Source organism: Saimiri boliviensis, chromosome 5, assembly GCF_048565385.1.
Source record: "Saimiri boliviensis isolate mSaiBol1 chromosome 5, mSaiBol1.pri, whole genome shotgun sequence".
Lineage (NCBI taxonomy): Eukaryota > Metazoa > Chordata > Mammalia > Primates > Cebidae > Saimiri > Saimiri boliviensis.
Genome location: NC_133453.1, coordinates 109,900,689 through 109,972,777, shown reverse-complemented (window position 1 = coordinate 109,972,777; position 72,089 = coordinate 109,900,689).

Here is a 72,089-nt window from a genome sequence, read left to right as displayed (position 1 = left end):
GGCAGAATGCAATGCCTCGGATGGAGCTAAGAAGATAAAATTTTGAGAGCGGCTGAAATAGAAAAAACAGATTGTTAGGCTAATTTGACACATTTAAATAAAAGCAATGTTTATTTTGATGGCCTCCCAAATTACAGAGCTCCTTAATTCCATGGTTGCTCCTGCCCACAGGCACCTTCCTGAGGGTCTTAATTACTGCTCTCTCAGGTAATCAGAACTTTGGATACCAGGCTGAGAGGACAGCAGTGATAGAGGCCACCGACCTGCCAATTCCTAGTTGTTGTGCAAGACACAAATTCGTTTTATTTGATAATCTCTGGGGGAAGGAGAAAAATACACAGTTCTGCTTTCTGTAAACTTCAGTTACCCTTCCAAACCTGTTTTGTTCAGTCCAAGTGTAATAAAAACTAATTCCCTGCAATCATATTGGCTTCTGTGACAGCCAAGGCTGCTGCCAGGTGACTGTTAGGAATTCAGGGGAATATAACATAATAATTAATAAGGGCACACATCAATGCGTATAGCAACTGCTTTTTGGGGGGAAAAAAGACAAACATTTAGTGTTAAGACCTTTTTAAAACAAGGCTTCATGTGTCAGAGGAACAGAAGATGCTTTTGCCGAGGGCTAACCTTAAAAAGCAAGTCTAAAGGCCCTCAGAACTGCATTTGACATGAACAAAACGAGTCTGTCACTTTCATATTCACTCATTTATATTTAGAAAGCATCATAGGCACATAATATCTACAGGCTGGGCACTGGGGACAATATCGATATTAGGAGGTAGAAATATTAAACTTGAACCTATCCCAGGGCACACAACCTTGGCTGTTTCAATATAAAAACAGGCAGAGGGTGATGACTCAGAGCCAACAACATGCATCTGTGGCAGTCTGAAAGTGCACAGTAAGTTCAAGGATCGGGGGTCTTCCCCTGGTTCTGCCCCTTTTTAGCTGTAGGATGTGAGGCAACATTTGTAACCTCCCTCAGACAGTTTTTTCACTAATGAAACAAAGGCAGAGTTTATGTAGAGTGATCAAAACTTATAAGGACCTCCATATGTTACATGTATAAGCTCTTAGCTAAAATAAACACTATGTATATAGTTCAAGGAAAGACTTAACAAAGATTTCATAAAAAAGTGATGTCTGTGCAGGAAGGCAGGAGCAAGCTGTTGACGTGACATGAAGGGAAGGTAGGGGCATGACATCTGAAGAGAGGTCTGCAAGATTCAATCACCTTCCCAAACCCTTCCTGCTGAGCCTGAGGCAGGCGCCCTCCCTCCCCGCCCCCAATATCGAGCATCTTCCAGGCACCCAGCCTAAATGCAAGACTGAGAAAGACTTCTATATCTCCCAGAAGCCCATAGGTCTTAAGCTCTCAAAACCAAAATTTCTTTTCAAGGGACAGGTCTTTCATTCCACAGTAAGAATAAGAGTAAGTGCACATGAGAGAGGAAACCGGAGGTTTCCTAAAGAGAGTATGCATCCAGCAGGATCATCCACTCAATCATTCAACAAAGAGACTGTAAATACCCACCCCAGGCCAGGGTGGTGCTGGTGCTGGGGTGTAACAGTGGTCAAGGTAGGCACATTTCCATAAGGGACTGTAGAATTAAGCAAACTAACAAGCAAAGAAATGCAGAGTGGCAATGGAGTTATGTGCTAAGAAGAATATTAGATGGTACTACAAGAGAATTAAAAGGAGATTCAGTCAAGAAATATTAGTATTCTCAATTTTATGACACGGATAAAACTGTTTAGAATTTATTGAGTACTTTATATCATATCCAATGTTAAACATTTTATGTTCAATTAATATTTAAATCAGCACTTTGAGGTTCATGTAATCACTAATCACAAGAGTAGATAAAGAAACTGAGTTGGATGTATTAAGCAATTTGTTCCAGGTAAGAAGTGGCAGACACAGAACTAGAGTAGGTCTAATCCAAGCTATATTCCTGTAATAACTGTTTCTTTTTATTTGCCCTCTATTGAAATAACTTAGTTTTACTTATTTTTCCCTTACCCCCTATACTGATGTGTAAAATTATACATTTCATTCTTATTTCCAAAATAGTTTTCTTTCATTTTTAATTGATATTAAGGCATAATATAAGATATAATACATTAAGGAGAGAGTTTGATAAATTTTGACCTATCTGTGTAACCACCATCCTAATCAAGACATTTAAGCATTTGTATTACACTTAAAAACTCTGTACACTTTCTCAGCAAATCCCTTCTCTTCCCAGCTCTGAGCAACCATGGCACCCAGTTCTCTCATTACCCATTACATTTGGCTTTTTTGTATAAATGGAATCATACAGTACAGGCATGTCTCTGAGATATTGTGAGTTCAGTTCCAGGCCACTGCAATAAAGCCAATATCACATAAACAAGTTATACAATTTTTTTCATATCCTGGTGAGTACAGAAGTTATGTTTACACTACGTTGTATGCAGTCTATTAAGTGGGCAATAGTACTATCTAAAAAATGTACATAAAATTTAAAATACATTATTGCTGAAAAAAAGTTCTGAAGATCATCGGAGCCTTCCGCAAGTTGTAATCTTCTGGCTGGTGGAGAGTCTTGTTGACGGCTGCTTAATGATCAGGGTGGTTGTTGCCAAAGGTTGAGTGGCTCTGGCAATTTCTTAAAATAAGACAACAACGAAGTTTACCACATTGATTGACTTGTTGTCATGAAAGATATCTCTGTACTACACAATGCTGATTGACAGTACTTTACACACAGAGCTTTCAAAATTGGAGTCAATCAACTCAAACTCTGCCACTGCTTTAACAAGTTTATGTAAATAAATTCTTTGTTGTCATTTCAACAATGTTCACAGCATCTTAACCAGGAATAGAAACATCTCAAGAAACCAGTTTCTTTGCTCATCCATAAGAAGTAATACCTCATCTGTTCAAGTTTTATCATGAGATTGTAGCAATTAAGTTACACTTTCAGGCTCTACTTCTATTTCTAGTTCTCTTGCTATTTCCACCATATTTACAATAATTTCTCCACTGAAATCTTGAACCTGTCAAAGTTATTCATGAAGGCTGGAGTCAACTTCTTCCAAACACCTGTTAATGTTGACATTTTGGCCTCCTCCCATGAATCCTAAATGTTCCTAATGACATCTAGAAGACTGAATCTTTTACAGAAGGTTTCCAATTTACTTCTCTAAGATCCATCAGAAAAATCATTATGTATGGCAGCTGTAGCCTTATGAAATGAATTTCTTAAATAATAAGACTTGAAAATCAAAATGACTCCTTGATCCACGGGCTGTAGAACAAATGCTGTGTTAGAAGAAAGAAAACAATATTAATCTCCTCGTACACCTCCATCAGAGCTCTTGGGTGACCAGGTGCATTGGCAATAAGCAATTCACAATATATTATTATAATTATAATATTATATATTATACAGAACTTCTTTCAAAATTGGAGTCAATCCATTCAAACCCTGCCACTGCAAAATATTATTTTGAAAGGAATCCTTTTTTTCTGAGCAGTATGTCTCAACACTTGGCTTAAATATTCAATAAAACATTGTGTAAACAGATATGCTATCATCTAAGCTGTATTTTTCTGTTTATAGAACACAAGCAGAGTAGATTTAGTGTAATTATTTAGGGCCCTAGGACTTTCAGGATAGTAAAGGAGCGTTGGTTTCAACTTAAGTCACGAGCTGCATTAGCCCCTAACAAAAGAGGCACCCTGTCCTTTGAAACTTTGAAGCCAGGTACTGCCTTCCCTCTCTAGCTGTGAGAGTCCCAGATGGATCTTCTTCCAATAGAACGTTGTTTCATCTACCTTGAAAAATCTGTTGTTTAATGTAGCCTCCTTCATCAATTATTTTAGCTAGGTCTTTTGAATAATTTGCTACAGCTTTTACACCAGCACTTGAAAATTCATCTTATACTTTTAGGTTATGGAGGTGTCTTTTTTTCCTTAAACTTCATGAACCAGCTTCTGCTACCTTCAAACTTTTCTTCTGCAGATTCCTCACCTCTCTCAGCCTTTATAGCTTTATAAAACTGGAGAGTTAGGGCCTCGATCTAGATTAGGTTTTGGTTTAAAAGCAATGTTGTGATTGGTTTGATCTATTCAGATCTCTAAGTCTTTTTCCATATTAGCAATATGGCAGTTTCACTTTATCATTCATGTGTTTCACTGGAGTAGCACTTTTAATTTTCTTCAAAAACTTTTACTTCACATTTGCAACTTTGGTAACAGTTTGGCATAATAGGCCTAGTTTTTTAACTGTATCAACGTTTGACATTACTTCTTCACTGAGCTTAATCATTTCCATCTTTTGATTCAAAGTAAGAGATACGTATCTTTTTCTTTCATTTGAACACTTAAAGGCCATTGTAGGGTTGTTAATTGTCCTAATTTCAATATTGTGTTTCAGGGCGTAGAGAGGTTTGAGGAGAAGGGAGCAGAAGAGAGACGAGCCAATGAATGGATCAATCGGAACACACACTACTTGATCAATTAAGTTTGCCACCTCAAAGGACTGCAGTTTGTGTTCCAAACTAATTCAATAGTAGCATTAAAGATAACTGATCACAGATCACCATGTCAGATATAAAAATAATAATGATTTTTCAATATTGTGAGAATTATTAATATGTCACACAAAAATATGAAATGATCACATGCTATTGGAAAAAATGTGCCATTAGACTTGCTCAATGCAGAAATACTACAGAGTTTCCATTTGTAAATATCTGTGAAGCACAATAAAGCAAAGTGCTGTGAAACAAAGTATACCTATAGCAATCAATGCCTACATCAAAAAAAAAAAAAAAGACTTCAAAAAAAGATGAATCAAACCTAATGATCCGTCTCAAGGAAATAGCAAAACAAAAACAAACTAAACCCAAAAGTAATAGATAGAAATAGTAGCAAGCATGGCAGAAATAAATGAAATTGAGACTAAAAAATTGCAAAAGATCAATGAAGAGTGAATTTTTGAAAAGATAAATAAAATTGGCAAACCTCTAGCTAGACTAAGAGAAAAAAAGAAGACTCAAATCAAACAACTGATACCACAGAACTACAAAGGATCAAAAGAGAGTACTAGGAACAAGTATATGCCAACAAATTGAATAATGAAGAAATAATAAATCAATTTCTAGACATATACAACCATCCAGTATTGAATAATAAGGAAACTGAACAGACTAATAACCAATGAGGAAATTGAATCAGTAACTTAACATCTCCCACCAAAGAAAGGCACAGGACCTGATGGCTTCACTACTGACTTCTACTAAACATTTAAAGAAAAACAGAAAAATTAATACCAGTTACTTCAATGTATTCAAGAAAATTGAAAAAGATGGAATATTTTCAAACTCTTTCTACAAATCCAGCATTACCTTGATTCCAAAACCACATAAGAACACACCAAAAGAGAAAAAACTACCAATCAATATATCCCTGATGAACATAGATTTTAAAAATCCTCAACCAAGTACTAACAAATAAAACTCAACAGCACATTAAAAAGCTATCCATTATGTTCAAATGGAATTTATTCCAGGAATGAAAGGATGGTTCAACATATGCAAATCAATACATGTGAAACATTCCATAACATAATGAAAGACGAAGTCCATACAATTAATTCAATAGATGCAGAAAAAGCATTTGGCAAAACTCAACATCTCTTTATAATTTAAAAAACTCAAAAAATTATATATAGAATGTATGTAGTGCAATACAATTAAGACCATATATAAAAATTCTAAAGCAAATATCATTCCCAATGGGGACAAGTTGAAAACTTTTCCTCTAAGATCTGAAACAAGACAATATGCCCACTTTCACTGCTTCTTTTAAACATATGACTGGAAGTTCCCGTAAGGAAGAGAAAAAAATAAAAGATATCCAAATTGGAGAGAAAAAGTCAAATTTTTCTGATAACAGACCAAATGATTGTAGATGTATAAAGCCCTAAGAAGTTCACAAAAAAGTTAGTACTAATAAATTAATTTTGTAATGTTGAAAGATATAAAAATCAACATATAAAATCAGTAGTACTTGTATATATGTACAGTGAACTATCTAAAAAATAATTTTTTAAAAATTTTGTTTATAATAGCTACAAAATTATAAAGTACCTAGGAATAATTTTACCATTAAGGTGAAAAGAAACTACACTAAAATACGATAAAACATTGATGAAAGAAATGGAAGAGGATACAAACAAATGAAAATATATCTCATGTATATAGATTTAAAGAATTAATATTGTTGAAATGTCCATATTACCCCAAGTTATCTACAGATGTGATGAAATATCTATCAAAATACCAATGACTTTTTAATCCTAAAATTTGTATGGAATTACAAAAATCCTGAATAAACAAAGCAATCTTGAGCAAAAAGCAAAATAGAGGCATTACACTATGTGACTTCAAAATATACTACAAAGCTCTAATAAATAACACACTATGCTACTGACATGAAAACAGACACATAAACCAATGAAACAAAACAAAGAACCCAGAAATAAATCCACATGCCTACAGTCAACTGATTTTTGACAAAGGTACCAAGAACACACAATGAGGAAAGGACAATCTCTTCAATAAATGGTGGTGGGAAAAGTGGATGTCCACATGCGGAAGAATAAAACCTGACCCTATCTTTTACCATACACAAAATTTAACTGAAGACAGATTAAAGACTTAAATTTAAAACCTGAAACTATTAGAAGAAAACAGGTGAAATGCTTCATAATATTGGAATGGACAAAGATTTTTTTAATAAGACTTTAAAAGCACAGGCAAAAAAATGGGAAGTAGACAATGGGATTACATCAAAACGCAAGTCTTCTGCACTTCAAAGGAAACACTCAACACAGTGAAGAGACCGCCTACAAAATGGGAGAATATATTTGCAAACCATACATCTGACAAGGGGATGATATTCAAAATATATAAGGAACTCAAACAACTCAACAGCAAAAAAAGAAAAAAATGTAACCCAGATAATCCTATTTAAAAACGGACAACAGTCCTTAACAGACATTTCTCAAAAAGGCATGCAAATGGTCAACTAGTATATGAAAATTGCTCAAGATCACTAATCATTTTGTGAATGCATATCAAAATCATAATAACATATCACCTTACTCCAGTTAAAATGACACTAGTAAAAAGACAAAATAGGTGTTGGCAAGGAAGTGGAGAAAAGGAAATCCTTACACAATGTCAGTGGGAATGTAAATTAGTATAGCCACTCTGGAAAGCAGTATAGAGGTTACTCAAAAAACTAAAAATCAAACTACCATATGATCCAGCAATCTTACTACTGGATATATATCCAAAGAAAATGAAATCAGTTTGTCAAAAAGATAGCTGTATTCTCATCTTTATTGCAGACTATTCACAATAGCCAATCTATGGAATCAGCCTACATATCCATTAGTAGATAAATAGATAAAGAAAATGTGGTAATATATACACAATGGGATACCAGTCAGCCATACAAAATAAATAAATAAATAAAATAAAATCCTGTTATTTGCAACATAAATAAATCGGGAAGACATTGTGTTAAGTAAAATAAGACAGACTCAGAAAGGCAAATACCACACAATCTCACTCATATGTGAACTCTAAAAAGTTAACCTCATAAAAGCAGAGAATAGAACAATCTTTAACAGAGACTCGGAAAGGGAAATGAAAAGAAATTGATCAATGGGTATATAGTTACAATTAGCTAGGAGAAATCAGTCCTGGTGTCCTATTGCACAGTAGGGTGACTATGGATAATAATGTATACTGTATATTTTAGAATAACAAAAAGAGAGAATTTCAAACATCCTGACTACAAAGATATAATAGTCTCAGGTGATGAATATTCTAATTATCCTGATTTGTCTATTATATAACATATATATGCATTGAAACATCACAGTGCACCCCACAAATATGTATAATTATCATGCGTAATTAAAACTTTAAAGAAATGATTTTTAAAAGATGCTTTGTAAAATTTTAGTTTTTTTAATGTATTGAGACTTGTTTTGGAGTGTATCATATAGTCTATACTGGACAAACTTCCATGTGCCCTTCAGAGGAATATGTATTCTGCTATTGTGTGGGGCATGTTACAAATACCTGTTAAATATAGTTCATTTTTAGTGATGTTTACTTCCCCTATTTCTCTATTAATCTCCTGTCTAGATGTTCTATCAATCATTGAAAGTGGGATATTGACATCTCCAACTATTATTATAATAAAACCATTTCTTCTTTCAATTCTGTACATATTTGCACATGTATTTTGAAGTTTTCTTGTTTCATTCATATATGTTTAAAATTGCTATAACTTCTTAATAGATTGACCATTTAATCAATACACTACACTCCTATTTGTCTTTTATAACAGCTTTGTATTTAAGATCTATCTTGTCTTATGTTAATATAGTGGCCCATGGTTTCTTTTAGTTAATATTTACATGAAAACTTCTTCATCCTTTTGCTTTTTATCACTTTGTGTCTTTGTATATAAAAAGAGTTTCTCATACATAGCATGTAGTTGGATCATGTGTTTCTATCCATTCTGCCAATCTTTGTCTTTGGATTGGAGATTTTAATCTATTAACATCTAAAGTAATTACTGTTGAGGAAGAATCTACTGCTGTCATTTAGCTGTTTATTTTCTTTATGTCCTATATGTTTTGTCCCTAATTTTCTTAATTACTTCTTTTTCTTGTTTAGTTGATTTTTCACAGTTAATCATTTTGATTCTCTTCTCATTTCCTTTTTGATATACTTTTTAGGGTTTTTGTAGCTATCATAGGATTACATTTAACATTCTAAATTTAAAGCAATCTATTTTGAATTAATTTCCACTTAACTTTAAAAGCATTAAACAAACAAACAAACAAAATCTCTATTCCTAAATAACTCCATTCTTTATGATGGTGTTGTCACAAATTACATCTTAATACATTGTGTGCCTAAAAACTTACATGTATAATTGGTGCATTTAAAAAAGTCCTGTTGGGAACAAAATGCAAAATAAACAAATATTCAATAATACTTGCTTTTGCTTGTGGATTACCTTATTGAAGATTTTTATTTCTTTACAGTTTTCAGTGACTATCTAATTTCCTTCCATTTCAACATGAAGAGTTCCCTCTAGTATTTCTTGAATGGCACTTCTAGTAAACATGCAACTGAATTTCCTCAAATTTTGTTTTTCAAAAAATGACTTAATTTCTCTATCGTTTTAAAGGATATTTTTGCCAGGTATATGAATCTTCTTTAATTGTTGTTGGTTTGTTGAGTTTTTTTTTTTCAGCAATAGAATAAGTTATTCTACTGTCTTCTGACATCCATATATTTTTTAATTGGTTGTAAATCTTATTGAGAATTGCTTATAAATAAGAAGTTCTTTCTCTCTGATTTTCAGATTCTTTGTTTTTTGCTTTTAAGAATTGGATTACAATATGTCTTCATGTGGATATCTCTGAGTATATCATATTTGGAGTTCATTGAGATTCTTGAATGTTTAAATTCCTATTTTTCACCAAATATACAAAAATTTTATCCCTTTTTTTTTTTTGAGTTAGAATCTCACTCTGAGATTCTAACTCAGACTGGAGTGCAGTGCCATGATCTTGGCTCACTGCAACCTCCTCCTCCCAGGTTCAAGTGATTCTCCTGCCTCAGCCTCCTGAGTGGCTGATATTACAGGTGCACACCACCATACTCGACTAATTTTTGTAGTTTTAGTAGGATGGGGTTTCGCCATGTTGGCCAGGCTGGTCTCAAACTCCTGACTTCAGGTAATCTGCCCACCTCAGTCTCCCAAAATGCTGGAATTACAGGTGTGAGCCACCATGCCTGGCCAGTTTTTTCTAATGTTCTTTATGACCCTTCTCTTTCTTATCTTTCTCAGATTCTCATCAGGCACATGTTAGTCCTTTCATGGTGTCCCATAAGACTCTTAGGCTATGTTTTTTTTTTATTATTATTATTCTTTCTTTCTTCTTTTCACTCCCTCCTGCCCAAAAAAATTACTAATTTCAAATGGCCTGTCTTCAAGTTTCCTCATTCTTTCTTCAACCTATTCAAGGCTGTTTTTGAACTCCTCTAGGAAATTTTTCATTTTTGTTATTGTGTTTTTCAGCTCTAAAATTTCTATTTTGTTATTTTTAGAATCTGTATTTCTTTGTTGACATTTTAGTTTTGTTCATGTATTTTATTAGTTTTTTTATGTATGTATTAGTTTTATCATGATTTGGTTTACTGTTCCATGCTCTCTTTTAGCTCATTAATCATTGTTTAAAAATTATTTAAAAGCCTTTGTTAAATTGGTACATCCATTATAGAAAATAGTGTAAAGGATTTTTTAAAAATTATAAATAGAACTACCAGTATGATCTAGCAAAACACTCTGTTGATTGTATAGCCAAAGGAAGTAAAATCAACACCTTGTAGAGATCTGTGCTTTCTAATGTTCATTGCAGCATTATTGACAATAATCAAGATATAAAACCAAACTAAGTGTCTATCAACAGATGAATAAAAAACAAATCATATGATGCATGTGGCATGTATATATATCATACATGAAATATAATTGAAATAGTATTGAGCCTTAAAGAGAAGGAAATACTATAATTTGCAACAACATGGATAAACATGGAGAACATTATGTTAATTGAAATGAGCCATACCCAGAAAGAAAAAAATGTTATGTAATCTCATTTATGCCTAGAATCCAAAAACAAGTTGAATAAATAAAAGTAGAGGGTAGAATAATGATTACTAGGTCAGTTAGAAGAGAAGATATGGGAGAAGATAAAGGGTACAAATTTGAAGTTAGGTAGTAACATGGCATGGATGCTTTGTGCCCTCCAAATCTCATTTTGAAATGTGACCTCCAATTTTAGATGTGGGCTTAGTAGGAGGTGTTTGGGTCAAGGGGGTAGATCACTTATGAATGTCTTGGAGCTGCCCCCTCAGTAATGAGTGGGTTGTTACTCTGAGTCCACATGAAATCCAATTGATTAAAAGAGTCTGGCATCTCCTCTTTTTCTCTCTCTTGCTCTCATTCTTACCGTGAAACACATTGGCTCCCCTTTGCCTTCTGCTATGATTGGAAGCTTCCTGAGGGCTCACCAGAAGAAGCCAGCACTATGCTTCTCATACAGCCTAAAGCTGCATGGGCCAGAATAAACCTCTTTTTTTGTGTATATTACTCAGTCTCAGATATTCCTTTAAAGGGGTGCAAAATAAACTAATGCAGGTAGGATAAATCAATCTAGGAATCTACTGTGCAACAAGGGGACTATGTTTATTAGCATTATATTGCATACTAAAAAATTGCTTAATGAGTATATTTTAGTGCTCTTTTGATTGGGCTATGTTTTCCTGTTTCTTTGTATGCCTGGTGATCTTTTGTTATAAATTGGGCATTTGAAAAAAATAATCCCCTCTCCCATTCTTTGTGAACTGGCTCCGTGCAAGGGAAGATCTTCACTAATGAGTCTAGCATGAAAGCTCAAGGTGTTCTCAAACATTTCTGGCTATGTGCCTTCTCTGGCCCTGTGGATGTGTTTTTATTCTAGTCATACCTTACTCATCACTATTTTTAAATATCTTAATTTCTTTCAAGAGAGTCACACCTGAATCTTCTTGCCCTGTCTGTTCTACTGTACTTCTCTATTCATAATCTCCAGCCCCTAAAAATCCACACTTCTGCAGTTCCCTGCAATTCTGATGTACCACAGTGACCACCACTGTTTTTAACTGAATCCAATCTAATATTCACACTATGTCCCCATTCCCATGCCTTGGTTAGGCATTACCTTGGTTGCTGCAGCCTCTTAACTGACTGCTAAAGTTCTCATAAATCTATTTCCGTGTGTGTGTGTGTTTGGTTATTTGGTATTTCTATGAGAGAAAGAAAGCCTGCAACTTCTAGGTCAGCCATTTTGCTGACATTCCTCCTCTTCCTCCAATCCTCTTATGCTTCTTCTTTGCATATTGTTACAACCATGTACTTTTACTTGTTTTCGTAATCATATTTAAAATGTATATTGCCTTTCTGTGCCTGGTTTATATTATTTAGCATAATCTCCAATTTCATTCCTGTTGTCACAAATGACAAAATTTCTTTCTTTTTTAAGGCTGAGTAGTTTCCATTACATATATATATCATTTTCCTCATTAATTTGCTGATGGACACTTAGATTAATTCCGTAACTGGCTATTGTGAATAATGCTGCAATAAACCTAAAAGTTCACGGATCTCTTCAACATACTGATTTCCAATCTCTAGGGGAGACATCCAGAAATGCGGTTGCTGGTTCATATGGTAATTCTATTTTTAGTTTTCTGAGAAACCTCCATACAGCTTTTCATAATGGCTGCCCAAATTTGCCTTCCTCTCAACAGAGTGCAAGGGTGCCTTTTTTTCCACATTCTTACCAGCAGTTATCGTTTAGATAATAACTATTCTAACAGGTATGAGATGCTGTCTCCTTGTGGTTTTAATTTGTGCTTCCCTAATGATTGGATGATTGGTGATGTTTACTTTTTTATGCATTTGTTGGCCATTTGTATGTTATTCTTTTGAGAAATTTCTATTTGGGTACGCTGCTCATTTTTGATGACATTATTTGTTTTAATTTTAGAGTTGTTTGAGTTCCTTAAACATTTTAGATAGTTTCTTATCAGATACATGGCTTACAAATATTTTCTTTCAAGTTTTAGGTGGTCTTTTTACTGTGTTAACTTTTTACCTTGTGTGCAGAAGCTTTTTGTTTAGATGTAATCCCATTTGGCTATTTTTGCTTTTACTGCCTGTACTTTGGGAGTCAAATCTATACAATAATTGTTCATACCAATTTCAAGTAGTTTTTCTTCACTTTTTAAAGAAGTTTCATGATTTCAGGCCTTAGGTTTAAATATCGAATTTATTTTGAGATGACTTTTGTATATGGTGTGAGATAAGGTCCAATTTTTTTTTTCTTCTGCATATGGATATCTTGCTTTTCTAACATCCTTTAGTGAAGATACTGTCCTTTTTCCATTGTGTATTCTAGGAACCTGTGTCAAAAACCAACTGACCACACATTCATAGGTTTATTTCTAGGCTCTCTATTCCATTCCACCTGCTGACTTGGAATATAAAGCAATCAATTCACAGAAGCAGGGTGTTGAATGGTGGTTACTAGAGGCTGGGTGTCTGGAGGAATTAAGAGATAATGTTCAAAGTATACAAAGTCTGGGAGGGTGCAGGGGCTCATGCCTGTAATCCCAGCACTTTGATGGTCTGAGGCAGGTGGATCACCTGAGGTCATGAGTTTGAGACCAGCCTGGCCAACATAGAGAAACACTGCCTCTATTAAAAATACAAAATTAACTGGGCATAGTGGTGCATGCCTATAATTCCAGTGACTTAGGAGACTGAGGTAGGAATCCCTTGAACTGGGGAGGCAGAGTTTGCAGTAAACCCAGATTTCACCATTGCACTCTAGCCTGGGCGACAGAGTAAGATTTTGTCTAAAAAAAAGAAGTGTACAAAGTCTCAGACCAAAGAAATATGTTTAATTTTTTAAAAAGTATTTATTGTATGGCATGGTAAATATGGTAAATAATAGCATATTCTGCATTTCAAACTGGCTAAAGGAGTAAACTTAAAATGTTATATCTGCAAAAAATGATAATTATTTGAGGTAATAATACATTAATTAGTTTGGTTTACTTATTCTGCATTCTATACATAAATTATAACATCACTTTGTCCTCCACAGATATATACAACTGTAATTTGTCAATTCATAATAAAATAAAATAAAATGTATATTCTGTACACAGCATACAATTGGGCCACTTTTATGCAGTCTGCCAATTTTTTTCTTTTAGCTGAAGTGATTAAATCATTTGCATTTAATATAATTAAATTTTATTAAATTATATATAATTTGCTACATCTAAATATATATATAAATATGCCAAAAAATTATACACACACACACATATATATGTATATACATACCACAAAATTACACATAATAATTTAACTCAGTTTAAATCTTTCAGCTATTTGTTTTCTCTTTGGTCCATATGTTATTTGTATGTTTATTTTCCCCCCTATTGTACCCTCTTTAAATTATTTGAGGCTGGGCCGGGCGCAGTGGCTCAAGCCTGTAATCCCAGCACTTTGGGAGGCCGAGGCGGGTGGATCACGAGGTCAAGAGATCGAGACCATCCCGGTCAACATGGTGAAACCCCGTCTCTACTAAAAATACAAAATATTAGCTGGGCATGGTGGCACATGCCTGTAATCCCAGCTACTCAGGAGGCTGAGGCAGGAGAATTGCCTGAACCCAGGAGGCGGAGGTTGCGGTGAGCCAAGATCGTGCCATTGCACTCCAGCCTGGGTAACAAGAGCGAAACTCCATCTCCAAAAAAAAAAAAAAAAATTATTTGAGGCTGGACACAGTGGCTTAAACCTGTAATTCTAGTGGTTTGAGGGGTTGAGGTGGAAAAATCACTTGATGCCAGATGTTTGAGACCAGCCCAACCAACATAGTGTGACACTGTCTCTATAAAAACTTTAAAAATTAGGCATGCTGGGTGTGGTAGTAGCTACTTGGGAGTCTGAGACAGGAGGATCTCTTGAACCCAAGAATGAGCTGCAGTGAGCTATGATCTGTACTCCAGCCTGGGCACCAGAGCAAAACCCTGTCTCTAAACAAACAAACAGAAGGATAGATAGATAGATAGATAGATAGATAGATAGATAGATAGATAGACATAGATACACAGTTTTTAAAAATCTCTTTAGCTTTCCTACTCACTTATTAACACATTTTATTTTTCTCTTTCTTCCTTCTACCATTTCTTCCTTCTTTTCCTTCTTTTCTTCCTTTCTTTTTTCTCTGTCCTTCTTTTTTTCTTTCTTTTGCTATTCACAGTAGCAAAGCCATGAAATCAACCTAAATTCTCATCAATGGTGAACTGAACAAAGAAAACATGGTCCCTACACACTATGCAAGACTATGTAGCCATAAAAAACAACAAGATTATATTCTTTGCAGCAACATAGATGGAACTGGAGAGCATTATAAGCAAACTAACAGAGAGGCAGAAAACCAAATACCACATATTCTCATTTACAAGTGGAAGCTGAACCATCATAAACTGACACAGGGGCAGAGAACCAAATACCACATATTCTCACTTACAAGTGGAAGCTGAACATCAAGTACTTATGACCACAAAGAAGAAAAACAAACACCAATGCCTACTTGAGAGCAGAGAGCTGGAGGAGGGTGAGGATTAGAAAAAGCTACCTATGGAGTACTGTGCTTATTACCTAGGTGATGAAATAATCTGTACACCAAACCCCTACAACACACAATTTGCTTATATAGCAAACCTGCACATGTAGCCCTAAACCTAAAATAAAAGTTTTTTTTTTTTAATGGAAAATACGGTGTACACACACACACACACACACACACACACACACACACACCATGGAATACTACTCAGCCATAAAAAATGGTGCAATAATGTCTTTTGCAGAAATTTAGATGGAACTACAGGCCATTATTCTAAGCGAAGTGATTAATGAGTCAAAAGTCAAATACCACATATTCTTACTTTCAAGTGGGAGCTAAGCTACAGGCACAAAAAGGCACACAGAGCAGTATAAATAAACATTGGAAACTCTGAAAGGGGGAGTGTGGGAGGGAATTAAGGGATACGCACTACTTATTGGGTATAATGTACAATACTTGAGTGACGAATACACTACAATTTCTGATTTCACCACTGTGCAATCCATCCATGTAACCAAAAACCACATGTACCCATAAAACTGTAAAAATTTTAAATTTAAAAAATATTAAAAAGGTCTTCAGAATTGAAGATTTTTCTTCATATGAAAAATATATTTTATTTGCCTTTATTTTTGGACAATATATTTACTAAATTGAGAATATTAAATGATATTTAAAATTTTTCAGTACTTCAAGGGCATGTTTCCATCGTCTTCTAGATTGCATAATTTCTGAGAAATTTACAATTGTGTTTATTTTTATTCCCTTCTAATTATATATCTTCTTTCTTTGGATATGTAAGATTTTCTCTTTATAATGGATTTTCAGTAAGTTAATTATTGTGTGCCTCGGTGTGGATTACTTTGCATTTATGTCAGTTGTTTGTTAAGCTTTTCTGTAGGCTTCTAGTTTTCATCAAGTTTGAACAAATTTTTCGTTGTTATGTCTTTAAATACTTACTCTCACTCCCACATGCTCTTCTTCTCAGCCCTCAATTACACAGATTCTAGATTCCTTAATATTATTCCATAAGTTACAAAGGTTTTTTAAATTATTTTTATTATTTCTGCACTCTGCTTCATTTTACAGTAAAGTACATTGCTTTCAGAGGCATTTTCACTTGTAACATTGAATATACTGTTTATCTCTCAGTTGTACTGTAGATTTCAGAAAAAAATATTTTATTTTGTATTTCTGGTTGTCTCTTTTCTTATTATGTTCATGTCTGCTTTAAGATCCATAGCACATTAATATTTATAAGAGCTCTTTTAACCCAGTTATGCTGGAAGTTGCAATTTTTGGAATTGAAAAATTAGACCTTGGCAATGACCTTGAGCAGTAAAATATAAATAATTCTCACATGCTTGGCATTCCAATAATGGAACACTAGGCATAAATGAGTTAAGCTCTTCAACTGCTATTTCTAGGTCTTTTTCTAGTAACTAAGTTTTCACCAAGTTATCCAAAATTTGCTACATCTGTGCCTATTTAATAAATATTTATTTATTTATTTATTTATTTATTTATTTATTTATTTGAGACAGAGTCTCGTTCTGTCGCCAGACTGGAGTGCAGTGGCTCGATCTTGGCTCACTGCAACCTTCACCTCCTGGGTTCAAGTGATTCTCCTGCCTCAGTCTCTCAAGTAGCCAGGACTACAGGCAACTGCCACCGCACCCAGCTAACTTTTGTATTCCTAGTAGGGATGGGATTTCACCGTGTTGACCAGGTGGTCTCAATCTCTTGACCCATGATCCACACACCTCAGCCTCCCAGAGTGCTGGCATTACAGGTGTGAGCCACCGTGCCCAGCCTAAATTTGTATTTATTACTACAAATGCTGAACATTGTGAGTGCTATGTTGTTGAGAGTTCAGAATTAGCTGCATGACTTTAAAGGGTGATTATGTTTGTTTTACCAGGAAATAAAGTGATCTTTTGACCATGTCAATCTATTCTGTACCTGTTTATAGGTTTTGTAAAGGCAAGTCAAGAATAGCCTTTACTCTAAGATTAATTAAGCCTTATTATTAAGTGATAATTTGGGAATCTGTCTTTATTGCTCAGTGTCTTCAAAGTGGTTTATCTCGTCTAGTCATATAGAATTAAAACATCCCCCAAGACTACATTAATTCTAGGAATTGTTCTTTTGTGTTGTTTGTTTTGGCTGATCTCATGGAATTTCTATATTTGCTTGTGAAGATTAGCATCTAGCCAAATATAAAAGAATACCACCCACAAGAATGTCTGAAACTTTTTCTGTATATATTTCTTTTCTTTGGTAATGTGTCCCACAAATGTCATCCACCTCAGCCTCTCTGAACTTTGTTCTCTGTCCACCCAACTCAGCAAGACTCTTTTACTCTGTGTAGGTTGCACCTCCCTTGGTGGGGGTCCAGAAAAAGCCTTCAAGTATAAAGCTAGGGTATTCTTAGAGCTGACCCATTGGTTTTTCTCCCTTCTGGGGCAATTATGTACCATTTCACAACTTTCCAGCTTTTTCATGGCAAAGAATAAATCTGATCCTGATTCCTGCTTCAGGGGCCAAAGCAGAAAACTATGCTGAGGATTCTAGAATTAATTAATGTGTAAACAAAGTAATGCCAGTGGTTAGTATATTGAATGTGAAGTGTTTGAGATATCCACTTGAAAATAATCACAAGTAATTGGATATTTAACAATTCATGAGAGTGATTTGGGCAGGATATATATTTGGAGAATCACTTTCATGGACCTGAAAATTTATGGCAGAGGAGTAGAAATGAGACGATTATAGTCAAGTGATGGGTGCATTATATAAATTGCTGGTGTTAATGAGTATTGAAAAGTGAAGGAATAGTGGCTACATTTTGTGAATTAAATTTTGCAAGAAGAATATGCATTAGATGATGTAGGTGATAGCAGTTTGGAGGAAAGCATACCCTTCCCAGTTATAAATCATTCAAATTAGTAATTACCTATTTTCCTTGCTTCAGATTACAGAATCCTTAAATTAAGTAGCTCATTCTTGGTTTTTATGACTATGTTGCTTTAGATTAGCCAGGCTGGGAAAAAATCAGATGAATAAATTGAGAAAAACTAAAACCACATTCAAACTAAACAGAACTCCAATGATATAGATGTGCACAATCCATTTATAGGAATTTGAAATACTTTGGGAAAGGATAAATTATCACTGAGAATCAACTTTAAGATACAGGAAAAATATAATAACCATCAACAGCCAAAAATCAGTGGGCTATAAACATATACCTGCCTTTCTTTCTTTCACTATTAACATACATGTATTGCTTACTAGCCCTAGAGTTTTCTTTGGGGCCCAGACTCTATGATTAGTATGAAAATCAAGGCTACATTATAACAGGTTAATCAAATGAAGACAACTATGTATTAAGTTAGTGTCAGAGCCTGAATTACACGGAACACATCCTTCTGACGTCTAGTCCAGGACTCTTTTCCTTGGGTAGAAATGCGCCCACAACTGGCTTCCTGCTCACTGAGCGGTTTCTCATTCTTCCTGAGCACACAATTATGCTAAATTCCTGGCTTTATATGAAGTTAGATGATTTCTTCTGTCCTTCCGGGTCTGCATGTTAAACCCTCCCACAGAGTGCTGTTCTCTGTCTTCCCCTTTTCTACGGGCATCTATGAAACCCCAGAACAGTCCTAGGAGCCGCATGTTACAGTGACAGAGCGTCTGCCAGTCTGTATCCTCTGCAACTGTGAGGTGCTTCCTTTCTTTCCTACCACTGCCGTTTGTACTTTACGCAAATGAAAACTATGGTATTAAGTCACTGAGATTTAGGGATTTATCCTTCACCGTAGCAAGTACTGCCTTAATGAATAAAGATCTATAACATTGTGTAAAATAATCATCCGAGAGCATGTTTTAAAATTAACTTTTAATTGGTATTTTAAGTTCCAGGGTACACGTGTGGGATGTGCAGGTTTGTTACATAGGTAAACAGGTGCCATGGTGGTTTGCTGCACCTATCAACCCATCGCCTAGGTATTAAGCCCACTAATACCTAGGAAGAATGCATTAGCTATTCTTCCTAGAGCTTTCTATTACAAAGACACATGCACACGTATGTTCATTGCAGCACTATGCACAATAGCAAAGACATAGAATCAACCCAAATGTGCATCAATGATAGACTGTATAAAGAAAATGTGGCTCATATATACCATGGAATACTATATAGCCTTAAAAAGAAACAAGATTATGTCCTTTGCAGGGACATGGGTGAATCTGGAAGCCATTATCCTCAGCAAACTAACACAGGAACAGAAAACCAAACACAGCATGTGCTCACTTATGAATGAAAGCATATTTTAATAGGCTACAAGTAGATGCCACTGGACACACATGTAAAGAAGGGCAGACTCACAAGGAACACTCTTCTTCACTTTCCCCTCATGCCTATCTAAATTAAAGAGAGATGAGCTCAGTAAGGGATGGTTTTTCTACAATCTAGGGTAAAATCTGTAATCTTCAGTAAGTGCACAGGGGATGCTAATGTTGGAATAGAAAGCTAAGTCAAAAACTATACAGGAAAGCAGAGGTTTGGACTTGGAAGGAAAGGCCCTACGGGAATCAGACAAGGATAAGCAAAAGTATAAATGTGATAGGAGGGGTGAACTAAATGATTTCCCTTACAAAAGAGAAGTTACCAGGGTCTTAAACTTCTTGTTTATGAGCTACATGAGGCATGGTACACAGGAGGGTTTTGTTTCATTGACCCATTCTAGAGAAAAGATACCTGTAACATAATTTGATGTTATGATAGTGTCATAACACTATCTCCTTTCTTCTGAAAACAACCTTTGCGATCAAGTATCCATCATCTTAACCCATTATAAAATGAGCCATCCATTCTCGTTAGCAACCAGTCCTAGTCACTCAACACCACCCAAGGAAGCCACTTAAGACAAACTACAGAAAAGGATGGTATGGACTGAGCTACCACATTCATTTTTCTTTGTATTGGAATTTGCTCACCTAATTTCATTGTCTCCTCTAACACGGTAATCTATTTGGGTTCAGTGACTGGTCTGGATTTACACAGGTTATTTGAAAGATAAAGGTCAGGTACACAGCAGACTGCTAGAACCACACTGATTAACCACAGTCTCCCCGCACCCCCAGCCCCCACGGCCTCACTGACTTTTAGCATCATCGATGTCATCTGGAGCGTGAGAGCAGTAAATTTAATGTGGCAGAACATGAAACAAGAGCCAAGAATCAAGCCATAGACTAGTGATAGACGATGCCAAGTTCAACCTTATTAGCCTTGGAAAAAACCACACTGCTCTGCCAAAGCCAGTTTCTAAACCTTGTTATATACAGAGCACCTAGACGGTCCAATTGCTGCCGGTTTTAATCAGCGGATGACAAAAAGGCAATTAGATGTGGCTTGGAGATGAAGATGAACTCCTTCCTCCAGGGGATTTGCTGCTGGCTGAGATTCCAGCCTAAGAAGTTTTAAAAATTCTATCTTGACTCTCTGCCTCGAGCCTTGCTAATTTTATACCACCAGACTTCAGACTTTTATTTTATTTTTTTTAAGATTCACATGTATGTATTCATAAGGCAAGGCATCTTCAAGAAAGAAAATGTCAAAAGTAGCTCCGGTGCAAAGAAGGGAGCTGCTTGTTCTTCATTAGCTTCATCAGACTGTAACTTTGACTGCTGCCCTTCGGGGAAAGGATCCTCTTAGGAGGTAAACAATAGATGTTCGGACCTTTCACAGGACGCCGGTTCTGTGCAATATGGACAGTGCTCAGCCATTACCACCATGGTGTCTGAGCTCAATTTGATGATCTTTCTCTGGATTAGTACTGTGAGAAGTGGCAAACTATTTAAGGGGCCAGAGGAAGATGTTGGGAGATCCTGAGGGCTGTCTCAATATTTTAAAGCCCTGAAAGCTGGAGAAACAAGGAGGATTAACCCAATATGCCAAAAGGCAGCATAATTGAGACAGATCATGAAACTAATTCTCTAGAAGATGGGAACATGCCTTGCAGCATGCCTCAGGGGGCAAGATAATATTGTGTCTCAAGTCCATGAGGCGAGGAGGGGCTGGAAATGTAATATTTATACAGAATTCAAAATTAATTGTATCTAACACCTGATTCTATTTTATTTCCTATTCAAAAGATCCTCTTAATATTAGCTTAAAAACTGGAAAAACAAAAAATTTCGTCCTTGTCACATATTGGATGCTGTGGAACACTTAAAGCTAGAAAGATCAAGTCATTAGGTGATAGGAATAGAAGAAACTCAAGGTCAAATCATCCACAGATGTTCAAAATCATACATCAGAACTGCATGTTCTGATGTTAGGGGCAGAACCAGAGAAGAAAGAAGCCTAGAGTGTTCAAAGAACAAGGAGGCCCTGGTGCAGTGTTTGGAGTCAATGAGTTAATGTGGGCTTCCTGGAGCAGCAGCATTTGCATCACCTGAGAGCCTGCTTAAGGTGCAGAAACTTGGGCTCAACCCTGCTTGCTAAGTCAGACTACATTTTAACCTGTTTTAAAGGCCTATGAGGATTTAAGAGTCACAGCTCTCAGGATCTGCATCAGAAAGAGCTCAGCCAGTGTGACCTCATACTAGCCCCCATAAATTCTTGAGCAAGGGAAGAGAGCAGTCTTTGCCTTTAGGCCAAAAATCTATACTTTTAGAAAAGAAAATGGGTGGCCCTGCTGGACAAGGCTTAATGTTTGAGATAGAAGCAGAGTTTGGGTAAAGAGAAACCGAGGCAAACTGTCCTGCTCAGGCGGAATGACATTCAATAGTGCAGGCCTTTCCCACAGAACCTGCCCCATGCTGCCGGCTCCGGCTCGGCACAGCCTGAAGGAAATCCTCCCTGTCCACATGACTCAACCCCTTGTGCAGAACCACAGCCAGCTGTGGGGAAAACAGGCCTACACAGCTCCAAAGATGACCAGAGCCAGCTGTCTTTACCAATTTACAGTGATAAAAAGACAACCAAATATCGTCACGTGTGAGTAAAGCAAACACTGTAAAAAGAATTTATAATGAAGACACTTAACAACTACCGTAGCGTGGATTGTAATAGCTTGAAACTCGTGCTAGCCAGAAACATTCAGAATGGCCACATTGGGGTCAAACAGCTGAGTGTTATTTACAACCTCGGAATTGAACAGCCAAATTCAGTGCTGCTCAACATTCAGCCTGCATCAGAATCACCCAGCGAGATGGTTAGAACACAAATTGCTGCATCCTGTGCCAGAGACCCTAATTCCACAGGTAGGGGAAATTTGCATTTCTCTCAGAGTCCCAGGTAAGGCTGGTGCTGCGGGTCCAAGGAGGTCATATTGAGAAAGAACCACTGGGCAAGGGATAAAGCTGAGAATTGGCCCAGTAGCAAAAATAGAAATCATTCAGGAGATAGATGGACATTTTAAAAAATGGATCAGGGCTAGAGACAAAATCAAGCCTATTTCAACTTTAAAATAAGTAGTAGTTGTAAAAATAAATAGTAAACAACAAATGAATATAAATGTAAAGTATTTTTGCCAAGTAAGTAGTTAAAAAAAAAACCCAAATATCTGAATAATAAATTAGACACAAAGAAGACTAAATTGGTGACCTAAGAGAGAAAACTTAGGCACTTTCTTATAATATGCGACACCAATGCAAAACTATAGAATATGTAAGATAAAAAGCTGAAAGAGGTACAAACCATTCCAGGGGGTCAAAAAGTTACATGACATATAAATAGAGACAGGGGCCAAGTGCAGTGGCTCACACCTGTAATTCTAGTGCTTTGGGAAGCCGAGGCAGGCAGATCACAAGGTCAGGAGTTCGAGACTAGCCTGGTCAACATGATGAAACTCTGTCTACTACAAAACATTGCTGGACGTGGTAGTGGGCACCTGTAATCCCAGCTACTAGGGTGGCTGAGGCAGGAGAATTGGTTGAACCCAGGAGGTGGAGGTTCAGTGAGCCAAGATGGCACCATTGCAGTCCAGCCTGGGAGACAGGGCAAGACTCTGTCTCAAAAAAGGAGAGGAAAAAAAATAATTTTTAAAAGAAAATAAGTTGCCTGTAATATGACAGATCATGAGTTTTGGAGCTAACAATGTCCATTATGCCCTAAGAAGAATGAATTTTTTAAAGAACTGTGTATAAATATATCCTTGTTTTGAATAACTGAAACTTTGTAGCCCTTGACTAACTTTCCCCCACCTCCCACTCCACAATGTGGCTATAGTTAACCAGACTGTCTTGTTTACTTGAAATCTGCTAAGAAGGGAGATCTTAAGTGTTCTTATCAAAAGAAAAGAAGAAAATGGTAAGTATTGGAGGTGATTGAAATGTTGTAGAGTTAGCATGTTTGTGGTATTTCATAATGCATATGTATTTCAAATCATAAAAATACACCTTAAACATATTTAATTTTACTTACCAAATATACTTGTATTTAAAAACTTTAAAATATTTAATTAAAATATTCTTGTTTATTTTTGAATAGAAGGATAGAGTTAACTTTTTAAAAAGTTATCATCAAGAAACAAAATAGCTAATCTGAAAAATAAACAAAATCATATTAGTGTAGGACTTCTCTTTAGCACCTCTTACCACGAGAAGACAGTGGGAATATATTGCCAAAATTTGGAGAGAAAGTCACTTTAACTACAGAATTCTTTACCCAGTCAAATGAGCATACAACTATAAGCACAAAATTAAAATCTTTTCCAGACAGACAGGACCCCAGAAAATTAACCGGCTACACATCCCCACCAAAGGATTATTTAAGAATATGCAAGTAAAACTAACAAAAAACAAAACTGAATCCAATGAAACGAGGGAAGTGTGAAATACAGGAAACTCGCACACAGGCCCCATATGTCCTAAAGTAGGGAATCAGGAATGTGGTGACCTCAAGGGGTGTGGCAGGCTGTAAATAATTAGACATTATCTGGAATCGCAATTGGAGAATTGGAGCCTGAACTGTTTCAACATGGAAGTCAGCAGAGGGCAGTGGCTACATGAGTGGAGAGCGGGTGGAGGGGGATGTCATTGCTCCTTGCCACTCTACCTCTTTGTGCCTGCTTTCTTTCATCCTGCTCACCTTTTCCCTCCATTCTTCTTGTCCCATCTTTATTTTCAAATTGGATGCTTTTGTCTATTACAGTACAGAAAACCCAACTAAACTTAAATAGCAGAGAAAGCCATCATGTCTCAGGGCAAGAGGAAAGGTGGCTACGAGGAAGCATACTCCAGAAGCTCCACACGCTGCTGAGTTCATCAGCCTGCCTGTTTCCAGTCCGCTCCTCCCAGGAAGCCTGTCTTCTGGATAGCACCTGCCAGTCACAGATTGCCACAAATCTAGGCGATGCCCCGAAGAAAAGAAAGTTTCATCACACTTTTCAGCAAGAAACAGATCTCCTCTCATGTCTTATCCGAGAAGAGTTTCACATTGGTATAGCAAAACTAGAGTCCTAACCTCTGCACTATCAGCATTTTGGGGTAGATAATTATGTGTTCTGGGGAACTACTCTGTGAACTGTAGGATGTTTTGCAGCATCCTCGGCCTCTATCCGCTGTATTCCAGGCATGAGAATCAAAAGTCTCCAGATATCTCTAAATGTCCCCAGGGAGTGCAAGTGGCAGAGAGGAGGTACAGAGTCACTGCCCCAGTTGAAAAGAATCAGTGACGTCATTTAATCACTTGTGAGAATAACGGGACATCATCGGTTTAGACTGGCAGCTCCCAATCTTTAACATGTATCAGAATCACCTCGAGGACTCGTTAAAGCGTGGATTGCAGGGCCCTGTTCCAGAGTTTCTGTTTCCCAGGTAATGCTAATGGGACCACAGTTTGAGAAACACTGCGTAGCCCATCCAGGCTGCACCAATCAGTGTTCATTCCCTGGACAAAGACAAGGCTTCCTTTCCTGGAAGGGATTTAAGGTGGAGGATATCATCTGTGTCCCACCGGAAAATAAAAATGGGGAATGCACGCTATTAGGTAAGCATTACACAGGTTCTGCTGCTGTTCACGTTTGTAAACCAGGTGTGGCCAATAGACCGAACTGTCAGTGGTGGACTGCAGCACAAAAAGAAGAAATCAGATGCTGGAGCAATGATTTCTATTGTGGAGGTCATAGCACTGCCAGGGAACTCTACTGCAGAGATTCATGAGGGTGGAAATAGGAAACAGGGTTTGTGACTAACACCTCTCTTTCCCCTTCTGTCTGCCTCTGGCTCTGCACTCCAATCCTGCACATCAATATATGTAAGTCTCTGGTTTTCTCCACCATGTAGCCAGCCATAAGTAAGGAGTTGGAGACAGAGAGACTCTGCTAAGGATGGCTGCAAGTCCATCATTCCACACAACTTGTTGAATGAGGAAGTGAAGCAGAGGAGGGTGAAGAAGGAGACAGTAGAATACCTCTGCCTTCCAAGACACAGTTAGCCTTGCCATGTGGGTGAAATGTTGTCCAACAGAAGCTCTGGAACATTGACCACCCCACCTACACCTCCTTCTGTGTGTTGGGGATGGGAGAAATGAATTACAATGATGGTTAGAAAGGAAGCATGCAGAAGCAATTTAGCACAGAGAGGAGAAAAATCTTCCTGTCCCTTACGGATATGCTTTCTTTCTTGTAATAGAAAGGCCCTGCCTCCAGAATCACTTCTCTGTATCCCAGAGCCGACCGCGCTTTCCTTTATGACCCAATTTAAGTTCTTCCCGCTTTATATTCAGTCCCCCGAACTTCATCTAAATTTTATCTTACTCTCTCCTAACTCCCTAGTCATATGTTTGATTATGTGCTGCCTTTTTTACCGTTTTGTAATTTTTTGAAGGTGGGAAGTCTAATCTCTCCAACAAACCTGTATCGTCTTCCAAAAGTGCCAGGGGGCTATTTTGCTACTGGTTTCCTTCATTTCAGACCAATGTAGTATCTTTGAGTAGCCTCATTCATTTCTGAAGTGCAAGATGGCATCACATAAAACCCATGGAAGTCAGAGACAGAGCTACAGAGCAGCGTTCCCTGAACCCTTACCTTCCCATGCCTTCACCTGTCAGTCCAACGTGGGCTATTCAGTACTCCCTTCTGTTGGAAAGGAGATAATGATTGTTTTTCAGAATTAGACACAATACATATAAAAGGCCTGAAGCTAAATCTTCCAAAGTAGGACTTAATAAATGGTAACATTTCTTATCATCATTAAAAGGTTAACATATAGATGTACCCTTTGGTTAAACACTAAGTCTTCATCAACTCCAACCAACCTACACTTCGCCTCTCATCCTAACTCTCTTCGTCCCTCCAGAGATCCACCTCAAAGCTGATTGTTTCCGTTATAAATTTGCTCTATTCCGTATACAGATCTCTATCTTGTTATTGGCCATTTCTCATCTTGATTTCCTCTTTATTCTGTATTAAGTTCTGGGATACATGTGCAGAACGTGCAGATTTCTTACATAGGTATACACGGGCCCTGGTGGTTTGCTGCACCTAGCAAGCCATCGTCTAGGTTTTGAAAATGAATCTTTGTGCAGACCTTCTGACTTTCTCTGACAGCATGCCTCCCAGTGGGGTTCAGTACACTCCCTTACCACTAGGAGGACCCTCCTACCTCAGTGTCCCCGATACATTCACATTGAAGTCAATCCACACGAAAAATGAGACCTCAAGTCCCTAAGCATCCTAGTTGCTTCTGACATCACAACACAGTTGTTCTTTCAACTCTCAACTTACTCAGAAAAAACTGAGGTACAGCCATATAGGTAGAAATCTGTAAGCTGAGGCACTGGGTTTGTATCTGGAAGGTCAGCTCTCACCCAAACACATGCCTCTGTAACCTCTCCATCTACCATGATTCTCCTATTCTCTACTGAAAACCCCTGCCAGCATGCCTTTGCTCTCAGCAAGTAGGCTCCTATTTTTGTCCACGGCTAATATCTGTCATTATGCTTGGGCTTCTGTTGGTAGGTTCTTAATTTAGGTCTTGCACTGCACCTGGAGGATCATTCCGTGTGGTTTCACAGGAACTGAGAAGTCTTTAGAATAGAATAGAACATGAAGTTGGCAAGCTGTTCTGTGACCAGGAATAAAGAAATCCTGACAAGTTTACTCTGTATAATATTTCTAACTTTTCCACATTTCTCCGTCTTCCAACTTATGCAGGAGATATGTCTCTGTGAAATATTCAGAACAAAGAGACCTACAATTTAGCTCAAGCATAAATCTCTGAAGATCAAATAGGATCCCGGAGCTTCCATATACTTTAGCTAATGGATTTTCTGTATAGGAGAGTTATTTGTTTATAGTAAAACTTTCACTCAAAAATTCCATTCACTCTTTCTTAGATACTTTTTTTGTAAACTTGAGTACCTGACATACCAACCCATACACAACTAGAAAAAGAAAGTTAGAAGAGATAGTAATCTTTTCAGAAGTTTGTCTTCTAATACAAAGGAAAGAGAGCTGACAGGAAAGTAAGAAGACAGATTAACTATGAAAATAAGATATAAGAATACCAAATTCAAAGCAATGACAGTAATTATATTCAGAAGCTTTTCCAGCCTCGCCGATGTTCCCTTCAACCCTCATTATGTCCTTGTTGACAGTTACAACTACCTTCTCCTGGTTATCCTGCCCGAGTCTTCCTTCACTCCAGTTGATTCTCTCGGTGTTATTCGAGTTATCTACTTGCAAAAGAACTGATAAGCTACACTTATTTTCATGCCTCGATTGTACTACTTTTGCTGTCAGGACACTGTTTTAAAATATAACCTTGGATTTTGTTTTTATTCAAATATGACTTTGGAAAGCTAACAGATATCAAAGAAATGACTTTCATTGAAAAGATAGTTTGTTACCCACACATCCCAAGAGGAGGGAGCACGCCACGCGAGGCTGTGCCTGACCACACAGAAAAGCCCCAGGGCAGGCCAAGAGGCAGAAGGAACATGGAAAAACATGGGCAGGAGCCTTTATTGTGGTTTTCACAGGAAGAAATGGGTAAGGCAGGGTCAACAGGTTTAGGATTAAATAATTTGAATGATTTGGGCAGGCTCTGGCCTATAGGGGCAGTTTTGGGTTGTCCAGTGCTTGGCTCTGGGGTGATTTGAGACATTGATGTAGTGTCCTAAACAATAGAATCCTGATAAAAGGAAGGAGGTGTGGGTGTAGAGTAAAAGGCATGCTGACAGACAAGTAGCTTACTGTCTCCAGCAATTCGCTAGTCCTGGAAGGGATAGTCTCTCATGGGTCAGCCTCAAAGTGTTAAAGCATCCTAAACACAAAAGCAAAAACCTAGCTAACACAGACAGAATTCAGACTTCTTCGCTGGGATCTGAGGCCATTCACACGTGGCTTTGCCCTTCTCTCCCAGCCTCATCGGGACACCCAGGTTCCCGCAACAGCCTCCTCCCCCACCTTCCACAGGCCACCCATGCCCTTTCCGCTCCTGTCCCTTTTTTCATAGTGTTCCATGTGTCGGGAATTCTTTTCCTCACGTTCTTCATCTAGCAAACTCCTCTGGAGCCTTCAGAAACCTTCTTAAATTCCCCGAGTCTCCGTGGCACGTATACATCCTTCGTCCTGTCATCTCTCATTCGACTTGGTTTATAGCTCAGTTAGAGTCATTGCTTAATAAGTCCTTTGTCACTTATCTGTTAACATGTGTCTCCACCATCAATACAGGAGCACTATAGAGACTATCTTACGTGTCCTTGACTTCCCGGTGACCAGCACCATGTATTACACATCATAAGCTCATGCCTAGCAGTGGTTGAATGCACGGCAGACTTGAGTTCTTTTGTGTGGAAGCCAGAAGCCATACAGACTTAAATAGCTTCAAGGAAAATTAGGTTATGGTAAAGCTGCTTGGCTTCAGAGTAGGATTTTAGAAATTCAGATAAACTCTGATAATAATAGGATTTATTAGTAAAGCCAGAAATCATCCTTACTCTTGAAAGTCTGATTGGATTTGACTTTGTAAAGCTGATTTTTTGGAATGAAGCCCTAATTCATCTTCTTCTCGTAATTCAACTAAAATGTTCATCGTGCTTGGCTAAAAGTGAAGAAGAGGAGAAGGTTACTTTAAGTATACGTTGAATCTATTGGAACGAATGCTCTGCTTTATTGAAATTGTGAAGTGAGAGAAATTCACCTTGTTGGTAGATGAAGAAGTCTAGGGATCCCTGTGCAGAGGAGAGAGACAGATTAGGGAGGGCAAGAGGTCTTTTCCGAGACTACTGAAATCATACTATGTAGAGAAAGTCTACTTTTGTCTTGAATTATTAAACATAAAGCAACCAAACGTTAATTTAATCCTTCTTAGCTCCTCCCAAGATCTGTTAATAGAGCATGGTGATGCTCTATTGCCAGGATGACATTATAGAATTTCTGTGTTTTCTTAAATGAGGGAATTTGCACCCTTATTTATATGAGATTCTCTCCTCAGGCAGTTTGCAAGCAGTCCCCTCTTCACCTAGAGCAGATGCTGACCCTCTAAGACCAGAGTGTTCGCTTCTGTAAAAGCATCAGAGAACTTCACACACACACACACACACACACACACACACACACACACACACACACACGTATGCATGTATGTATTATATGTTTTATGTAGTTATGTGTGTGGAGAGAGAGAGAAGGAGAGATTGACAGAGAGGCAGAGTGAGGGTGTAAGTACGCCTCTAAATCTATTTCCAAATCTATTCAAAATAATTTCAAAATTTTAAGCAAATCTACTCTCTGTAATAGCCTGAAAATTAATGTGATTTGAGATGTTTGAAATAAGGCATAATAGAAATTTTTAAACATACAGTGATTTTATCTATATAGAGTTTGCCTTTCTTAAGATTCTCATAAGTCAAAGTGAGATTCGCCTCGTGGGCATGGAAAACAGACTATCAATAAGGAGTCTGCTGAAAAAGGAAGACCCAGCTTGACCTCATGAAGTGCACTCTGGGAAGTGTGGCATTTGACACCTCACCTCCAGCTTCCTTCAATGCCACACTATCCCCAAATGGTGAGAGTCCAACATAGCATGACACCATGCTGAAGTCAGGAGCAAATGGCCAATTGTTTTCATAATTGCTTTCCCCCTGAAGTATCTCTAAACACAAGTGATTTGTGAGAGCAAAAGGAGATAATTAAATGTTGGAATATATTTGATTTATTGAGCATGGGATTATTTCTGACATTTATTGGTGACTCAAAGAGAGTCCAGAGCTAGAAAATCTGTGCTCACTGCTTTGTATGATGTTTATGGAAGACAGGAGGACATGGCCCAAGGCAAAGGTGACACACTGGAAGTTTTTCTTCAGCTCCCTTTCTCTGGGGGTCTTGTCAGCTCTGCCCACTTCATCATGAGCTCTTCATATGAGCCAGGACCTCGCCTGCTTTCTCCTCACAGACGTCTCTCAACCCAATCAGGACACGATGTTTTTACTTTCATCTAAAAAGAATTTTAAATTTACAGGAAAAAAAAATAAAAACAGTATAAAGAATACCTATATATAGTTTACTCAGATTCACATATTGTAAGCCTTTTACTGCATTTATCACTGGCTCTATCATCTTTTTAATTTGAGGGTATGGCACACAGATCAGCCCTTTTCCTCTACATACGTCAGTGTGCATTTCCTGATAACAGAGATGTGCTCTTAAACAACGCAGTAAAATTATCAACTTCAGTAAATTCAGCATTGATGCAGTTCTTTTATCCAGCCTACTGTTTTGATCTAATTTTGTCCGTTGACCCAGTAATGTCCTGTATCGCATCGTTCGCCTCTGACACGATATCTGGTCTTGGGTCAAGTGCAGCATTAGCTGTCACATCTCTTTGCCCTCCTTTAATCTGTAACATTTCTGTAACTTTTCTTTGATTTTTATGACATTGTCATTTTTAAAGAGTATTATCTCCCTCTTGGTTTAAATATACTGTTTCCCATTTTGTCTTTGTCTAATGTTTCTTCACGATTGCAGGCATACCTGGGAAATATTGTGAGCTTGGTTCCAGATCACTGCAATAAAGCAAATATTGAAATGAAGCAAGCCACATAATTTTTGTGGTTTCCTCATGCACATAAAAGCTGTTTACACTATACAGTAGTCTACTAAGTGTGCAATCTAGACATTATGTCTAAAAAACAATGTATGTGACTTGCTTTAAAAAAAAAGAACTTTATTGCTAAAAAATGTTAACGATCCTCTGAGCCTTCAGTGAGCCATAATCTTTTTGTAGATGGAGGGTCTTGCCTTAATGTTAGTGGCTGCTGACTGATCAGGGTGGTGGCTGCTGAAGGTTGGGGTGGCTGTGGCCATTTTAAAATATAAGAAAATGAAGTTTGGTGCATCCCTTTCACAGAAGATTCCTCTGTAGCACGTGGGTAAAATGTGATAGCATTTTATTCACAGTAGAACTTCTTTCAAAGTTGAAGTCAATTTTCTTAAGCCCTGCCGCCACTTTATCAACTAAGTTTATGTAATATTCTAAATCTTTTGTTGCCATTTCAACAATGTTCATGGCATCTTCGCCAGGGGTAGATTCCATCTCAAGAAACCACTTTCTTTGCTCATCAATAAGAAGCAGCTCCTCATCCATTCAAGTTTTATCATGAGAGTGCAGCAATTGTTACACCTTTAGTCTCCACCTGTAATTCTAGTTGTCTTGTTGTTTCCACTGCATTTCCAGTTACAATAGTAACAGCAGAAATCAGTGATCACAGATCACCATAAAAGGTATAATAATAATGAAAAAGTGTGAAATACTGCAAGAATTTCCAAAGTAAGACAGAGACACAAAGCGAGCACATACTGTTCAAAGAATTACACCAATAGACTTGCTCAACACAGAATTTCCACAAACCTTCAATTTGTAAAATATGCAATATCTGCAGGGTACAATAAAGTGAAGCACATAAAATGAGATATGCCTGCATATTAAGGTTTTGCATCCTTGAAACACTGCATAGTTGATGTCATGTTCCTCTTATGGTATCACATCTATGTGTCCAACTGTTCTCATAGGTAATGTTAATTTTGATCACCCAAAGAATGTCCAATTTTCCATTGCATATTTTTTCCTTGCAACATCTAATAAGTTCTTTATGTGAAGACATCTTATGATAATGGTAATATCCTGCCCATCATCACAGCTTCCCTACCTTTGGCACCCATCCATGATTCTTGCCTGATGCACTGTTTACCATGCTGATTGTAAAATGATTTTTTTCAACTCTATTACTACCTCCACATGTAACAGACTATCTTCTGTTGTCTATAATAATTCCTCCCTACAATTTTTTTTTCTTGAGACAGAGTCTCGCTCTGTTGCCCAGGCTGGAGTGCAGTTGTACAATCTCAGCTCACAGTATCCTCCACCTCCCAAGTTCAAGCAATTGTCCTGCCTTAGCCTCTTGAGTAGCTGGGACTACAGGCATGCATCACCACACCCGACTAATTTTTGTATTTTTAATAGAGATGGGATTTCCCTATGTTGGCCAGGCTGGTCTTGAACTTCTGGCCTCAGGTAATCCTCCCATTTTGGCCTCCCAAAGTGCTGTGATTATAGGTATGAGCCACTGCACCTGGCATATCCTTTCCACAATTTATTATCTATCTAACTACTATCTATTATTTATCTATCTATATTAATTAATAAATTCCTATTTAAAATGTTTTGTAATTCATTATGGCACTCAATTATTTGATATTATAATTCTCCCATATTTAGCCTGTGAAACCCCTCTTCAAATTGTCTCCCCTTTCCCTGTTACATGCCTCCTTCATCTTTTTTTTAACACTTCTTACTCTCTGGCATACAAATATTCCAAGTTCATTTTGTACCTACCCTACCAAGTCATTTTTCTGCTAGGCCCTGTTTCATTTTAAAGGGAATGGGATTCGAGACCAAGATCTGATAATTAGATGTGCTCATTGTTCCTGGGATGGCTTTGTTTTTGGCTCTTTGAGCAGACAGAAGGAGGAAATGGCTGCATGTTTTTATACGTATGTGTGCATACACGTACAAATATGCATTCATGCACGTGTACACATGTGTATTTATATGTGCACCTAGACATGAACATTGTAGAAATCCTGAGTGCACACCAATGCCTTCCATTTTGATCCACATTCTTATGTACCTTCTAGATGGAAAACACTGACTCCCAGCAGCCTCGCTGTGTCTCACTTGTTCAATCATATATTACATCTAAACTAGCTGTAGAATTATTTATTCCATAAAACCAAAATCAACAAACCTACTCAAGAACACAGAATCTGTGTGTGCTGCCCCGCTGCAAACCCACAGCCAGCCCACCTGCTCCAGATTCATGACATACAGTCACATACTGTGACCCTGTTGTTTGGGTTAGTCCTTTTCTTGCTTGTTTTCCTTAGGGTAGTCATGAACTATAATTAAGTTCACTTGTTTCCATTTTCTTTCTGTTTCATATTCAGTCTTTTTTCCATTCTTATTGATTTGATTTTAATTGTTGAATATGTAGCCAATTGTTAGGCTTTAAAAAGTAAAAACATTATAAAAGTTACACTCAGAAAAGTGTCATTCTTTCCTGCAGCCTTCCCGCCCATGCCCCTCCCTACTGTATTCTTGCAGGTAACAAACTTGATTATAAAAAATGTATTCTCTTTCTGTTTCTTTTAGATAGAGCTTTTTCTCTAAGCCCTTCTTTGTCCTGAGATGTAGAATGAGAGAAGAGTCCCAACATTCTTCAGGGTACCAGGCATCTCTCAACCTTCACAGCATCCCTAGGAAGGAAGGCACTGTCTTAGACCAAGACAGTGACATCTTCACCTGAGCAAGAAGGAACGGATTTGGCACGCCTTCAACATTTGGGACTCGGAGGTCTGGAGATTGTAATGAATCAGGGCCTGAGTGTCTGGGACTGGAAACTCCGTTGGTCCAGCCACTCTGACACCATGGCCACGCCTCAGGAAAATAGTTTTAGAGGAAGTAAAAAGAAATAGAAGAGCTGAGTCACAAAAGAGCTGTATCTTCAGGAGCCAAGATCTATGGTGGCATGCCAACAGCTGAATAACCTAACCACATAGCAAAGGGTTTCCTCCTTCAAAACCAACTCCCAGCTCCAACTGCAGCCTTAGGCTCCCCAGCCCTATCTGTAGGGGAGAAAGATGGTATCTAGTTCCCTGGCCACCAGGGTTCCATGGTCATCCAGCAGGGACAAACAAGATGGCATGAATGACCAGACCTCCTGGGTTGTAACAGGGACACCATGTGGTCATCACAACAGGCAAGAGAACCATGGATGGCCTGCCGACAACATTCCCTCCCTTGGAGGTGATAAGAACCAGAGGTGACTTCTTGAAATAAGTAATTCATGTGGATGCCTTGAAGTTACACAGTGGGAGGATCATAAGGACAGAAAATGATATTCCCATAATAGAATGGGTGGGGGCGATTATGAATCATTTGAGTATTGTGAAGAATGTGATCTCATTTTGTACCCAAGCCAGGGAGTATCATGCCAATTTTCTATATGAGAAAACAGGCTGTGCCAGGCACAGTGGCTCACACCTGTAATCCCAACACTTTGGAAGGCTGAGCCGGGTGAATCACCTAAGGTCAGGAGTTTGAGATTAGCCTGGCCAACATGGGGAAAAACCATCTCTACTAAAAATACAAAAACTAGCCAGGCATGGTGGCGGGCACCTGTAATCCCAGCTACTTGGGAGGCTGAGACAGGAGAATCACTTGAACCTGGCATGATGATAAGCAGAATTAAAGAGTGATGAAGAGGAGCTAGGAGCACAGTGAGGGAGCCGTGGGGTCAGAAGTGGTCCCTGGGTCCAAGAAAGCTTACAGGAAGGGAGCAGGAGGTGGTTGTTTAACACCACTGGGATCCCCTGCTGGCCAGGAGCTTTAATGCTTCTCACTGAATTATTACAGGAAACGTTTGAGGTAGGTAGTACCCATGTACCTGCCTCATGGGCAGCAGATGAAACCTCAGAGAGGTGAGCACCTTGCCTTGGCTAGCTAAAGAGCGGGCAGGATGCCACACCAGCTATCCTGCTGGCTGCAGGTAATCTCCCCTTTCCAGCCTGGGGGAGAGGGCAGTGAGGAGTGGCAGTTGTAAAGCTGCCACACAGTGTCCTCCTTCTCTCTGGACTTTGAGACATTACCATTTAGAAGGGCCTCTGGCTAATCCATTAAGGTTTGCCTTTTTTTTCTCCACCCAGTTTTGTGGGAAGTAAAATATGACATTTGGTTAATTAATTTTTTAGATCTACAAGGCCGGTGTAGGAAAGGCTGTGAATTAAACAATCCTCATTTCCATAACATTGTGGTCCAAACGGTATCACGTTATGATGCATCCCTGAAGCAACGGTGCGTAGCTTCCATTAAACAAAGGCCTGCATGCAAAAGCCCCTTGCCCTGCCTTGTGATGAAGTTAGGCGTGCGAAACAGAAAAATAATTGGACGTGTTTGTCTCCCGATATTTTCGTCTGAATATACTCAACAGGGCTGTCAGGGACTGTTCCTCAAGACAGGTGTACTGTACAAAAAAAGAGATAAAATTTAAAAGACCATTTACTATATAATCTCCTCCTCATTCCGAGATGGAAAGTAGCTCAGCACACTACATGCAGTCGGACAGGGTGGAAACGGAGGAGGAGAAAAGAGCAGGGGGCAGGAAAATATGGCTGGGGTCGGGGGGCGCGGTGTACAAAGGAAGGCGAAAGAGGACCCAGCGTTCAAGCGGAAGAAGGTTTGGAGGTGGCTGGATGGCAGTTCAAAGGGCATGAGGACAAGGTGAGAGTCACAGGTAGAGGGAAAGAACTGAGTGAGAACTGCAGAACTGAGCAGGGGCTTCGTTTCTGGGCTGTTTTATTGTCTGGCCAATGTGTCGTCACAGCAGGCTTCGGGTTTGGGTGATGGGAGGAGGAAACAGTCAGAGAGCCATGTGCACCCTGAGAGCAGAGGGCAAAGTCTAGTCACAGGTCAGGGGGTCTGGCCAGGGGGCTTCAGGGTCAGGCAGGTTGCAAAGGTGAATGCAAGTCACGGAGTGGAAGATGGCCTCAGCCATTCCTCGTTAGGGTCAGCACCGCAAGCAGTGGCCAGGGCTGAAAAAGCCAGAGCAGCCCAGGAGCCTGCACAGAACTGTAAGACTGAGAGTCAAGCTAGGACATAGAGGCAGAGGAGCAGGCCAGGCCAGAAGAATGCGTATGGAACCCAAGCCGCAGAAACACGGTGGGCCACACTGCCTGATGTGTCCTGCCAGGGCCTGCGGTGATGCAGGGCTGGAACAGGGGATGGGAACGCAAGGAGCGGGACATTTTCCCATGCGGAAAACCAGCTGAGTGCCCCTCATTAACGGGGTATATACGGTGAGTGGAGGCAAAAAAAAAATAGTAAGTTTAGGCCCATACTAATATGTGCCGGGCGATATACCAGCTTTTGGAAATATAAAACATAGGTAAGATCGGGCCCCTCCCCTGCATTAGGAAATTAAACATGACCTCAGCTAATTGCAGCAATTGTTCTGAGCACACGGACAAGGGAGACATTACTTCCACCTGGAGGAATCACGGAAGGCTTCTGAGGACATGATTCTTGTACCACACCTGGCAAAATAACATGTACCACATCTGGCATTTTCCTAAGAGAGAGAGGAAAGAGAAGAATGACATTTTAGAGAGAGGAAAGCGTGTGTTGTAGGTTTACCGTCCTGGAAGGATTAACGTATGTTCACTAGATTCGCCCATGATGGGAAAGCCAAACCAGACGTTTTATGGAAAAAACATTCACCAGAGTACCAGAGTGGAGACAGAACTCTCACTTATCCAAATCATTCTATTATCTGAAGTTTATATTCTGTAAACAGGCTGTTCCGAAGTATTTCTCATTATTATTTTTAAGTAATAAAGCATATGTGGAGAGTGTTTATTGTCAATATCTTTGAGGAAATTACAGGTTAAGTGCACTAAAGATCATGTCTTTTCTCCAGGGTTTCTCAGAAATATCAATATATTAATATGCATTTTGAATTTCAAAAAGAGAGCATAGCATTAAGCATTTCTCATTCCAAAAAATGGAATCATGTTTTTTTTTCAGCTCAAGTATAAATGGGATGTCTAGAAAATTGTGGCTTAAACGTTTTAATTAATCTAAGCCTTAAAACATGGGTAGGAAATATCTCTGAAGGCCTGTGTCTCCCTTTATTGTAACTTGTGGAAGCTTCGTCAGCAGTTTTCATATTACATGGTGATGCTTCACATCTTGTTTCTTGAAAGACCTGCACTGTTCAGTATGGTGGCCACTAGTCACACAAGGCTATTGGGCACTTGAAATGTGGCTGTACCATTGTGATGTGCAGTGAATTACTAGAAAGTTCCGAGGAGCGCATATGTGCCCCGTTCTCTATTTCCATCACTCAGCGCTGTCACAAGCCGTGAGCTACTTGAGCGTGGAGATATTAGCATCTGTGTATTCCTTATGCTTAACAAATGTCCTTTCACATCATAGGCGTTCAATAAACATTTGCTGAATGAATGAAATTAGAAGGTAGATAAGTGAAATTCTGTACCTAAACTGTTTGTCACACGTTAAGTCTGATGCAAGGTGCCTGCTCTCATTTTCTGACTTTCATTTTGCAAACCCTGTTTCTATTTATCTACAAAAGGCCTCTTTACTGAAGTGAATGTGTTGTTTGCATGTATGCAATTAATCCACTAAATTGGTTTAACATATCCAGAAAGCTAGCTTTCCAAGCTGTGACATTCCCTTTTAAAGTAATGCGGAATTCTGGGTTCTGACACGATTTACTACCTCTGGGAAGCCTGCACAATAGCATCTGACAGCTAATGTGGCTACCTGACCTCCTTCATCTCCTGGGTTTTCACTTCTGGCCTCATCTCCCTTGTTCCTCTTAACCCCAAGAAAACAATCAATAACTCCCTGATCTCCAAAGCCTTTTCTTGTACTCACAGCTCTAGGCTTTCTGAAGAATTAACTTCTTTCAAGCAACTTCTGAATTTTGTGATGCCCCACCTTTTCAGTAATGCTCTTGTTTCATTCTGCTCTCCCTCCTCCGTCTGCCCTCCCAAGACTTTCTTCTCTCTGTTGCCTCATCGCCTGACAGTGATTTTCTTGGTAGCTGGGCAAGCCTGGCAATCTTTAAAATAGAGATAACAGACTGTGCCAGATGACCTCCGGGCACTGTGAAAGTTAAGTAAGATAATGAAAGTAAAGAGCTGTGTAAACTGCCACGTGCGAATAGGTATGAAGGGCAATTCTTACCAAATTAGAATGGAATGAAGCAAGACACTTCACTCCGTTTTTTCCTGAATTTTCTGAGTCTTCCTACTCCTTTAAAGAATATTGAAATCCGTCTCAATGAGACGGTCGAGACTGCTTAGTGTTTTTACTCATCAAATGTATACTTTCATCTTTTCTACTTTCCTTCTTTTCTGCTTGACATCTGATTTAAAGAAGAGTGTGGAAAAGTAGGCTTACAGTAATGAGCACATCTTCTTTACTCTTCAAAATATTCCTCGACCCTTATTATTAAGCAACTATAAAGAACAAACACAGAGAAGCATATTTTGCTTTTAATTGATTATAATTATTACCTAGTACTTGAAATTTTTAAAAGTATTTTCTTTCTTTTCTTTTGCTTTCTCTCTCTCTTTCTTAATTATACTTTAAGATCTGGGGTACATGTGCAGAACACGCAGGTTTGTTACATAGGTATACACATGCCTTGGTGGTTTGCTGCATCCACACCCCCGTCATCTACATTAGCTATTTCTCTTAATGTTATTCTTCCCCAATCTCTCACCCTCTGCTAACCCTCCCCTAGCTCCCCATCCCCCAACAGGCCCTGGTGTGTAATGTTCCCCTCCCTGTGTCCACGTGTTCTTATTGTTCAACACCCAGTTATGAGTGAGAACATGCAGTATTTGGTTTTCTGTTCTTGTGTTAGTTTGCTGAGAATGATGGTTTCCAGCTTCATCCACATCCCTGCAAAGGACATGAACGCATCCTTTTTATGGCTGCATAGTATTCCATGGCATATGTGTGCTATTCTTTCCATCCCTTTTTTTCATTGGTTATGTGGATTTTAGTACAATGTTTAACTTGAGGCAACACAGAAGTTATTAAATGCTGGAATGTTGACCTGGATAAGCCAAGATTTTATTGTAGATTAAAAAACTGTTCACAACTGACCATATTTTGTCCTATCCCATCAAGAGGTGGATTCCGCTTCTCCATCCCTTGAACTGGGGTTGGCCTGGCCACATGCTTGCCTTAGCCAAGGGAGCATCTGTCACCCTGATAAAAGCACAGGCTTGAAAAATAATGGCTCAGTGGCATTTGTCCTCTTATTATTTCAGAGATGCTTTGCCTTCCACCAAGTAAAGAAGCTTGAAGAAGCACATGATAAATATAGTGCCTAGCACCCTTATCATTTCAGCCAACTGCCTGACCCATGAGGACACCCTAGACATTCCACTCCCTGACCCACTCACCAGCTGACCACAGACACATGAGAGAACCAGAAAACCTGCCCAGGTAACCAACAGAATATGTAAGCTAAACAGATGGCTTTGTGTTACACTAATGAGTTGTGGAGTGGTTTGTAAAGCAGCAAAAGGGAACCGACACAGAAGCAACTCCCTAGACATGGAGTGCTACTGTTAAAACAAACCCTCAACCACTCGGCACTAACATGTAACTGGGCAATGTATAAAGGCTGAAAACACAGGGGAGAAACTGGTAGAGAGAACTGCACATTCTCAGTGGGGGCTGGTAACTGATAAGGGAACTGCTATGGCAGCTAGAAAAATAGCAACAAATTTTGTGTCATAAAGCAGTTTGTAAAGCTGTTACCTGGAGTAAACTGAAGAATACCACACATACCTTAAAGCTTTCTGATCTGGCTGGACAGCTCTATAGACAGAATGTTGTAGTGTCAGCTGGTTCCAGCTATTTATGATAAAGTATTGCAAGAAAGATGAGCTAGGGAAAGACCTGTTTCATCTGCACACAAAGTTACTGCATATATTAAGCAACATGCACTTGTTTAAGACTTCTGGATTTAATATGGTGTCTACCAAGGTATGGTTTTCACCAGATAGCTTACAATAAGAAAATTCAGAAAATTTTTAAGGTAATTCTAATAGGAAAGGGGCCACTGGATTGGACAAAATGGAACTGAAATTGCTCAAAATGCCAAAAGACTCCCTCACTTTTTTTTAACCTAAGAAGTCTTTTTATTTTTATTTATTGCCATGAGCAGTGTTCAAGAGTTTCCTTTTCTCTGGACCCTCTCCAACATTTGCTATCTTTTATCATTTTGAGAGTAGCCATTCTAACAGGTGTGAGGTGATATCTCACTGTGGTTTTGAGTCATATTTTCCTAGTAATTAAGGATGTTGAAGCATTTTTGCTTTCATACACCTGTTGGCAATTTGTATGTCTTCTTTTGAAAAATTTCTGCTCAATCACTTGCCTATTTTTAATAGAGTTATTTGTTGGGGGGGTGGTTATGCTATTAAGTTGAAATTCTTAAATATATTGAATATTAACTTATCAATGTATGGTTTGCAAGTACTTTCTCCCATTTTTAGGCTGTCTCTTGACTTTGCTATTGTTTCCTTTGCTGTATAAAAGCTCTTTAGTTTGATTCAATGCCATTTGTCTATTTTTGCTTTTGTTACCTGTGTTTTTAGGATCATATTCAAAAAAGTTATTACCCAGACCAATGTCAAGAAGATTTTCCCTTATGTTTTCTTCTATTCATTTTATAGATTCAGGTCTTACGTTTAAGCATTTAATTCATCTTAAGAAGATTTGTGTATATTCTTCTCCATGTGGATATCCAATTTTACCTACACTATTTATTGAAGAGACTATCCCTTCCCCATTGCATTCTTGGCACCCTTGCCAAAGATCAGTGAACCATACATGTGTGGATTTATATTAAATATCTGGGCTGTCTTTTCTGTTTTATTGACCATTGTCATTCTGTTAGGAATTCTATATCTCTGTAATTTATTCTGAAATCAGGAATTGTGATGCCTCCAGATTTGTTCTTGCTCAAGGGTGTTTTGGCTATTCAAAGTCTTTTGTGGTTCCACATAAATTTTAGGATTGTTTTCCTATTTTTGCAGAAAATGCCATTGAAATTTTGAATGGTAATTGCATTGATCACTTCAACTAGTATATTTTGACAATATTAATTTCTTTTTGTTCATAAACACAGGATATCTTTTCATTTATTTGTGCCCTCTTCAATTTCTTTTATTAATGTTTTATAGGTTTCAGTTTACAAATCTTTTACTACCTTGGTTAAACATATTTTTCAGTATTTATTCTTTTTTGATGCTATTGTAAATGGGATTTTGAAAATTTTTTGATAGTTTGTTGTTAGTGTATAGAAACATAAATGATTTTTGTATGCTGATTTGTATCCCATGACTTCACTGCATTTGTTTTGTTTATTAGTCCTAACAGGTTTTTTTGGTGGAAACTTTAGACTTTTCTATATATAAGATAATGTCCTCTTTAAACAAGACACATGTAGGTTGAAAGCAAAAGAATATGAAAAGATATTCCATGGAAATGATAAACAAAAAAGAACAAGAGTGGGTACACTTACATCAGACAAAATGCACTTTAAGTCAAAAACTATCACAAGAGACAAAGAGGTCATGTGTAATAATAAAGGGGTCAATTCATCAAGAGGATATAGGAACTGCAAATGTGTATGGACCCAACACTGGGGCACCTAAATATGTAAAGCAATTATACAATAATAGCTGAGGGACTTCAGTACCCCACTTACAACAACAGGTTGCTCATCTGGACAGAAAATTAATAAGGAAATGGTGGACTTGAATAAAACTATAGACCAAATGAACCTAACAGACATCCAAAATGTTATATCCAACAGCAGCAGAATACACATTCTTCTCAAGCACATACAGAACATTCTCTGGGACACTAGGATATTTCAAATATGCAAATAAATGAATGCAATGCACCATATTAAGAGAATGAAAAACAAAATCATGTAATTAAAAATGTCATCTGAGTATCTCAATAGATACAGAAAAGGCTAACATCATACTTAATCATGAAAAACTGAAAGTTTTTTCTCTAAGATCAGGAACTAGACAAGGATGCCCACTTGCATCACTTCTTTAAATACCAGAGCAATTAAACAAGCATAAGAAATTAGATAGAAAGAAGTAAAACTGTCCCTAATTTTCTATTGGCAGGAAAGAAGCTGAGAAAGTTGGTGAGTTCTGACACGGGCTCCTCCAACAGCCTGCCCTCCCCTGGAATTATCTCAATTTCTCTTTATCGCTAGTCTATGACAGTTTCCCACAACTCTCCCTCCAGACCAACACCCTTCCTTCCCCATCGGCCATCATCCCCATCATCATCACCTTCACCAACAGCCTCATCAAGAAGCAGCTTTCAAGAGCATGGGTTTTCCAAACCAAGAGAAGTCACAGAAAGTATACAAATACCTTCACGGGTAGACGACAATAAGCAAACCATCATCTAGGAAAGAGATAAGAAGGTGTAGGAAAAAAGAGCTTCTCAGTATATCCCAGAAAAACAGACAGAGTGAATATTCAGCAATGCTAATAAAACAATGTAGTAGCTACAGATTCCACATGGGAAGCCCTGGAAGGAGTCAACACCTGCGGAGCACAGCGATCTTCGAGAGAAGAAATTAGTCGTGCCTTTAAGAAAGATATTTTTGAAAGAAAACATCCACAGACATTCAATAATTATTTAATGAGTTTCTGCAGTGAGCCACGTACCGTGCTACACAATAAGGAAACAATAATGATAAATAATAATGCTGCCTGTGTTTGCGTTGCACTTTGCAATTCATCATCCAGTCAACAATGACAATCTGAACAACAGGACAGAGAAGAAAAAGGACAAACAGGAACTAGAATTGCTGAAAAACCATGATGTCCCTAGCACCATACCGGTATTGTGCAGTGGCTATTCAAATGCCATTTGAATTTAAGGTTGAGGTTTGATTTAAGGTTAAATCAAAAGGGAAAACAGGTGACCAACCAAGTCGCTCATAGAGTTTGTGCTGGTAGAGTTGGGAACTGAATAAGTTTCTTCAAAGCCAAAGCTCTGTTGAGGAATCTGGAAGTAGTCAGGGTCTGGTTTGAACAGAGCCCTGGGAAGGGTTGGGGGTGGGTAAGGAGGAAAGGAAGAGAAGGGGAGAGGGAGAGAGAGATCAGTGAGGAAGGAATCAGGGCCATTTTCTACAGCAGTATACTCACTCCTCCAAAGAGCATCTTCCTCCCAGGGGAGCACTGTTGCCATGACTAGTTAGCACCTGGAGCATTTTTTCTGTCCAAAGGTATTCTTTCCTATAATCACCAATTAGCACCTGTCACAGTCGTTTTCCTGGGCAGTTGATGAGGATTGAGATTCTGGCAGGCTGGAGATTTCACTGAAGCCCTCCGGTTAATAACGGTGATATTCAGAGCAGAACTAATAGCTCACGCTTGGAATGGATTTCCTCTTTTATGTGACCAGATTCTCCCAGGACCTGTACAGCTTGATTTTCTGTGCCCAAGAACTTTAACAAGCTATTGTTAGCCAGTAATAACTTTTGGAGCCCCCCTGGCCAGAGAGCAGAGCAGTTCATCACTGAACAATACAGCTGATTCATTTTATTATTAAGGGAGTTTGTAAAAGGTTGATTCATTTTTTCTCTGCTCTTAGGTGATTCTCAGAGTCTGCCGTCCTTCTTAGTACTGCCACATTGACTCCCATTGCTGCAGAGTTTATGCTGTATAAAGTCCCATCCAGGTCCCAAACCGCAGAGACGGTAGCCAAAATGTGGGCTATGCAGGGAACTCAGTGTCCTTGGCTTTTTACCCAGAAATGAGAACCTCATCATTATAGAGGAATGTCCACACCCAGGTCATATTAGCGCCTCTTTCTGCACATGTATCACAGCACCTGCAAGACTAGATCACACTGATCTGTTTCACTGTGAGCCTCCTCTATGCAACTGTGCATCATTCATGCCGAAGGCTCTGTGTGACTGAACTTTTGGACCAAACCCAAACCCGGATCCCAACCCTCAGTAACAATGACTAGGGTTGTTAGCTCAGCTAATTTGCTTACCCAACATCTGTTGTCTGGTTTTCTGACAATCGCACCTCAATTTTCCTGGGGTAAATGAGCCTTTCCAGTTATTTGGTGGAGTTAACTTTCTCCCAGGCAGCAGGGTAGAAACAGGACACTGATGGGGTCTCTCCTGTCCACAGTGATTGATCAGGCCTGGGCACACCATCTAATTCATGCCAAGGAGAGAAAGGACCAATTTTTCTGCAATTATTGGGAAATAAAGCTCTTTCTACAGAGATTTCTAATTTGGTAAGATATAAGGCTGAGTTACTGGTAAACATTTTTATTATAGCGTACAGAAAATCTGACTAATGATTAAGAAAGATGGAGGAAAAAACTCTCAGAGACAGAAGCAGAACTAGAAGGACATTGTTTGAGCCTCTAGTGTCACCTCTTCCTGAAGCCACTGCCCTTTGACTCTAAGGTGCCCTCATCAACCCTTCCTTTGCGGTAGCCTTCCATTCTGAAAATAAGTCCGTGAGCAAGGCAGTCTCCAGGTAAGGAAAAATAGACTCAAATGTTTAGCACTTTCCCGAAAACAGTAGCGCAGTATAATGGTCAATTAGTGTCTGTTAAATTGTTAAGTTACTAATTTACTTAGCTGAAAAACAACAGCTCTTACCTAATTCACTTTGCAATCAGTCATATGAGAAAAAAGGGCCCTGTGTTCTCTTGCCTGTGGTTTCTTTTCTGGTTCCTCCCTGACTGACCCTCTCATGGACCCACAATGTTCAGTGGCTTTATTATTCATCCACTGCACATTGAATCTCTTCTCTGGAAAGTGTCTAAATTCTACAAACCACCAGTCTTGAGCAGCACCACACTTTGCTAAAATGCACATTCATTCCCTACCCTGCTGCTCCCTAACTTATATACGGGCACCATGAGGTCAGCACCTCATAAGAGGAAGCCGGTTTCCCTCTCTCTGGCCTGGCCTTTTCCCAGTCCCAACACTGGGTCTGTTCATGGCCCACTCCTTTTCTCCCATCCTGTGGGTCAGGGAGGGACCAGCTGAGCGGAGAAGTCAGGAACAGGGACCAACTGAGTGGAGAGGTCAGAAGCAGCTTCCATGGGGCTGGAGCTGGAGTGTGGTTCCTTCCATCCATAAAAGCATGGTGTCCAAAGAGCTCAAGAACATAGAAAGTCAGATGACAGGGGAGAGCCGAGCTTCAGGAACCAGTGCAGAGGAGCAGAGGCCAGTGTCATGGTTTGGTTAGGGGAGACTGAGGCCAGAGTGGAAACACCCCAGATACATCTGAGGGTAGGAACGGGGAACAAACAGTTTTGGGCAACTCCTAAAAGCAGCCTGAGGCTGGCAAGATGCATGATGATGAGCAGACACCGGTTGCAGTCCATTATCTGCTGTGTAGCCTTGAGCTCATCAATCACTCTCTGTACCTTACTCCCCTGGTCTATGAAACATGGCTAATGATGATGCCGATGGGTTGTCCCGTCTGAGGTTGTTGGGAGACTTAAAGAGAGCCAGAACATGGGAAGCGCTGGGACGTGGAGGTGCTCAGTGGGAGGCACAGCCATCAGCACTGTGGTGATTATGTCCCACAGCTCTATGCCTTGTCCCTGGATGAGCCCAAGTGACATCAGTAGGATCCAGCAAGCCAGATGTCTCCCCAGATGAACGTAATCTCTCTCTCTCTCTCTCTCTCTCTCTCTCTCTCTCTCTCTCTCTCTTTCTCTCTCTATTGAAACTCACTCCTCTGTCATAAGCCACGTATTGCTCCTGCAAGAGCAACCTAGGCTTTTCCCAACACGCATGACAAATCACTTCTAGGATCCAGCTCAGCCAATGAGACCCCACCCAGCATGGCCCACCAGGATGGCTCTTCTACAGAATCTAGGTCCATTTGGAAGCCGAAGGAGACCCACCAACCACTGCAGGCCCACCCATGTGGTGCTTTCCTGGAGGAACTTGCACCTTAACAGCATAAGAGACCTGACTTGACATAAAGGCTATTTTCACTGTTGTTTCTCAGGACCAGGGAAGCATTTTGGTTTCAGCTTCCAGATATTTCCCACCTTCAGGTTTTTCTCCTATGCACACCAGCACTTTATTCTCCTGGGTATAGAGGCAATTTTACGCTCTAAAGGACCTGTCTAGAGCTGGATGAAGAGGGAGCTCCTGAGTCGGGATTAGATCATGCTCCTCTGTGGTTGTGAGTGTGTTCAGTTGAGGTCCCTTTCTTGTAGAGATTATGTATTCTGCATATTGTCTGTGTGATATAATATGTGCGGACTGCCAAACAGGAGCATGCCTGCACTAGCACAGCTGGATTTAGCACAATGCTGTTAAAATGGAATTGGCCACATATCCATGGATGCATCAGGTCATGCTGGAACCAGAGGCTTACTAATTAGTTATCAAAAAAATACAAAAGGAAGGAAGGAAGGAAGGAAGGAATGAAGGAAGGAAGGAAGGAGGGAGGGAAGGAAGGAAGGGAGGGAGAGAGGGAGGGAGGGAGAAAGGAAGAAAGGAAGGAAGGAAGGAAGTCGCAGGTTGTCACCTGTACTTCTGGACAATTCATTATAAATTGGAGATTCCCACAACCCCCTCCTCAGGTTCTATTGTCTGCCAAACTGCTCACAGAAGTCAGGGAAGTACTTTCTTAGATTTACTAGTTCATTTTAAAGGACATTACAAATAATACAGATGAACAGCCAGATGAAGAGGTACACAGGGCAAGGTGTGGATGTGTCCTAAGCACAACAGCTTCTGTGCCCTGGAAGTTTGGGGTGTACCATCCTCCATGTACAAGGGATGTGTTCTTATTCGCCAACCTGGAAGCCCACTGATCCCCATATTTTAGAGATTTCTACTGAGGCTTCATCAAATCGGCATAATCAATGTTTAACTCCATTTTTAGCTCCCCTCCCCTCCCTACAGAATGGGGGTTGAGATCTAGGACCAAAAGCTCTAAAGTAATCACAATTTGGTCTTCTGGCAACCAACCCCCATCCTAAAGCTATCCAGGAGCCCATGGAGAGTCATCTCATTAGAACTAAGGTCAGGGGTTCGAGACCAGCCTGGCCAACATGGCAAAACCCTGTCTCTATTAAAAATATAAAAATTAGCTAAGGGGGGGCTCCTGTAATTCCAGTTACATGGGAGGCTGAGGCTTGAACCAGGAGGAGATCGTGCCACTGCACTCCAGCCCGGTGATAGAGTGAAACTCTCTCTCAGAAAGAAAAAAAAAAAAAAGATGCCCCTGTCACCTAGCAAATTCCACAGGTTTTAGGAGCTCTGTGCCAAGAGCCAGGGCAGAAACCAAATATATATGTTTTATTATAAATTATATCACACACATACAATCCTTTAATCCTTAGACTTTTTTTCTCTATTTCTTCTTAGGTAATTAACTTCATGAAAAGCTTCACCCAAAATGTTAACTCCCACCACTATAAAACATTGTGTGTTATGCCTTGAAGTCCTCGAAAATATCCATTACTTTATGGAATTCACCACCAAAGCATTCACAGAAAAAGAATTTTGCAGTATAATAAAAAAGGAGAGAAAGGAACCTATATTCATTAAATTACAGGTTATATTTCTTGCTGAGAAACGCATGTTCTTAATATTGAAGAAAATGCTAAAAGCATGGACAAGTGAAGTGACCTTAGAAAAATAAAATGTTTTTATTTAGTGCATTTTGTATTTGTGAAACCAACAACTCATTTTCTCTACAGAATCTTTTTTTAAGAGTAAATGTCTTTGTATTTTTTTTTATTATTTTACAGGAACTAACTCTAATTCTACCTTCTTTCAGATCTTGGTTTATTGTTAAAAATAAATGCCTTTCTTTAAAGTAACCTCCCACCTTTTGTGCTGTGCTTGGAAAAGGAAAGAAGAAAGTTGACTATAAAGAAAACAAAGACTTGGGCTGGCATGAGGTGGAAATGATTTAAAATGCTTCCACCCAATTGAGCAGGAAACCTATGGCCCTTTAAAGCTGAACTCCTGGAACCTGCATTTCACATAATTGGAATCAGTGCGAATATCACATGCAGCAACATGAGAAAATGTCACTAACTCGTTCTTCTTCAGTGAAGAAATGCTTGCCTTTTTTTTTTCTAAGGGCTTGAAAAGGACCTTCTCAGCAGAGAGCATTTTTTTTCTTCATTCTCTTACTCGTGAGTCCGATTTTCCTATATCCCTGAGGAAAAGAAGCCTCAAATCAGAAAAAGGTATTGGGTAGTATTGTCCCTGCACTTTCTTTATAAAAGTCCATTCATAAAATATCAGAGGACACCTTCTGCATTAATGAGAGTACTACCTACCACTGAACCTCAAGGTGGGGGATGAGCACGTGAGGGTGCAGGGTTGCCCTGGGATGAGGCTTGCTTTGGCCAGGACCAAGCACTCTGATAGCTCCCTGAGTGACAGTTAAAACTTTCAAATTCACAAGGTGATTCACGGCTCAGTGAGCATATGAAATAGGTGGCTCAGGTAGCAGACGTCCTGGGTTTAATTTGATTTCACTTCGCGTTTTCCAGGTAAAATACAGAATTCCCAGTTAAATTTGAAGTTCAGATAAATAGCAAATGTGCAGGATACACTTAAATGGTCAGCCCTCAGTATCTGCGAGTTCTGCATATGTGGATTCAACTAACCACGGTTGGAAAATACTCAGGAAAAAATAATGGTACAACAATACAAAATATTACAAATAAATACAGGCTAACAATTATTTACGTAGCATTCACATTGTATTAGGTATTATAAGTAGTGGAGAGACGATCTGAAGTATATGGGAAGTTGTGCATAGGTTATGTGCGAAGACCACACCCTTGCCTATCAAGGCCTTGAGCATCTGTGGATTTCGGTATCAGTGGTGGGTGGTTAGTGGCAGGAGGCAGTCATAGATCCATTCCCCGAGAATAACAAGAAGCAACTGTAGTAGAAAGTCATACACTGTGTAACTTATAAACGTTATATGGCTGGATCTGACAATACTAATTGGCCACTCACTTGCTGTATGACCTTCATGTCTCCATACCTTGATTTCCTCACAAGGATAATATCCTTAAGTAGAGATTACAATCAATAACAATGCCCACATGAGAGGGTTGTTACCAAGATTAACTGAGTTCATATTTGCAAAGTACCAGAATAGTACTTTGGCGTGTCGTAAGCACTACCTAGCTGTTGGTTAAGAAAAATGTAAAATGTATTTGCGGAAAAAATAAAAATAAAAATGTAAAATGTATTTGCAGAAAAAATAAGAATCTAAGGCCAGATCAGACAAGCAAAGACTCGAGCTTTACGGATTAATGCATCTTAGTCTTCGCATCTTCAAGACTGGCAGATGGATCAGCTAAAAGGCATAAGCTGTCGGAGAGCTGAACCTGAAACCAACAAGCACTAGCAGAGGTGAATGACCCAGAGCTGGAGCCGCCAGAGCTGTAAAAATAGTCACTGAGCCATCTAAACCCTCTCACCCAGCCAACTCACCAAAAGTGGTTTGTCCCGGTTGAGAGCAAAGCCCCATCAAAATTGGTTCTTACAAAGGGAAAGAGGGAGAGTTGGCCTAGAAAGATGCTTGAATCTGAGGTTCAATTTTTTTAGGGATGAAAGTGGAAATACAGGAGAAAGAGCAAAGATGTTCTTGGATTAAGATGATGTCAATGGTTCTTTTGTCTGGATCTTTGCAAGAGGTACATAGAGTACCCCGAGTGGCTGCAGAATCCAAAATGGCTGGAGTTCTGAGGGCTATAATGATCAGAGAAGAGGGAGACTTCATCTCTGACCTTTTAATCCCTCCTACTCGCCACTGCTGCAAGGTCAACACATTACTCTTCCCAAACTACACATTCAAGTAAGTAGTGACATGGTCCCATCCCTGGGAATTAACAGAAGTATTGTGGGATCATAACCAAGAAAATACCATGTGTCACGGGTCAGAGGCAGCAACAGGACAGAAATAGGAGGGTGGGCAGCCTCCTTAGTGGCTGGGAGGACTGTGGGTTCACTGAAGTGGAGTGAGCAGCTGGTGGGGACAAGTGAGTGTTTGTCACTGCAGTCCTATATGGTGGCCCCGGAGGGCACTTGGGCTTGGCTTCTGTTCACAGGACAGAGCCAGACACAGCTGATGCAGGAAGCCAGATAGGCAGGACATTGGAATACTTGGTGTTTTCCATTTAGCTTTCAATTGCTTCCCAGGACAGGGATTTTCTTATCTCCCCTGCCCAACTTGCCTTGTTCTTCCTTGTCAATTTCTATCAATTCTGGGAAGGGAAGGGTGTCCTCATCCTTATGCCCACTCTGTGCTAATTCTTACTTTAATTCTCTGGGCTTGCTTTCTGACTGCAGAATGTGTGAAAGAAAATGCATCAAGGATCCAATAGGACTTTTAGCCCTTCCCAGGGTCTCCAGGGTCTTGCCTTCAGGTGGCTTTCTCTGTGCCTGCCTGGGAGACAGGTGAGCCTGGGCCTCACTGGGTCAGATGCTGGTGCTCCTCCTTCATTTCAGATCTGTTCAGTCTTTCTGAGCTCTGCAAACATTTCATGAGCATGTATCACATGTCTGGCCCAATGTCCAATACTGTAGGCTCAGTAATATGTAACCTAATATTTATCGATGGCTTACTAAATGCCATGCCTATAATGTACTTTATCTGTATTGTTCCATTTTTGTTTTACAACAAATTTCTGAGATAGATGCAATTATTGATCCTATTTTACTGACCCTTGCTTTATAGGACCTTATCAGTGAGGAGAAACAGCTAATGACAATACACTGTGAATATTACATTCAAAGGAGTATCTGGGCACACTTAATTGGCAGCCCCTTCTGGGCACCGGGTTGTGCAACACTGGACAAGCCAGGCATGCTATTGACCCCCAGGTACCCCTGGGTCAGCAGGAGCAGATAATCAAGGACAACACAGGCACTGTGGTGACCTTCCCGTGATTTGTGGAAAAACTTCATAGGGCCAGGGTATCTCATCCAAGCTAAGAGTACATTTTCTGAAGAAAACAAGCATTCTGGTTTCTAACGACTAAGTGACAACCCTTCCCAACCTTGAAACAACAATGTCTTCTTATCTCTAGCAGCTCTGAGGGTTCCCTAGGCGTGGTGGGCAGGCCTCATCTTGCTTGGAATCTCTCCAGCAGTCATTGCCCTTGGATGTTGGACACAACTGGAGATACCTAGATCTCGACCAGGCTGAACTCTGCGATGACTCCCTCACTCACAGCTCTGACCCTAGGCTGGCCAAGTATCCTCACCTGCGTGTGACCTCGCCACGTGGTTGGCTGGACTCCTTCTGAGCACAGTGAAGGAAGGTGTACCTCTGCACAGTGCTCAACTGCCATCAGAACCTGCATTCCAGGAGAGTGTTTCAGAAAGCACAAGCATCCATAGCCTAGCTTCAAAGTCACTCAGAGGAGCTCGTGCCACATTCAGTAGGGTGTAAGTGAACCCCAAAACAGCCAAGACTGAAGGGGTGCAGCCTATAAAAGGGATGAACACAAAGAGATTGGTTCATCAGGCACCCTGGGGGACTCACCACCACAGGATGGGGGCAGGGGCTGTGACTCATGCATGAAAAAAGAACCTGAGTTCCAGACCAATGATCCAAAATGCTTTCATTCACCGAAGATCTACACATTAAGCAACAGACACTTCACAGTTATTATTTCTAGTAATAACAGAATAGTTTTAGAAATAGAAAACACTCACATATTATACATAATAAAATACATAATTTCTAATTATGGCCAACTTACGAAGTGGATATCATCACTCTTTTAAAGAGTGGAAACTCTGATTCAGAAAACTGGAGTTCTGGGCTCACATTTCCCTGTGAGTAGCCACAGAGGGATCTGAAACAAGGTGAGTTTGACTCCAGCCACATAGAGGTCACCTCTGTCTCAATGATCAGCACATGATTCATAAAAAGGCGATGCCTTAGCCATGTTTTTAAAAAATGAAAAAGAGTTTTCCAAATGAATAGAAGACAAATAATTACAAATAGCAAAAGTGCATTTGGATGATTCCTGGTTTGCAGACATTGCTCTGCCCATGTTGCTGAGGTAGGAAGTGCAGGTGGAGGGTGCACAGGAAGGCAAGGGAAGATCGTGGAGGACGAGGTGCTCCAGGCCATGTCAGAGTCTCCATCTCGTAGCAGCCAAGAGTCAGAGGATGACTTTGGGTAGGCAGGTGGCATATCCTAGCCCTCTAGGCCTTCCTGGAGCGGTGTGAAGGTCTAAGTTCAGTGGGATCCACACCCTTCTCCTGATAGACAGAGGGACAGCCCTCTGCTGTGGCTGGACAGACTGAGCTCCTGGAAGGTATGCTCAGTCATAGCACTTCCTCGTGTGTTTAGCACCAAACCTGTCACACATTGGGTAACAATGGAATAACGTATGGATGGAGGCTTTAGTTAAATGAAAAGTAACATGATTTGTGGCTTTTAAGAAAGAGACCTGCAGACACAATCCTGCATTGTCCTTTCCTATGAGGCCAACCAAAGCCATCAACTGCCTCTGCTGTGTGATCACATGGCCAAGCTCCATGCCTCTCTTTCTCTCTCTGCTTGCATCAACCCCTCCTAGTTGGCTGCAGCTGTTGCCTGTGCCAGCAGCCTGCCCCGAGGTTCTCTGGGCTTTTCCATCTCCCCTCTCTTCTCAGGATACACAGTCCTCCTGGACAATGGCTCTCACTGCTTTGGTCACCCACGGCTGTGAGGTACAGAAGGACACTTCTCAAGCTGATACCCCCAATCCTGAATTCTCTCCTCGTTCCTTCCTCCTGAGGTCTCAGATGCACTACCCAAATCTGAATTCATCTTCTCCCTCAAACCCCCGCCTTCCTCCCCTCATGGGTTCTTCTTAGCTGAGACTGTGGTACCACCATCTATTAAGTCAGGAATCTGACAGCTAACCTGAGCTCTCCGGTTTGATTTGCCGTCACATGACCTTAGCCATGGAGTCACAGCACTTCTGCCTTCACTTGCCCTCTCCTGGCCAGTGGTCCCCCCACAGCTTCGTACACCCTCCTCACTTTGCAGCAGCCTCTCTGCTGGTGTCTCTGCCTCCAGGTTCGACCCATTGCTTCATCTCCAAACTATATCCTTCCGAAAGGCAGACTGTCTCATATCACCACGAGATTCCGTAGTTTAATATTATCAAGATGCTCAAGCTCTGTAGAATAATTTTTGAGATGCATTTTGCTTTTTGCTCATGACCAACGCCTACCATTCTCCCTGCACACAACAGTTTGCTTGGGCCTCCTACAAATCCTCAGATACCACTCCTCCACCCCCCTCAGCTCCAGCCTGTCTTGCTTTTGAGCCTCTGTACCCTCTGTTCCCTGACTCTTTCTACCGGGAATATCCCTCCCTCTCTCCAATCCTGGGTGAATATCCAACCCTTCAAGAAGCACCTTCAGCCGTGGAAGTCAGTGTTGCCCTCCTCCCTGCCCCCCTCTATGTTGTGATCACAGTCCCTTCAAATCAATCGACAGTGACAAGAGATATCTTTGCCTGTCAGAGCCATCCAGAGAAGTTAAGAAAAACCTATTCAAAAAGAATTACTTTCCAGCCTGTTTCTTAATTCCTAGAACACCTTTCCCATTCACATACCTGTCCTTATAGAGGGAAGTCCATGACTAACACCCATGCCTGTGGATGCAAAATAACCTTGGCTGTAAGCAGCATTGGTGGATGCAGGGAACAGGGACATTGCAGGTATCCAGAGAAGGGTACAGAATGTCAAGTTTGGTCAACTTCAGACCACACACTTTCTGTTCCCAGGGCAGGATGCCCCAGCCACTGGAAGCTTATCTGTAAAGAGGTCCCCTGCTGGCCTGTTACCATTGCCCAGGGTGCCCCATTTCCCACCCATGTGTCCAAGGATTCCCTGTTCAAAATACTCCCGCAAGAGTGAGGGACCCTGGGAAACCGGCATTTGGTAAAAGTAGATTCTATTTCTCCACACTCCTCCAGGCACTATCAACAAGTGCTGCCTCGTCTAAGCCTCTCTCAATTTGAAATATGTTTATCTGCCATTATTCAGGGGACCCCCAAGGTCCACAAAAGCTAAGTGACTCGTTATCATCACATAACTAGGACCTAGCCAGACACCAACCCAGGTCTCTGGGACTCCAGGCACCAAGTTCATTCTACTCCACCACGCACACCACTCTGCCTTGTTACCTGATGCCACAGAATATTCATTCCAGCTCCCTGTGCCCTTTTCTACATTAGCTTTCTTCTTGCTTCAGCAATGATGCTATTACAGGTTTCTGTTATTTGAAGATACTCACTGTGGATGATTTCTCTAGAAAAACACCCTGTCTGTGCTATGATAAGGTATGTGTACCAAAAGCATGCGATTCGCTTTTTCACCTTTCTTTGTCTTTTGACAGTGAATATTTTTCTAAGCCCCACTTTTCTGCTGGTATTAACAGCATCCTATTTTTAGAAAATTACTTCTTAGGGTTCTTCTGATGCACCAGAAGCCGCTCCTCTCAAATGCGATTTCCATTATATCATCCTTTCGATAGATGTGAGAGGGCAGGAGATAAGCAGTAGTTTGAAGTGCCGGAAAGAAGCCTTTAATTGAACAACCAAAGAGAAGGTTTGGATGCACTCCTCAAGCACAGGGTCCAGAAAACAAGAAGCCGGAGCATTTGCAAAGAAAATAAAAACCCAAGTCAGTTCCTCACAGGCAGCCACTGACGTGGAAATCTCTGTTTTGAAGAAGAATGAGGAGTGGAAAGCATCCTAGAAAAATACCTGTAAGAAGGTTCTTGGAACCCAGATTAGCTGGCATTTCTAGTCTTCCCCATGAGTCAATAAAATCCAGAATTCGTGAAAGTGTTTTTATGGGTCGGTGGGGGTGTTAGAAACCTCTGTACATATCCATTTAGCTATTTTTAGATTTTTTCTATTTTTGTATTACATTAATCAAAATTTGAAGATACTTGTGAGACTACACACTATAAAATCATAAAATATAAATTTCAAAAGGACTAAGCATTATGTGTCATACATACATGCTTAATAAATATGAGTTTTAGTGAATGAATGAATGAATGAAGATCAACTGCAAGAAGAGACCAGGTGATGTGGATGGAAACCTAATGAACTGCAGAGAGGCTAGTTGTGAGATCCCACGCACTAACCAATTTTGCTACAAAATGTTTGGAAGGCCAGTGTGGAAAGAAAAGCAGGAATCTGGACCCCAGCCCCAGTTCTGTGGCTGAGCAATTTGGAGTCTGCAGCGGCTCCTCTCTGAGTCTCCATTTCTTCACTCATCACACAGTCCCTTCAAATCAATCGACAGTGACAAGAGATATCTTTGCCTGTCAGAGCCATCCAGAGAAGTTAAGAAAAACCTATTCAAAAAGAATTACTCCTCTGAGCCCCTGGCAGGTGGGACCTGCCCTCCATCCTAATCTTCCCTGTCAGAAGTGGCCCCAAGTCCCTCAGTAAATGTTTGTTGAATGAACACTCTCCATTCCTTTTTTATAGCCAAACCTTCTGCCTGACTCTTCTCCTTCATGACACTGACCACAGAGTAGAGCTTGCCTCTCCTGTGGGTGGAGTGGGACGGACCACTCTACGCCCTTCACCCACCCACCTGGCTCTCCCCAGGCTCTCACTCAGGAGCTCCCGATGGCACATGCCTTATGGCTCTTCTGCAGGAGCTGACATCTCTGAAGAGATGTGGGGAAAGGGCACTGGGACACAGACACTGGAGTCACAAAGTACTTTTCTGGGAAGCTGGGGGGAAAACCTTGGGGAAACGCACCTCTTTAATAGTTCCCTGAGTCCCTGATTCCTTTAGGATTGCTCTCCATGCCCACCCTCCAATAGCTCGCTGGGCACTTTCTGAAATGGAATCACAGGGCCATCTAATGCCCACTAGTGTTAATGCCATCCTTGCGTTGAGAAGACATCCCTCATTTAGCCCTATACTGTGTCTAAGAGAACATCCTAGAGACAAATACCTCAACTTTCAGAATAGATTAATGTGTAGGAAAATAATCTGTATACAACAATCCTTTTGCAACTGCATTCTCTGATTGCAAATTCTGACTACAAACTCGAGATATGTTTTTCTAGGAAAACTTTTGGTCTAGAGACCACATTTATGCATATAAACAACTTTTTGATATACACACTTCTGAAAGGAAAGCATTTCCTAATAAATGATTAACAACACTCAAAGCTAACCATTCAATGAGAATGCAAAAGAGCTAGGCTTCTTTTTCACATCTGCCAGAAGAGCTTAGCTACATAAAAATGAACTAAAAACAAACAAGGTTGTCAATTCAACTAAGCAAAATATTTGAATGGTATATTTCCCTAGGTTTTTCTCAAATTCCCTTTTTAAATCTCTCAAGAAAGAGAAGTGACATTTCCTTTGGTGACAGAATAGCAGTCCATTGAGCCAGGATTGGAATACTCCTGGAAATGGGTGCATACTCACAACTGGGTCTCTCTCTCCCTGGCATATATATATGTGTGTGTGTGTGTGTGTGTGTATATATATACATATATATATACACATATATATATATAAAATATTATATATATAATATTATATTATATATATATAATATTATATTATATTCTCCACTCATGACAGTATGAGGAGAATCTAGGGATCATGTGCATTCAGATATTACAAAAGCCTTTAGGGAATGTAGAGCAAATAGGTTCACTTACAAATTCTTTGAATCTTTTTCTCAGGCATTTTCTGCAGGTAACACTAAATGAGTGAAGAAATATGTATAAATAGGAGCAAAACTATGAAACTGTAGCAGAGCCACAGGACGTGGAGCAGGGAAGAAGGGGAGCTGTGTATTTAAGAAAAAATAGAAAAGGTCTCCCTATCCTGTGAGTCTTCGGCCTGAAACCAGGCAGATGGAGCCCCAACACTGTGGAGAGCTGTGACTTAAAGACTGGAGAGTATGGCATGCAAATAGGTCCAAACTTCGAAGCCTATATTTGACATTCTAGGGACTACATGATTTGAAGTGGTTCGTGGCCACACATGACAAAGTCACATTTATGTACTTACTACTGCACACAAATAATCATACACACACACAAATACATTAATATATGTATGTGGATATGTATGTGTGTATGTATACATAATTTTATAGTTAGGGCATGAAGCTTGTAGAAAGTTTTAAAATACTGAATAGTAAAATAATGAAAAAGGAAAATCTCCTGTCATGATACTATCTCTCAGTAGCATTTCACTATATTTTGAAGTGGCTTCTTTTTCTATGTAGTTAGAAAATAGAAAAGTAGATTTATAAAAATAAAATCTGGCAGGTAGATAATCTAATAGACAGAAATAATTTAAAGAGTGGAAAATATGGATATATTATTACATAAATGCAATTCAAAACCACAATGAGATATTATCTAACACCAGTCAGGATAGCTATGATTAAAAAGTCAAAAAATAACAGATGCTGGCAAGATTGCAGGAAAAAAGGAATGCTTATACAGCGTTGGTGGGAGTACAGTTTTGTTCAGTCATTGTGGAAGAAGGTGTGGCAATTCCTCAAAGACCTAAAGACAGAAATAGCATTTGACACAGCAATCCCATTACTGTGTCTAGTCCCAAACTAATACAAATCATTCTATTATAAAGACAAATGCCTGTGTACATTCATTGAAGCACTATTCATAATACCACAGATATGGAATCAACCTAGTTGTCCATCAGTGATAGACTGGGTAAAGAAAAAGTAGTACATCTACACTGTGGAATACTATGCAACCATACAAAAGAAGGCGATCGTGTTCTTTGCAGGGAAATGGATGAGCTATAGGCCATTATCCTTAGCAAACTAACACAGGAACAGAAGACCAAATACCACAAGCTCTCACTTATAAGTGGGAGCTAAATAATGGGAACGCATGGACACATAGAGGGGAATAACACACCCCGGGGCCTATCAGAGAGTGGAGCATAGGAGGAGGGAGAGGATCAGGAAAAACAATTAACAGGTACTAGGCTTAAGAACTGGGTGATAAAATAATCTCTACAAGAAACCCTCCTGACACAAATTTACCTACGTAGCAAACCTGAACTTGTATCCCTGAACTAAAAAAAAAGTTAAAAAAATACAAATACGTATTACAAATGTAAAGGTGCATATTAACACGTAAGTTAAATATGCTGTATCCATCATTTTATATCCTGCTTTTTCCCATTCTTATACTATGTATTTTTTCTTGCTATTAAACAGTCTTGGAAATAGAATTCTTAAGGGCTGATTTTATTTCTGCATTTGGATATAATTTAATTTATTTAACTACTACCCTATTATGGATCATTTTATATTATAAATATAGTAAATAACATATAATGTAATGTATAAACATATATTATAATAAAAAGCCCTTTATATTATAAACATGTGAGATATATAAATATGTATTTAAATAGATATTTATATTTATATTTAAATACAATATATTTATTTATTTAATATATTTATATATATATATATATATATATATATAAACTTATATCTCACATATTATATAAAACCCTACTTGAATATGTTAGAGAGCCAGAAAGTTAGAGATAATTTTTACAGCCAAGATTTGGAAGAGGGATGTCAAGAAAAGCAAGTTCAATATTTGGTACCACTTCTTCCCTTAAGTGATTGCCAATCTTAAAAATAGCTAAAGTGTAGCTGGGGGCTGAATGGGAGCTTTATCTATGCCATCCATTTGAAGGCACCTGAACTGGAGATCAGAGCCTGCCAAGGACAAGATTGTCAAACAGCTGGATTTGTACTGGGTATTGTAAGAGTTATGCTCTTGAAATAAGACAGAATTAGAAGTAGACCTGAACCCCAGGTTTTAATCATCTTAATCCCTAATTTGATTAAAGCTTTTTACGCCTCGCCAGTAACATGCAAGAGCAAACATAGAACTTCCATGAATAAAGATAACATGATTAACAACTCCGAATTCTCTTTAGACATTTTCAAATACAAGGTCCAGCCTCAAAACAAAAATTATTATGCACATAACAATAGAAGGCTTGACCAAAACAATAAAAACAGTCAACAGACACAAGGACAAGAAATTAAATAGATCAGAAGGCTATAGGAGGAATGGTTGTGAATATTAAAAAACTGACAAAATGCATCCAGCTTCAGATTGAAAGACATAAATATTATGGGCTGAATGTTCAAGACTCTCCAAAATTTACATGTTGAAACTCTAGCCCCCAGGTGATGGTATTAGAAAGTATTAGAAAGTAGGGCCCTTTGAAGGCTGATTAGGTTTAGATGAGGTCATGAGGGTGGGGCCCTCATAATGGAATTAGTGTCCTTATAAAGAAAAAAAAAAAACAGACCCTTTTTCTCTGCTATATGAGAACACAGTGAGAAAAGGTGGCCATCTATAAGCTAGAAGAGAGAGTCACCAAGAATCAAATCTGTGGGCACCTTGACTTTGGGCTTTCCAGCCTCTTCAACTGTGAGAAATAAACATCTGTTGTTTAAGCCACTCAGTCTATGGCATTTTGTTACCTCAACCCAAATTGACCAAAACAATAAAGAAAATTCAGATCTAGGTATATCATAATAAGAATAATGAAAGCCAGACTACAGTGGAATCAAATGAGAATCCAGGACTAACAAACTCACGCAAAACCACACAGCTACATGGAAACTCCAAAACCTGCTCCTGCATGACTACTGAGTAAATAACAAAGTTAAGGCAGAAATAAAGATGTTCTTTGAAACCAATGAGAACAAAGACACAACGTACCGGAATCTCTGAGACACATTTTAATCACTGTGTGAGGGAAATTTATAGCACTAAATGCTCACAAGATAAAGCAGAAAAGATCTAAAATTGACACCCTAAATCACAGTTAAAAGAACTAGAGAATCAAGAGTGAACAAATTCAAAAGCTAGCAGAAGACAAGAAATAACTAAGATCAGAGCAGAACTGAAGGAGAGAGACATATGAAAAGCCCTTCAAAAAATCAGTGAATCCAGGAGGTGTTTTTTGAAAACATCAACAAAATAGATAGACCAGTAGCTAGACTAATAAAGAAGAAAAGAGAAGAATCAAATAGATGCAATAAAAAATAATAAAGGGTTATTACCACTGATCCCACAGACATACAAATTGCCATTTATTTGTGTATTCCCTCTACACAGATAATCTAAAAAATCTAGAGGAAATGGATAAATTCCAGGAAACATACATTCTCCCAATACCAACCCAACAAGAAGTCAAATCCCTAAATAGACCAGCAACAAATTCTGAAATTGAGACAGCAATCCCCTATCAACCAAAAAAAGTCCAGGACCAGACGGATTCACAGCTGAATTCTACCAGAGTTGGAAAGTGGAGTTGGTACCATTTTTTTAAAAAAAAAACTATTACAAACAATTAAAAAAAGAGGTAATTCTCCCTAACTCATTTTATAAGGACAGCATTGTCCTGATACTGAAACTTGATAGAGAAACAACAACAGCAAAATTTCATGCCAATATCACTGAAGAACTTCGAGGCAAAACTCCTCAATGAAATACTGGCAGACAGAATCCAGCAGCACGACAAAAAGCTTATCCACCATGGTCAAGTTGGCTTCATCCCTGGGTTGCAAGGCTGGTTCAACATACACAAATCAATAAACATAATCCATCACATAAACAGAACCAATGACAAAAACCACATTATTATCTCGATAGATGCAGAAAAGGCTTTCGACAAAATTCAACAGCCCTTCATTCTAAAAACTCTCAATAAACAAGGTATTGATGGAAAATATCTCAAAATAATAAGAGCTATTTATGACAAACCCACAGCCAATATCATACTGAATGGGTAAAAATGGAAGCATTCCCTTTGAAAACCAGCACAAGACAAAGATGCCCTCTCTCACCACTCCTATTCCACATAGTATTGGAAGTTCTGGCCAGGGCAATCAGGCAAGAGAAAGAAATAAAGGTATTCAATTAGAAAAAGAAGAAGTCGGCCGGGCGCGGTGGCTCAAGCCTGTAATCCCAGCACTTTGGGAGGCCGAGGCGGGTGGATTACAAGGTCAAGAGATCGAGACCATCCTGGTCAACATGGTGAAACCTCGTCTCTACTAATAATACAAAAAATTAGCTGGGCATGGTGGCGTGTGCCTGTAATCCCAGCTACTCAGGAGGCTGAGGCAGGAGAATTGCCTGAACCCAGGAGGGGAGGCTGCGGTGAGCCGAGATCACGCCATTGTACTCCAGCCTGGGTAACAAGAGTGAAACTCCGTCTCAAAAAAAAAAAAAAAAAAAAAAAAAAAAAAAAAAAAAAAAGAAAAAGAAGAAGTCAAATTGTCTCTGTTTACAGATGACATGATTGTATATTTATAAAACCCCATCATCTCAGCCCAAAATCTCCTTAAGCTGATAAGCAACTTCAGCAATGTCTCAGGATACAAAATCAATGTGCAAATATTACAAGCATTCCTATATATCAATAATGGATAAACACAGAGCCAATTGCTGTAGAGAATTAAATGCCTAGGAATACAACTTACAAGGGATGTGAAGGACCTCTTCAAGGAGAACTACAAACCACTGTTTAGTTGGAAATAAGAGGACACAAACAGATGGAAAAACATTCCATGCTTTTGGATAGGAAGAATCAATATCGTGAAAATGACCATACAGCCCAAAGTAATTTACAGATTCAATGCCATCCCAATCAAGCTACCAATGACCCTCTACACAGAACTGGAAAAAACCACCTTAAACTTCATATGGAACCAAAAGAGAGCCAAGCCTGAATAGCCAAGACAATCCTAAGCAAAAAGAACAAAGCTGGAGGCATCACACTACCTTACTTCAAACTATACTACAAGGCTACAGTAACAAAAACAGCATGGTACTGGTACCAAAACAGATATATTGACCAATGAAACAGAACAGAGACATAGACATAATACCACACATCTACAACTATCTGATCTTTGACAAACCTGACAAAAACAAGCAATGGGCAAAGGATCCCTATTTAATAAATGGTATTGGGAAAACTGGCCAGCCATATGTAGAAAGCTGAAACTGGATCCCTTCCTTACATCTTATACAAAAAATAATTCAAGATGAATTAAAGATTTAAACATAAGCCCTAACACCATAAAAATCCTAGAAGAAAACCTAGGCAATACCATTCAGTACCTATGGATAGGCAAAGACTTCATAAATGAAACACCAAAAGCAATGGCAACAAAAGCCAAAATTGACAGATGGATCTAATTAAACTAAAAAGCTCTGCACAGCAGAAGAAACTATCATTAGAGTGAACAGGCAACCTACAGAATGGGAGAACATTTTTGCAACCTGCCTCAAAAAGGGCTAATATCCAGAATCTACAAGGAACTTACACAAATTTATAAGAAAAAGACAAATAACTTCATCAAAAAGTTGGCAAAGGATATGAACAGACACTTCTGAAAAGAAGACATTTATGCAGCCAACAAACATATGAAAAAAAGCTCATCGTCACTGGTCATTAAAGAAATACAAATCAAAACCACATTAAGATACCATCTCATGCTAGTTAGAATGGCAATCATTAAAAAGTCAGAAAACAACAGATGATGGAGAGGATATGGAAAAATAGAAACACTTTTATACTGCTGATGGGAGTGAAAATTAGTTCAACCATTGTGGAAGACAGTGTGGTGATTCCTCAAGGATCTAGTACTAGAAATATCATTTGACCCAGCAATCCCATTACTGGATATACACCAAAAAGATTAGAAATCATTCTACTATAAAGACACACACACACACACACACACACACACACACACACATATATATATATATATATATATATATATATATATATGTTTATTGCAGCACTATTCGCAATAGCAAAGTCTTGGAACCAAACCAAATGCCCATCAATGATAGACTGGATAAGGAAATTGTGGCACATATACACCATGTAATACTATGCAGCCATAAAGAAGGATGAGTTCAAGTCCTTTTCAGGAACATGGATGAAGCTGGAAACCATCATTCTTGGCAAACTAACACAAGAACAGAAAACTGAACACCACGTGTTCTCACTCATAAGTGGGATTTGAAAGATGAGAACACATGGACACAGGGAGGGGAACATATACACCGGGGCCTGTCAGAGGATGTGGGATTAGGGGAGGGATAGCATTAGGAGAAATACATAATGCAAAACAACCTTGGCACATGTATACCTATGTTACAAACAGGCACGTTCTGTACATGTACCCCAGAACTTAAAGTATAATAAAAATAAACAAACAAAAAGAATAATGGAAGCCAAAGACTATGAGAATAAGACGTATAACCTTCAAAGAGTAAAAATAAAACTGAAAGCTAATTTCTGTATACAAAGTATGGAAGTCAGAAGCCAGTGAACATGGAATTCTATGTTTAAAGTTATGGAATGGGGTAAAGAGAACAGGAATTCTATATCCAACAGGATATGCTTGAGAACAAAGATAAAATGAAGACATTTTTACCAAACATAAAAAAGAGAATTTATCATGAGTAGACATGCGTTAAAGGAAATATTAAAGGAAATACTTTGGGACAAATGAAAATTATGTCTGTTTGAAGCTTAGACATTCAGGAAGCATGAAGAAATAGGAAATAAATAAATCTAAATAAATAATGACAGGATAAAATAATGTTAATGATGAAAAATATAGAGAATATTAAAATACACTAAAAAGTGGCACATAAGGTGAGAGACAGTGAACAAAGTTAAAGTGTTCTGACGCTGTTGCATTATCAAGAAAGCAGTAAAAAGAAAACACCTAATACTTTAATATGTTAAGTGTTCGTGTTGTAATATATATACTTGCCACTTCAAAAGCCAGGCACTGTTATAAGAATTTTCACTGGTAGGTGATATCTGTGGGTTTCAGAGCCTGAGTGACAGGGCAGAGTTCCCGGGCAACAGAAGCAACTGAGGAAGCTTGAGTGTTCAGAACAATGAAGACAACTTTCCTCTCAGTGGCTTATCCTGGTGGTCCCCTACGTTTGCTAACAACAAATCCCAGCAGTGCATCCCAGCCTCTGCCCGATGCAAGCTGCACAGACACAGGAGATTTTCAAAGGGAATTTCAATTCCACAGGTGCACTCAAAAGTAGGAATTATCTAGTATTTGTGGAAAGTCTGAAGTTCGGATAAGTAAAAGCAAACTCAACAAACAAAAGAACTTAATCCATACAAACAAATACGCTCACAACCATAAGAAAAACAGTCATCAGAGAAAATCTACCAGAAATCATAAAGATTTAAATTGTGTTTACTAAACAAAAATATCTAAGAAGAGTAGAATAAACACAGCCGAAAGCAAATAAGAACTGGATGCCTGAGAAATACACCCTGAACATAGTATGAATGATAGAAATAAGAAAAGTATGTAAAAAACTTAATAAAAATGAAAATAAACCACGAGTTTCAAGGTCCATCCAAAAGAAGATTGAAAAGGAACGAATAGAAAGAATTCTTAATGAAAGAAATATTGATAAAGTGCTTCATATCTGAGAGTAAGCAGAAAAACAGAAAATCTTTTCCATGAAAAAAGTCTTGCATTTTCCATGTGAAAGTCTTGGATTAAACATAATAAAAATAATGTTGAAAATGCCACCTACTCTTAAAAAACAAAATGAAAGGAAAGTGCTGGAGTCAAACCCAACAAGGGCACTATGAGAACACTGAAGTTCTGGCTGCCCTCAGCTCATGTGTCCTCTGTAATGTGGATGTTGGGTTTGAAAGGGCACATAAGAAGGTCTTTGAGTAGTGCAAAATGGAACGAGGAGACTGTGATTCTAGCATCAGTACAAGCCCTTCAAATGGCTTTGAATGCAGGGACAGGTGGACTACTGAAATTCCATCTTCTGAAATGAAAAACAAATAAAAAAGAAAATCCATCTCAAAATAGACTGAGGATGGAAAAGAATGTCTCCTCTGAGCTTTCTTAATCATGGGCTTGGAGTGCAATTTTACATTCCTACATGATTGATGTGATGCCACCATAATTGAAGAGAACTTAATATTAAGTAATCCTTGCTTAGTAGTAGTTTGGGGCGACTAGCCAAAGCAACACAATTCTCCCCCGACTGGAAGCCAATCTTCAATTAATTTAAAACAGGCATATGTAATCTGAAATTTGTCTTTGTGTCTCTGTGTGCGTGTGTGTATATGTGTGTTTTGAAGGAAGTCATCATAAATATACATAAGCAGAAACAGCTGATCAAAATTTCACATAATAGAGTTATCAAAACAACATAAAACAAATATCAATAGAATAACTAAAGAAATAAAATAAATACATTTTTTAAATGAGAAAGAAAATGATGTCTAAAATATCAGCCAAATACAACTGCATACATACCAGAATGGCTCAGATGATACAGACCAGGGGTTTCCCAACCCCCAGACCATGGACAAGTACCAGTCAATGGCCTATTAGAAACCAGGCCACAAAGCAAGAGGTGATCAGGGGAAGTGAGCAAAGCTTCATTTGTAGTTACAGCTGCTCCCCATCACTCACATCACTGCCTGAGCTCCACCTCCTGTTAGATCAGCTGTAGTAATAGATTCTCGTAGCGTGAACCCTATTGTGAACTGTGCATGTGAGGGGTCCAGGTGTGCATTCCTTATGAAAATCTAATGCCTGAAGATCTGAGGGGGAGCTGAGGCAGTGATGCTAGCACTGAGGAGCAGCTGCAGATACAGATTAACATTAGCAGAGGGGATTGACTACACGGAGACCATAATAAATCAATTGCTTGCAGACTCATATCAAAACCCTATCAGTGAGGGGCAAGTGACAATTAAGATGCATCTGGTGACAGGCTTTATAGTGGCAAGCAAGTTGATGTACCTCAGTTATATAGCTGCATCTGGTGGCCTTAAAAGAATGTTTGAGACAACTTCAAATGTCCATACATTCTGGATTTAAGTCAAGGCAGAATATCCTGAGATTGCCACAAAAGCACTGAAAAGCCTGCTTTCATTTCCAATATCCTATGAAGTCGGATTTTCTGCAGTAATAGCAACCAAAACAAGATTATGGAGTAAATTGGACATAAGCAACACATTTCGGGTGTCACAATCTCCCATCACCTCCAGATGGAACTGTCTAGTTGCAGGAAAACAATCCCAGGGTTTCCACTATGACATAGTTTGGCTGTGTTCCCACACAAATCTCATCTTGAATTGTAGCTCCCATAAACCCCATGTGTCCTGGGACCCAGTGGGAGGAATTGTATCATGGGGGCAAGTTTTTCCTGTGCTGTTCCCATGGTAGTGAATAAATCTCACGAGAGCTGATGGTTTTATAAAGGGGAGTTCCCCTGCACATACTGTCTTGCCTGCCATCATGTAAGATGTGTCTTTGCTCTTCCTTTGCCTTCCACCATGATTGTGGGGCCTCCCCAGCCATGTGGAACTGTGAGTCCATTAAACCTCTTTTTCTTTATAAATTACCCAGTCTCAGGTATATCTTTTTAGCAGTGTGAGAACAGAGTAACACACTGATTCTACATTATGATGAGTTGTATAATTATTTAATTATATATTGCAATGTATTAATAATAGAAATAAAGTCCACAGTAAATGTCATGTGCTTGAATCATCCTGAAACCACTCCCTCCCCACTCACCTCTGGTCTGTGGAAAAATTGTCATCCATGAAATGGACCCCTGATGCCAAAAAGTTGGTGACTGTTGATACAGAGAGTAGAAAAATCAAATTTGGTGACAATGTGGCGTCGTTGGTGGAATATAATTGGGTGCACTTTGGAAGTACATAGTAAAGTTCAACATACACCAGTTCTAGGACTGAGTATGGCTCTATCTTGCACCTACCTATATACCCATAGACGTTTGCAAAACATGCACCAGGTGACAAGGATTAGAGCCACTACCCATAAAAAGCCCCAATCTGAAACAATGTAGTCCTTTGCCAATACAAACAATAAACACATTGTGGTATAATCTTTCATAAGAACAAGGCAATGAAAAGTAATGAGGCATTGCTAATTGTGATGATGCAATCAATCTTTTAAAGATAATATTAAACAAGAAAAGACAAACTCAAAAGAGAAAATACTGTATTCAATTCATTTGTTTGAAACTGAGAAACAGGCCAAAGTATTTGAGTTAGAAAGGTGGAGCATGGTTACCATGGGACAGAGCAAGAAATGCCTGGAAGGGACCATGAAGAGTTACCCGGGACACTGTTAACTACTGATTTATAAAATCTAATGCCTTTTTGTTTGTTTGTTTCACTAGATATGAGCTTGATTTGTTAAAATGCATGTTATGTTATATTTCAATTAAAAGGCTACCAGGAAGATCTGAAATACAGCTAAATGTAACTACTTCAAAGCAGCCGATTTGATAAAATAAAGATAAATTAGAAAACTAGGTTTGGAGATTTTATCTGGAGTGAAGCACAACAAATAAGAAAATGAAAAGTATGAGAAATTGAGATACAAAGAACATAAAAAATAATATCTAACTTTCGTCTACATAGAGTTCTGGAAGAATAAAAAATCGAAAATATGGGAGGTACACTATTCAGAAGGATAATTAGACACCCAAGTCATCAGATTCACAAAAAACAAATCTTAATGAAGATATACAATAATAAACCTATATCTCTGTGTAGTATATAAAGAAACATTCCAACCCCAAGGGAAAATAGATGGTTGTTAACGTAACCAGAAAGGAAAAACAGACTAGTAGGAAAAGATGGCAAACATATTGGCAAAAGATTTCTCCTAAACAACAGAAGCCAAATGATAATTAAATGGTATCTCGAAGTCCCTAGAGAAGATGACCATAAATTAGGATGTATGCATTAAAAGTACTAATATTCATAATGAAGCAAATAAAGGCAATTTGCAATAAACAAAACCCAAAAGGAAATTCTAGGGACGCACTACAGGGAAAAGAAGCAAAATGATCCCAGAGATAATACGAAACGATGAGATGACACTAGGACAAATTCCTGCCAATACTATAAAATTTTTGAAAAATAATTATAATTTCTGGAAAGTATAATTTTTTAAACCTGATTGAAGGACATATAAATAATTAATAAGTTTCAGTTTGCTGATGTCAGTTCTGGTCTGTGACTATTGTCCCAGTGAATTTTTTGTTTTTTTGTTTTTGTTTTGAGACAGGGTCTCACTATGTCATCCAGGCTAAAGTGCGGTGGCTCAATCTTGGCTCACTGAAATATCTACCTCACAGGTTCAAGCGATTATCCTGCCTCAGCCTCCTGAGTAGTTGGGACTACAGGCACAGACCACCACGCCTACCTAATATTTGTAATTTTAGTAGAGATAGGATTCCATCATGTTGGCCAGGCTGGTTTTGAACTGCTGTCCACCTGCCTCAGCTGTCAAAGTGGTGGGATTACAGGTGTGAGGCACCATGCTCAGCACCAGTGAAAATATTAATAGTGACATTTTTCACTCTCAAAATTGGTTTGGATAACACATTTTATTGTCATTGTCTACAATTATCAAGGCGTTAGTATCAATTGTCAAGAAGTGGTTAAACATAAATTACATCAAATATATAAAAGCTCTTACAAGAAAAAATACCTTATAATACACAACTAATGTGAGGTGATGATAAAACACGTAGTAGACAATATCTGCATGATAAGGGGTAATTATGAGCCAGTGTGATTTTTGAATAGAAATGCATATTGCTAAACAAAATGTAATAAACAGAATCCAGCAAGTAATTGTAAAAAAATGATTAAGTTGAATTCATCTAAAGATGCAAAGAAAGCTTAATATGTATATACCATCATGTGCCACATAATGATGTCTGGAGTGACAATGAACCATGTATGCAATGGTGATTACGTAAGTTTATAATGGTATATTTTTACTGTACCTCTTCTATGTTTACATATGTTGAGATACACAAATGCTTACCATTATCTAAGTTGGCATAAGAACACTCCGATGTTGAAACAATGATGAAATCACCTGGTGACATATTTGTCAGAATGTGTCTCTGTCGTTAAGCAGTGCATGACTGTATTCGATATATATTTTTTAAATGATAGTTTGAATAAATGTAGAAAATGCATTAGATTAAATGTAAAACTAAGTAATGGTTAAAAGTGAGGCAGGCTTTTCTTGGAGCTGAATCTCCAGCCAGAGACCTCCATGGCCAGTGACACCCCCCACTGGGTCTCACTCATCCTGGTCTCCCTGCAGAAGGCATCCTGCCCATTCAGCCTGGTGGGCTACACTTGGCTTGCAATCCCTTCTAGATCCCATGCTAGCAGCAGGATCTGTGTTCAGCCTACATCTGGGCAGGATGTGCCACGACCTGCTTCTGCCTTGGGTGTCAGCATCTGGATGAAGGGAACGCAATGCCAAAACAGGAATGCCAGTGCCCCAGAAGTCTCAGAGGGGAAGTCACAGTGTGCTGACAGCTCTTTTAGTCCCTTTGTGTCACCCTGGCCCGTGGCTCTGGCGCAGGCCACGATTATGCTGCTTCCTGTCACGTGGGGTGGCTGCCCTCTGTGGCGTAGGACAGAGGGCTACAGTTTTAAAGCCTTTTTTAGTACTTGTGCTCATGGGGTACTGAGTTCTTGTCCTGCATCCAAGAAGAATGAGGCTATGCCGGAAACCCAAGGGGGAGGAGAGTTTTACTGAGTGACAACTCTCAGCAGACAGGGGAACCAAGAGGGCAGCCTCCTTTTTGAGAGGGGACCTGAGAGGGCAGCACCTTCTCTGAAATCAGGTGATCTCTTCCTACCCGAAGGTGAGTAGTTGCCCTCCCAGCCCAAAGGCAGACAGACTCTCTCTAGTGTGACTGAACCTAGAATTTTTTTTTATAAGTCAAAACATTTATTTATAGGTTTTTTTTGTTGTTGTTGTTGTTTGTTTTTTGTTTTTATTGCATTTTAGGTTTGGGGGTACATGTGAAGAACATGCAAGATTGTTGCATAGGTACACACATGGCAGTGTGGTTTGCTGCCTTCCTTCCCCTCACCTGTATCTGTCATTTTATGAGCTCAGAATGGAGGAGTGCCTGCTGATTTGTTTGTGACTGTGCCAAAAAGGCTAAAACAAAGGCACCATTCAAAGATGAGCATGACTGTGCAAAAAAAATATATATATACAACTAAGGAAGTGTAGGTATATGTAAACTAGGTGAAGGGTGGAGAACAATCAGAAGAAAGCATGCCTAATGGGAATAGAGGTTCTCAATCGGGTCGGTGGTTTTATCCAAGACTTGTAGCTTGGCTTTCAGGCTTTAATCTGTCTTTGGTTGAAGGTGAGATTTCCATGGGGACCCATTTCTTTCTGCCTAGGATTTGTCCGCCTTTTGCCACTATCAAAAGCAAATACATTCAACAAATTAGGCATATAAGGACCACCTCTAATTGTATAAAGTATATCTACAATATACTTATAATTCTAGCATTGTTTTATATACAGCATTTTATTAGCAGTTCTAGCCGTGCTGTGAGATATTCTGTTAGCTAGCTAGGCAGCTAGGTAGTTCATGTGTATGTATATAGTAAACGTGATATGATATGACATATAGATTACATATTGCATACATAGTATCATGTATTATAAAACATAATTATATATAGCTAGAATTAGCTAAGTATGAAAAAGAAATAAAAACAATAATTATAAGATCGTAAGTTAATTTACATGTGAAACAAGAGAATTTACATACAAATTATTAGAAGTATTATTTTTTGGAAGTTCAGAAGGAGTCAAGTCAGCAAAATGGCAGAGGAGTCAGTTTCAAACGCCTGTTCCTTCAAAGAAGCACCAAAGCGTGAGCAGAAACTGCATGAACCAGCCGTGTCAGAACTCTGGACAACGGTGAAGGTTTCTAGAAGCAAGTGAAGGCTGAATCAAGAAAAAGGGAAGTCAGAAACTGTAGGATGGCATCGTGGCGTATTACCAGCCTTTGTCCCAGCCTCCCCACTGCTCAGTGCTGACCTTGTAGACTGAAACCCACATTCTCAGTGTAGGCCTGGGACCCCACTTCCAGAGCGAGCGGAGCGGAGCTTATTCTCATCTGCTGTGTTTGTGTCCTCTGATCTGTCTCGGGGCTACCTGAGGACTAGCACAAGGAGCTTGTCTCCGTTTGACTTAACATCACTTTAAATTCTAGAACTCCTGACACTTTTTGGAATGGAGGAATTAACTTTGTCACGTGCAACATAGTCAGTGACCGTCAATTCTGCAGCCAGGAATAGCCTGAGACCTACAGCAGGACGGGAGGCCCTTCAGTCTCAGATATGCTTATAAGAGATTAGTTTGGTTTCCAATAAATGAAACGTGACATTGCATTTTCATTCTAGAAATAACCAGTGATATTCATATTTGATTCAGTCTTATTATGACTAGCCACAGCTTTGCTTTACCCACCGCGAGCACCAGTACCCTACTGCAGATCGAATAACAAGAGATTCCATCAATATATTCCTATCAATACTCAAAGGAGTCACTTCACCCCTTGTGGTGGCAACGATAAGCTGAGAATAACGCGGAGGAAATGTACAGAATAAGACTGT